The sequence below is a fragment of the Lissotriton vulgaris genome, chromosome 10 (genome assembly GCF_964263255.1).
Source record: "Lissotriton vulgaris chromosome 10, aLisVul1.2, whole genome shotgun sequence".
Classification (NCBI taxonomy): Eukaryota; Metazoa; Chordata; class Amphibia; order Caudata; family Salamandridae; genus Lissotriton; species Lissotriton vulgaris.
Genome location: NC_141698.1, coordinates 615,859,965 through 615,932,053, shown reverse-complemented (window position 1 = coordinate 615,932,053; position 72,089 = coordinate 615,859,965).

Genomic DNA, 72,089 nt, shown 5'->3' with positions numbered 1-72,089 from the left:
AAATTGCCTGTAGTACCTCAGTTGTACAGGGCAAGGCTAGCAAGCCTTCCCCTTGAGTTAAAAAAATTCCTAACTTGCAAGTATTTAGAAAATGAATTGTGAGCTACCCCAAATTCTTTTTTCAATGATGAGAATGACTTAAAGCCGTGCTCGTCATATAGCTGCCCAAGCTGTATTATACTGCACTGTTGCCACATTCTCCCCACAGAATCAGAAAATATATCAGGCAGTCTCGGATTACCCCAAAGGAAAGTGAATTTGTGTAAGTCTGGTTTTGCAAAGGCTTTAGAGATATCTTGTCAAATTCGGGTAATATGTCTGACTTAAATCGAACTCTTTTATAGTAGTTCGGGTCGGACATTTAATGTAATATAAAAACCCTTATTTGGGCCACAGGCCAACTGTTACAGAAACCAAGTCTTGCCCACTTCAGGTCCCTGTAGTAGACTCTGGATCCGATTAACAACAGCAGCCCAAAAATAAGCTTTAAAGTCTGGGATTTAAAACCCCCTTGTTCATAAATTAGCTTGATATACCTAAGAGCTCTCCTCGCCCTGTGATAGCCCCATATGTAACTATCAATAGCACTGTCTAACGGCTTAAAGAATGACAAAGGAACTCTCAGTGGAATAGGGCAAAACAGGTAAAGAAACCTCCCAATAATAGTAAGTTGTAGCTTATGCCACCTATGCATATCTGCAGCAACCTTTTTGAGCAGCGGCTCATAATTTAAAGTGATAAGATCATCAGTACGATAGCTAAGACAAACTTCTAGAAAGGTAGCAGTTCTAGTGATGCCTAGCGAGAGTGGGCTAATACAGGTACAAAGTTTAGAATTGAACTGTGTCCTGTTTAAGTTAAGCTTATAGCCTGAAAAAGATCTGAAACGTTTTGCCTCTTGAGTTATGACTGCTATAGCTCCCACTGGTTTCGTGGTATATATAGCGATGTCATCTGCATATGCAGTGACTTTTAAAGCCATACCATGGAAGGACACTGGAGAAATAAAAACATTATGGAGCAAATGCCTAATAAAGGGCTTCATGTAGAGAGCGAATAATAGAGGGGATAGCGGACATCCCTGCCGCGTCCCCCTCTGAATACTAAAAAAAGAGGATACAAGACCATTAAGCCTAATAGCAGCAGATAGTTTACAATATAGTTTCTGTACCGCCGAGATAAACCTCCGATCGAAACCTAGAGATACCATTGTATGCAATAAAGACCCCCAAGCCACTCGGTCGAAGGCCTTCTTGGCATCCAACATCAGCATCCCAATCTGCTGATCTAAGTGGCCAGCTACATCAAATGCTGAGATGGCTGTGTTTATGGTGCTGCAGTATCCCTACCCGGAAAAAAACATGCTGTTGTTCCGATACCAGTAAGTGAATCAAGGGGGCTATGCGTGGGTGAGAAGCTTTGAAAAAATTTAGCGTCCGCATTGATTAGGGGTATCGGTGGGTATGAGCTCATATCCTCCATAGATTTTCCCTTTTTGGAAAAAGAATGATGTTGGTTATGTTCCAAGAGGGGGGCGTGTCCCCGCCTTGCAGTATCTCATTAACCAACTCAAGAAAAACTAGGGTCAATACATCCCTAAAAGTTTTGCAATACTCAAGAAGGATTGTATCTTCGCCAACCGCTTTGCCAGTGGGTAATGCACCAATTGCTGTATTGATTTCTAATAAGTCCACATTTCTGTCCAACAGCATGGTTTGGGATGAGTCCAAAACAGGCAATGCACTTTCTTGTATGTAATCTATAGCTATTTGCTGATTAAAACTGTCTGGCTTGCCATACAGATTGGCATAGAATATACTAAATTGCTCAATTGTATCTTGAGATTTAGAGTAAGCTGAGCCATCAGCTCCTTTAATTTGCTTAATATGTGACTTGGCCCTCTAATCAGCAAGCTGATAGGTCAAAACCTGTCCCACCCGCTCACCATACTCATACTGTTTTGTTTTGAACATATAAAAGCTGTTAGCTACTTTGTCCTTTAGCCTTCTACTGAGCTTCGCGCTCACATCAATGAGCTGTAGATATATTGATAATTCGCCAGTGTCCGTCAAAGCAATCTCTCGAGCAAGTTGTTGCCCTAGATCAGTGTATAACCTATTCTCATTTTCTACCTGAATAGTATTAAGCCGATTCTGCTTGACAATGTATTGGAGTGTAGCCCCTCTCACATATGCCTTAAAACAGTCCCAAACTATTGCAAAGGATGCAGTATATAGGTTATATACTATATATTCCTTCAATGCTTCTTGCATGTAAATTACGTTGTCAGTGTTGACTGACTGACTGAATTATTTATTAAGCGCACTTATGCCGAAGTGTCTTGGTGCTGTATGGGGAATTTGGATGACCACTACCAATTAGGATTTGGTAAAGAGCCAGGTTTTTAATGCCTTTCTAAAATGGATCTTGTTTGTTTCTAGGCGTAGCTCGGTGGGCATGGAATTCCATAGCTCACGGACAGAGTGGTCGCTCCCTGTGCTCCTAGCTACAACTTGGTATCGTAGCGCCGCTTTGCTGGAAAGATCTCTGCCTGAACTGAATTTGTCATTGCCTGCTGTGTGCTAGCGCTTTGCATTATCAGCGCTATAGATATTAATACTGATTCTGGTTGAATGCTTATACTGACTTTGGCTGGGCATCGTAGCGCCGCTTTGCTGAAGTGATCTCTGCCATTACTGTAACTGTATTTGCCTGCTGTGTACTAGCGCTCTGCATTCTCAGCGCTATACTGATTCTTAGCTGTGTATTTTCTCTGTCTGCACGCCTGCCAATAGCGCTACGCTCCGCTCCTCCCCCCGCCTCCATTTTGTTGATCTGTTGTCCTCCTCGTGTGCCCGACCCGCCTCCCAGCTGACACGCCCTCCCACTAAGCTTAATACAGCGCTACTCGGCTGCAAACGCTGTGACTCACTCCTCCTCACGGACAGAGTGGTCGCTCCCTGTGCTCCTAGCTACAACTTGGTATCGTAGCGCCGCTTTGCTGGAAAGATCTCTGCCTGAACTGAATTTGTCATTGCCTGCTGTGTGCTAGCGCTTTGCATTATCAGCGCTATAGATATTAATACTGATTCTGGTTGAATGCTTATACTGACTTTGGCTGGGCATCGTAGCGCCGCTTTGCTGAAGTGATCTCTGCCATTACTGTAACTGTATTTGCCTGTGTACTAGCGCTCTGCATTCTCAGCGCTATACTGATTCTTAGCTGTGTATTTTCTCTGTCTGCACGCCTGCCAATAGCGCTACGCTCCGCTCCTCCCCCCGCCTCCATTTTGTTGATCTGTTGTCCTCCTCGTGTGCCCGACCCGCCTCCCAGCTGACACGCCCTCGCCCCTCCCCTCCCTCCATCCATATATGACAGGTTTTCTTGCGCGCAGCGTTCACGCGCAGCGACCGCGCCCAACCCGCGCCGAAGGTGCGCCAAAGGTAAGCCTGTCTACGCCCTTCCGCGCCTGGACCGCGCCCAGCGCCAGACCCCCTGCCCCTCGCGCTCCCCAGCCCCCCCGCATTACCTACGATGCCGCCACCCTCCTAGCCCTCAACCCCGGTCGCGCCCCCAACTGCGTCCAAGCCGCTCCTGGACACACCCACGGACCGTTCTCCTGCTTCTCCTGCAAATTTAGCGGCACCGACAACATCTCCGCTACGACCACAACACAGATCCCCGACCCCAACCACCTAGAATGCATCCTTCTCAACACCCGCTCGGTCCACAGGCACGCCATTGACCTTTGGAACCTACTAGACACCATCTCTCCTGATGTCGCCTTCCTAACGGAAACATGGATGAACGCCTCCTCCGCCCCTGACATCGCCATCGCTATCCCTGATGACTATAAGATCACACGCAAGGACCGCACTGACCATACAGGAGGTGGAATCGCCATCGTCCATAAGAAAACAATCCGCATCTCAACCAGCTCTGATGCCAACCTCGCCAACTCCGAACACCTTCACTTCCAGATCCACATCGACCCCAAGACCACACTCAGAGGCACCCTCCTCTACAGACCACCAGGACCCCGCGCAAAATTCAGTGAAGACATCACGGACTTCATCACCCCACACGCGCTCCCCTCCAAAGACTACATCCTTCTGGGAGACCTCAACTTCCACCTTGAAAAGTTCAACGACCGCAACACCGCCACCCTCTTGGACAACCTCGCCAACCTCGGACTTAAACAACTGGTCACTTCCCCCACCCACATCGCAGGTCACACTCTCGACCCCATCTTCACCTCCAGCAACCATGTCTCCTTCAGCCACACTACGAATCTCCTCTGGACTGACCACAGCTGCGTTCACTTCACCTACAACAAGCCGAAACCCACCATCCACCTCCAACCAACTCTACAAAGAAACTGGAACAAAATCACCACAGAACAGATCTCCACATCGCTCCTTCAAACCTCCCCAGCCCTCTCTTCTAACGCCAACGAAGCCGCCTCCAACCTCACCCTTTGGTTATCCAACACCGCCGACAACTTAGCACCACTGAAAAAACGTCAACACAAACTTGGCATCAAGAAGGCCTCATGGTTCAACGACGACCTCAAGAAGTCCAAGAAACTGTGCCGCTCCCTTGAAAAGACCTGGAAAAAAGACCCATCCACCAGCAACAAGGACGCCTTCAAAAGCGCCATCCGCACTCACCACCAACTGATCCGAAAAGCCAAGAAAACAGCATTCAAAGATCGACTTGACAACAACGCCCACAACAGCAAGGAACTTTTCAACATCGTCAAGGAATTTTCCAACCCCTCGGCCAACTCCAACGACATCACCCCCTCTCAAACCCTCTGCGATTCCCTAGCCTCTTTTTTCCACAACAAGATTGCTGACATCCACAACAGCTTTGACAACCAACCCGGAAGCCAACCCACCCTACCATCAGCTGACCATCTTCCCCCCGTTAACACCCTCAACGCCTGGAACCCAATCTCCACTGAGGACACCATCCGCCTGATGAATTCCATCCACTCTGGATCCCCCACAGACCCATGTCCTCATCACATCTTCAACAAAGCAGACTCCGTCATAGCTCCGCACCTCCGAGACGTCATCAACTGCTCCTTCAACTCCGCTACCTTCCCAGAAGACTGGAAACACGCTGAACTCACCGCCCTTCTGAAAAAACCAACAGCAGACCCCACCGAACTCAAAAACTACCGCCCCATCTCGCTTCTTCCATTCCCGGCCAAAGTCATCGAGAAAGCTGTCAACAACCAGCTCGCTACCTTCCTCGAAGCCAACAAATCACTCGACCCCTCACAATCTGGCTTCCGAGCCAAACACAGCACTGAGACCGCCCTCATCGCAGCAACAGACGACATTCGAACTCTACTGGACAATGGAGACACAGTCGCCCTCATCCTCCTCGACCTCTCTGCAGCCTTCGACACAGTTTGCCACAGCACCCTTTTACAACGCCTCAGAAACATCGGAATCCAAGGAAAGGCACTGGAATGGATCACCTCGTTCCTCACCGGAAGAACCCAGAGAGTCCGCCTCCCACCATTCAAGTCCGAGGCCTCTGAAATCATCTGCGGCGTACCACAAGGATCCTCACTCAGTCCCACCCTCTTCAACGTATACATGAGCCCCCTCGCGGCTATCGCCCGCCAACACAACCTCAACATCATCTCTTACGCGGATGACACTCAACTGATCCTATCTCTCACCAAGGACCCCAGCACCGCCAAAACTAACCTACACGAAGGAATGAAAGAAGTCGCAGAATGGATGAAACAAAGCCGTCTGAAACTGAACTCAGACAAAACAGAAGTCCTCATCTTAGGTAAATCCCCCTCTGCATGGGACGACTCTTGGTGGCCGGAAGCCCTCGGAAAAGCACCGATCCCGACAGACCACGCACGGAACCTAGGCGTCATCTTGGATTCTTCACTCTCAATGAACAGACAAGTCAGCGCCGTATCCTCTTCCTGCTTTAACATTCTTCGCATGCTCAGAAAAACATTTCGCTGGATCCCCTCCGAAACAAGGAAAACTGTCACCCACGCTCTGGTCACGAGCCGACTGGACTACGGAAACACCCTCTACGCAGGTACTACCGCAAAACTCCAGAAGAAACTACAACGAATCCAAAACGCCTCAGCCAGGATCATATTAGACATCCCACGCAACGAACACATCTCTGGTCACCTTAAAGACCTCCACTGGCTACCCGTCAATAAGAGGATTACTTTCCGACTGCTTACCCACGCACACAAATCACTCTACGACATCGGACCAGAGTGCCTCAACTCTCGACTGTCCTTTTATACCCCCTCCCGCCAACTTCGCTCTTCCAGCCAAGCCTTCGCCACTGTACCTCGCATCAACAAGGCCACCATGGGAGGCAGATCCTTCTCATACCTGGCTGCCAAAACATGGAACTCTCTCCCCGCTTACCTTCGCCTCACCCAGAATCACCTAGCGTTCAGAAAGCAACTTAAAACGTGGATATTTGACAAATAATCCTCCTCCCCTTCCTAAGCGCCTTGAAACCCCCCGGGTATGTAGTGCGCTATATAAATGTTATGACTTGACTTGACTTGACTTGGTATGAAAAGAACTTACCACCCCATCGGTCTCTCTTTATCCTTGGTAGGCAGATCAGACCCAAACTACCAGATCTTAGTGTGCGAGACGGCACATAGCGAGGAAAAAGAGTTTCCATGTCCTCTGCACCTCCTCCATTTACAGCTTTGTAAACTAGGCAAAGGGCCTTAAACTGCACCCTTCGTTGGACAGGAAGCCAATGAAGTTTACTTATGCCATTGGATGTCGGGTGATGTTTCAGAAGGTCCAGCAGTACTTTGTTTGGAGAGCTGTCTTTCACCTATTCCTAAGTACATTGCAGTAATCGATGTGTGAAAGGACCAAAACTCCAACTACTGTTTTCCTTAATGTAAAAGGGATAAATGGCAGTATTTTTCTAAGAACCTTGGTTGTGAAGAAACAGGCCGAAGTGACTTGATTGACTTGTGAGGTGAGTGTAAGATCTTTGTCAATCACAAACCCTAAGTTTCTAACTTTTTGTGCCGGGACGGGACAGATGCCCGCTTCTGGAGGCCACCATAGATGGTTCCAGATTGAAGGTTTTTGTCTAAATTCAATCACCTCTGTTTTTTCCGTGTTGAGCTTCAAAAAGTTCTTATTCATCCAGCACTTAACACTTAGGCGACAGTTCCGGAAGCGCTCCGCTGTGACTTCTACAGTCTAAGTGAGTGACACCACTAACTGAGTGTCGTCTGCATAAGACACCAGTTGCAGGCCTTGAGCTTTTACAAGTTTAGCCAGCAGAGTCCCATACAGGTTGAATAAAGTGGGGGATAGTAGCGATCCCTGGGGAATTCCACACAGGAGGAAAAACTCTCCGGATTTAATTCCATCCCAGTGGATTTGTTGTACTCTAGGGTCCAGAAAGGACCTGAGTAAAGTTAGGGCAGTATCTCTAATACCCACAGCTTTGAGCCTTTCCAGTAGGACCCCATGGTTGACGGTGTCAAAAGCTGCCGTTAAATCAAGCAGTATTAGGACAGCTCTACCACCTTCGTCCATGGTCCTACGGATTTCCTCCGTAGCCATTATTAGGGCAGATTCCGTAGAATGGCGTGGTCTGAAGCCATGCTGGGTGGCATCCAGAGTGTTGTTACTAAGAAAGTACCTAGGAAACGAGAATACCTTTATTTGTTCCATCTCCTCAGGGAAGAAATGTACAGTGAGCATGATGGGATTATGGTCTGATGTTACCTTGGGACATACCACCATAGAGGAGTTGTCCTGCATAGCATAATTAGTAAAGATCATATCGATTCTGGAGCACTGTTTGTGGGGATGAGAAAAGAAGGTGTACCCCGGTATTGTAGGATAAAGTTTTCTCCAGACATCCTCCAATTAATGTATATGAAGCATATCTTGTATGCCCTCCCCTGAGCCATTCTAACTCTTGCTGCAGTATTTGTAGTGTTGATTTTCTTATCTAAAATACAGTTAAAGTCTCCCATGACTATGGGATCCCCAGCCCATTCCAATAATACAGAGCATAAAAAGGAAATAACCTCAGGGCAGTCAATGTTGGGGCCATAGACCATACATATTGTCACCTTGTAACTAAAAATTAAAAGCTGAGCCATTGCCCATTTTCCCCTAGAATCGGCCTGTGTACGTAAAACCATTATTGTGCATTGTTTGGCCTTCAATAAAGTGACCCCACGGATAGATGCCGACTGTGACGCGCACAATATTAAATCATAACCAAGGTGCTTAAAGAGAGTTCTATCCTTAAAGGCCAAATGTGTTTCAGCAAGTCCAACTATATGAGGCTTAAACATCTTTGGCTACCAATCATCTCTTTCTAGCCTGGTAAAGCCCAGAAACGTTCCAACCCGTAAGTTTAACACTCGGCATTATATAAACTTCATAATATCGAATCGGTCTCCATCCACCACAAAATACATTTTTCCCTAAACCTGTGCTCAGTGCTCTGTATGTACCCTTTCTGTGCTTTTTTGACTACGACGTGGCTGTTTAACCCCCCTCCCCCACGAACCTCCCCACTTACACCCATCCCTTCTACTTCCACCCCCCCACCCGTGTCTTGAAAAAGGAATCAACCCCCTTATTTGCTGTCCTGAAATGACAGCATACGGAAGACACCCCACCCACCCCCTTCCCAAAATCCCCCCTGAACTCACCGCACCTGCCCATACCATCAAAAAGTAAGCAATGCGCTAACCAAAAAAGAGAAACAAAAAAAAGAAGACCCCAATATCTTTACGATACCAGCTAAGGCAGGATCAACAAATCATAAATAGGATTATCAATCGCCCCCGTTCTTATTAGGCCATGATTAGACATCAAATCAAACTTTAGGAGTAGGCTGCGACTTAAAGAGTGCCTTTTTCGCCTCCTGCTCATTAAAGAAAAAATGTGTACGACCATCCTTAATGACGTTTAAACAAGCAGGCTCCTGTAAAAAAACCTGTGTGCAGACAGCCTTAAACGAGTCCATATGTTGGTGAAGCTGCCATCGCTAGTCCATGGTTAATTTACACAAATCAGACCGCACAAACATTGACATAGTGTATTCTTTGACTGGAGTCGTGGGCCAAACCTCAAAAAAAATTGCCTGACGAAGCAAAAAATTGCCCAAAAACACAAGAATAGGCCTAGCAAAGTTTGTTGTGGCTTGGCTGCCTTGTGGGAGGAATAATGGCAGTCAGTGCCCTCTCTGAACTTGTGTGTCCATATCCCAGTCTTCTAAGTCAGGGAATGCCTTCTGTAGCAGATTGACGATAAATGCCTGTGGGTTAGAGCCTTCCCTGCCTTCTGGAATCCCAAAAATCCTCAGCTGCCAATTTTCGAGATCTTCAATTTGAAGCTGCATCAGAGCCATCTGTGAATCTTGTGATTGAACCAGGTTCACTGTTTGGAAGTTGACCTCCTCCAAGTCTGCCACTCGGTGTTGGAGATCTGAAACCTCAAATGAGGCACCTTGACAGTGACTTCAGACAATGCTTGTTTAATTTCAGTGCTATCAACCTTAGCCTGTTGATAGTAGGCTTGTGCTTGCACTCTCTGATTGGCAAGCGCCTGCATAATTCTGGAGTGTGATGGCTCGTCACCCTCACCGTCCCTTTCCACAAGCTGAGTAAGCTAGACAGTATAGCAGAAGATGGAAATAAGAGTGGAAATAAGAGTATAGCCAACTTAGACATTGTGGATTGGTTGGTTGTTATAATGGATGCCGACCCCATAATATGAGCAGAGTCCACATACGTTGACTTTACAACAGAGCCATGACCTCCACCATGAGTCCCAGTCTGTAAACTATCTGGAGCCTCCAGGTCACAGCAGGCGTGTCAAGCATACCAGTAACCTGAAGGACCTCGGGGGTGATTGCCAATGCAGTAGCTGCCGGATCTAAATGACCAGTTTGCAGGGTAGTAACTGAAGTGTTCCAGTGGACCCCTGGGTTAGACAGTTTAGAGACAATAGATCTTACTTCGCCCTTTGGTGAGACCCATTTTCACAGTGGACTCATCCCCAGGCCTGCCTTTGTAGCACTTGTTGCTCCTTTAAGTCGTCCGAGCACCTCTGATATCTTAGCCTTGGCGCCAGCAGCACTCCCACGGCAACTGCTGCCTTTTCCAGTCCAAGCAGGTTTGAGACCTTTTCCCTTAAGAGCTCTTCTCTAAGGGTGGGCGTAGTTCACGAAGTAGCACTACGTGAAGCTACGCGAAGTGCACTTCGCACTACGCGAACTTCACGCAGCACTACGCGAGCTGCGTAGTAGCATGTTCGCACTGTGCAAGATGCGTTTTCAATGATTGCACAGTGCGGACAGGCATCCAGCACTGTGCAATCATTGAAAATGGCATCTAGCACAGTGCGAGCTGTAGTTTTCTGCTGCTCGAGTAGATTTTTACTCGAGCAGCAACTTTCTCAACGCAAACTGGTAGTTTCTCATTGCGAGCGGTCGCGAGCATGCGCAACCCTTCGCAATGAGAAACCTGACCTCCCCGCGTTGAGAATCTCGCTGGGATGTCATTTTGCTTGCTCGCGGTCACAAACATGACGTTGAGGACCGCGAACAAGCAAAAAATGACCGCTGCACTACGCTACGCTGCAATACACGTGTTCTCACTGTGCTATGTGCAGCTCGCGTAGTTCGAAGTTGAGCAAACTTCGCAAACTACGCGAGTGTAGCGTAGTGCTTTGCCCAGGGTTACTCTTCTACCTTCTGGGGTATTATTTCTGGGACTACTTGAGGCCCCTGATTCACTGCTACTGTTACTGTTACTGCTGATCATGATATCCTGTCCCTGAGTGTTGAGCGGGAGATCAGAAAATTTCTCAGAGTCCTTGGTCTCATTGGCCACCCCCTTGCTATTGCCATTTTCACAACTAGTCAGACTTCTGCCATTCTCGCCCACCCGGTCTGAGGGAGTACATGGTAGGCCACTGTGTAACTGAACTGTTTTTGCCCAGGAATCCTAATTAGTCAACCCCTTAGAATCAAAAATGAAATCTGGATTAACAGGTGCAGTTTCGGCAACAGCAGCACTAGGGGGAAGGACTAAGATAGTTGAATCCAACAGTTCTTCGCGAGCAGAACCCACCATGATTGCTTCTGAAGTAAGTGCTAAAGACATTATACCACTGCCAGGATTCCATTCGTAGAGGCACAAGATGATGTTATAGAATCTTCAGTGCCCCCCCATCCCTCGTGTACTGCAGCATTTAAAACTTCTGCCATTTGAAAACCAGGGATGGCTGTCTCTAAGCCGCAGGAACGGAACAACGCCATAGCCCTCCCTGAACGCAAAAGTTTTAAGATTGGTTTCCCCACTTGGGGGTCAGTTGAAAAGTCACCTCCTGGGTTAATGAGATTGCATGCCCCCATAGAAGCACTATCGCTTACTGGGGCTTTTCTTGATGAAGCTCCGCTGCTGGTAGCTGCGTCGTTTTCATGAACCGCTGAGGAATCCATAGCATCCGCGGGCCCCCAGCTTCTGCCTGGACCTCTGCCCGCCCCCGGCGAGTAGTTCGCGGAGGAGCCATCACTTTCTCCTGAAGCCGGATTGATACTCCTTTACAGTCCTGCACTCTCTCACAGCTGTGTACCGAGGACCAGTCCCGGCCTCTGTTGCCGTTGCAGGAATCAGAGGCAGTGGCACATTACCAGTAGAGCCAGTGTCAGCACTAGTGGAGGTGCTCTAGGTGAAAACCACCTCGCTATGCGTCCGCCAAACACCGCGCAGCTGAGCTGCGTTATCTGACACATTCAGAAGCGAAGACACTACCATGGCCGAAAGCCCTTCAATCTCCTTATTTTTTCCCTCGAACTTCACATTAGGATGCCAGGGGGATTAAATCTTCATAGCTTTCCCTTTCCCTTAAAGTTGATGATGGAACTAGCAGGGGCGCATATCAGCAGGCCAGGGGGATCTCAGGGAGAGGCGGAGGGGTCGTCTTTCCAGGAGCGAAGTCAATCCGCCACCTTCTTCCCCCATCTAAATTTATCTTTTAATGCTGTGTTTTTTAAGCTGCATGTTGCAAAACAAATACATATATACTCTTTTTATATTAGATAAAATGTAATGTATTAATTGGTAATTAATTATCTATAATATTGTCATTGTTATTTTGCATACAACAAATTAATGTATTTATTGGTAAGAGTTTGCAAAAATCAGTTTCAGTGATATGGTACTTACATTTGTTTAGTTTTTATATGTATTAGTTAAAATTAAATAAAAACAATAAAGATTTCATATGTGTGTTATTTTTTATTTTTTTGTGAAGGTGATATTATATATTATTTTACATTTTCTTTATTTCTTCCTTAACTTATAAGTTACATTTTTTTTTACTTTTGTTTTCTAAATATATTTATTTATTTCTGAATACTATAATTTAATATTGTTTATATTATGTGTTCAAATATGTACACTAAATTAATAGAATGTGTATTCTAATTTGAAATCTTTTTTATATCAATCATTTTCCCTACTGCTGCTTAGTCTGGAGTAGGAATAGTAAATGTAACCTCTTCAAAGCCCAGCGCTTTCCCTATTGTTACTCAGACTGGAGTGAGAATAGTAAATGTAACCACTACGAAATTCAATGCTTTCCCTATTGTTGTGTAGACTGGAGTAGGAATTGTGAATCTAACCTCTCTGAAGGCAAACTCTTTCCCTATCGTTGTATACACTGGAGTGGAAATAATTATTAGAAGTCCTCCAAAGTCCAACGCTTTCCCTACTGTTGCTTAGACTGGAGTGGAAACAGTAAATGTAACTTCTCTTAAGTCCAACAAATTTCTCATTGTTGTATAAACTGACGTGGGACTAGTAGTAGTAGTAATTGTTTACTTCAGGCACAAGTCCATAAAAAACACATCCATACTAATAATATAAAGAGAGAGACCAAACCGTTGAGGCGGGTAAGCTCCGGAACCACAGCACCAACCGGAACACCGCATACAGCATTGGAAAGGTGAGGCAAAGCAGCAGATGGACATAGGCTATACACCAGAGCAACATTTACATTGGAAGAGACAAATCACGTTGTGGGACAAAGTAGTCCGTTGGAAGTAGCACCAGCTCTGAGGTGGGCGTGTGCGTTCAGCATTGTGGTGGGCGTGTACGTTCAGCATTGTAAAGCGTGAGACGCCTGCAGTATTGTAAAGCGTGAGAATAGCGTTCTATCACGTAGAAATTTGTGGCGTCTAAGTACGCCGCCTGCAGCATTGTAAAGCATGAGAATACCGTTCTATCACATAGAAATGTGTGGCGTCGCATGACGTTGACGCAGTGAGTGGCGTCTCAGTGCACCACGCCGTGTTTTTGAGGTGCATGAACGTACGAAGGCACTCGGGCACATTGTGCAGGCCAGGACGGCTGTGGCGCGTTTGAACACTGTCTAATTGGGAGCGGGCACACACGCTCACCTTCTGCGCCAAGGACAGAGAACCTCAGAGCACACGCTCACCTTCTGTGCCAAGGACTGAGAACTTCAGAGCGGGCACACACGCTGAACGGTGCCACTTTTGGACACGGTGAGGCCAAGGGACTTGACAGCAGCCACACACACTGAACGTTGGCGCCGTCATCAGCGGATTCAGAGGCACATATCGCTGGGGCGCTTTTGGGCAGGGGCTGGACAAACGGAGACACATGTTCTGCTGCAAGGTACACCTGATTCTCATGAAACAAGAAATGTGGTATACCATTAGGTTTTGAAATAAAATATTCTTACCTATTCGAAATATTGCAGACATTCTTTTTCATACCCGGACAACGTTGGGACGGGCCGCTAGTCTTACATAAAATAATAAAACAGACATAAATAAATTCTATATTTGAAAATATCTGAGTACAAAAAGCTTCACATTTAAAAGTTGTGTGCCATGCTAAAAATACAGTAATAATAGAATGTGGCATTCAGAGTTTAAACAAATATATGCAATTTATCAGCATCATATCATTCACCAATGCTCTATTTGATAAGTTATTTTAAGTGTTAGAATGAGCTATGCATGCAAGTTCCGAAATTAATAATTAGTTTAAGGTCCTTGACATCTGTCAGACAATGGGAAATGTATATGTATGTACTTAATGTGCTATGCTGCAATGTTAGCTGTATTGTTTTTAAAATAAAACTGAATAAACACATGTATTTAAACAAAACATAGTTTAAAGTGCTATAGTGATAGTCCTACGGATTTCTTTATTTGACAGACAGCCTGTAGATATTTACCAAGACCTAGTGCAATTGAAGCACTGCAGTCTGACCGTAACATTCTTTAGGGTACACTGCAATAATTCACACCCAGGGAGATACAGCTTGGTCTCATCCAGGGCATCTAGGTGTTGTATAAACTGGACAAAAGAATAGTACATGCTCCACATCTTCGATTATGTATTTCCAAAAGTGCCATTTTTGCTTTTTGAGTTGATTGAAGTCCCATGTGTAGGTGAAGTTATTCACAAGTAATGTGCCTACCCTGAGTTTTTGGAGCAGAGCACGCACTAAAGGCAGTACATATGCATCCATATACTAGTCGAATTTTGGGGTAGGTTTGGAGGGCAGAAACTCCTCCTCCAATTCGCCAGCCTTGGCATTAAGGTTGTAGTTGTGAATTATGAGCGACTTGTTGGAGTTTTATCCCTCTCAGGTAAAATCCCTCTTTGAACGATCTATGTGCTTTAATGGTCATTATCTTAGTCTTCAATCAAATTATCAATATCGTTCAGTGTGAAATTTTTGGCACCCTGATTTTTTGCAGCCTTAGGCTTGGGTCCAGAGCCCCTAGTTTTCTCAGAAGCCTTCCTTATCCCCATTATGAACCCACAAATGGTACATTCTATGGTATGTAGGCACGTCTGCATCAGGACCGGGCTTGAAGTTGTGCCAGTGTGATGAGCCAAGGGAGACAGCCGTGCCCTGGCTCTTCCTGGTGCAAGACAGGTTCACCCTTGGCCAGGGCATCCCACGCCGTGGGAGTCATTAGTGCTTTTTATGCATGACGGGATGTGAAGATCTCCGATCAGGGCCGAAGTGCTCCCTGGGACTGTGTGTCCCCTCATGCACTCTTCCTAGCCCACAGCACCAGCTTCAGGTGTCCTGCGCCTCAGGAGTCAATAGCACGCTTTATACGCAGTGGTGATGGGATGTGAAATCCCTCCTCTAGGCGGCCAATGTGTTCCCTGGGACTGCGAGTCTCCTCCTGGGCTGTTCCTAGCCTGCAGCGACAGCATCAAGTGTCCTGTGCCACAGAAGTCCATATCGCGCTTTATGCGCGGCAATTTAGCCCTGTATTTAAACTTAGTATGCCTAAAGAGTTTGTGTGTTCCACAAGTTCACTTTGAGGATGGTTTCATAGTCTTCTAACTTTAGCATATTCCTTCCAGCCACATTTGTACAAAGTCAGCAGAATGGTGGGGTGGAGTTGACAGGGGATGTCTGAAAGTACCACTAAACTTGTTCAGTATGCCAGTGGAGTAAAAAAGGACAGGGGAGTTGCCTTACACTTCAGAAAGACCCTCTACTCCTATCCTCTATGCCTTAAGTAGCAATTATGGTTCAGGGAAATAAAATGGATTCCTGAGTTGCCACTGTCACATGTAGCACACTCACTCCACACGCTCTCTGTTGTAATGTTTACTACACATATGTATGTTATTCGAATCTTACATGGATGGCGTGAAGGCGACAGTTGCCTGTGACTGGTAGATTAATTCAAAAACCTGGCGAAGACAGGATGCAACCTACCCAGGCAGGCAAAAATAAAAATGCTTGTCCAGCTACTAGAATCTATTGTTGCTACCACTGTCAGTTACCTACAGCCCAGGAAGCTGGTGGTAGTCATGCTCAGAACAAGGAGGGCACACTTGGTGAGGCCCTTCAAATAGAGCCGTGCTCTGGGTCTCATTTCACATTACAAGGAGACCACAGGTTAAAAATAACAAGCCTGCCTGCAGAAGCGCGTACACCGACTGAAATGCCTCATGAAGCGATACGGAACAAGCGCTCGCCATTTGCTCCAAGCCCCCTCCTTTAAGCCCCGTACTTTTCAGACTAGGGGGCGTTTTGTTTCCTGATGACGTCACAGAGAGAAAGGACAGGAAAAAACACGCCCCTCAATCCAAAAAAGACGGGGCTTAAATGGAAAGATGCCCGTCTTCTCCAATGGTTGTCCTCGGTTTGGGAAGCCAGCCAATGGAGAAGAGGGGCGGGTTAATGCCCCACACTAAGAAACATAAAATCTCACCAGCGTGACCGCGCAAGCGCAGCCTTCGCAGGCTGAGACCTAAAAAGAGTGGTTTTAAGCAGCTTACTAAATTGTAGATGGTCTAAACACTGTCTCAGAGGTAGAGGCAGCTCATTTCAGTAGCGCGGTCCAAGATGGGAGAGAGCCCTTCCTCCTAGTCTTGCTCTTCTTACTTGTGGCACCATCAACATATGTTTGGTACTCGAGCGAAGAGATCTCGAGAGACCATAAGGCATGAATTTCTCAGATAGGTAAGAGGGGCCTGAGTTAAGCAATGCCTTATGGATGGTGCAGCAGGTTTTAAACTTAACCCTTTGACGGATGGGGAGCCAATGTAGTTTTATTAAAAGTGGGGGTAAGGAGTTCTTGGGGTGGGGCGTTAAGGACCATTCGTGCTGCCGAGTTCTGAACTACCTGTAATCTGGCCAATGAGGCATCATTGGCAGAGACTAGCAGGCCATTACAATAGTAAAGGCGACTTAATATCAGTGCCTGGACAAGGGTTTTCCGGGAGGGATCAGGAAGCAGAGGGAAAATTCGGCGGAGTAGGCCCATTACATGGAAGCAAGATCCCGCAGTTTGAGCAACATGCTCCTTCATTATAATTGCCTGATCTAGCCGGATCCCCACATTTTTGACTGACGTCTTGGGGACATAGATCTGTCGGCCACTAATCAGGTGTCCATAAGAGGGGTGCCTCTCCAAAGAGCATGATTTATGATTTCCCCACATTACACTGGAGGAAATTGTTCTCATCCAGTGTGATATTGCTCTCATCCCATTGGAGAAGGCCACCCGTACTTCTGGGGTGAGCTTGTTAAATGGAAAAAGTGATTGGGTCTCATCGGCATATGATATGGGGATGAACCCATGGGACCTCAGGAGATTGGCCAAGGGAGCAATATAAATGTTAAATAGTGTAAGGTTCAAACATGAGCCCTGTGGTACTCCCTTGGACAATTTTGTGGGGGCCGATCGGTGAGGACCAAAGTTGACAATCTGAGAACGGTCAGATAAAAAGCTCCTCATCCATTGTAAGGCTGTTTTTCTTAGTCCGATCTCTTCCAATCTTTTGGTCAGGATGTTAATGGAGACTGTGTCGAACGTTGCGGATAGGTCCAACACCACCAGAATCATAGAGTGGCCATTATCTAGGGTCATCCTGATGTTATCTGTGACCGCTAGTAATTCTGATTCGGTGCTGTGTTTGGACCTGAAACCGGACTGGGAAGGATCTAAGCATCCAGTTTGTTCGACAAAATTGGAGAGGTGGGTATTTACATGTTTTTCCAACAGTTCGCTGGTAAACGGAAGGAGTGAGATAGGGCGGAGGTTGGAAAGTTCCATCCATGGGAGTTTGGCATTCTTACGATTCAGCCTAACCTAGACTACTTTCCACTCTAACGGTACATGTGCTTCTTTTAGGAAAAGATTGATGAGAGTTTGCATAGAAGGAGACAGATTTTTAGCCAGGGAGGGAATAATTTTTGCAGGAATGTAATCAGCAGGAGAACCAGACTTAACTTTATTAATCAATGATTCATCCTCCATTAAGGAAATAGCAGGAAAGTTCTCTAATATCTGAGTATCAGTGAGATTGAGCTGATCCGTAGCCATTTGGGTCTGTGACATATATCCTGCTCCAATAATTTTTTCATAAATGAGCTCTATCTTTTGAGCGAGATAGAGAGCAGTATCATTGCATAGTGTTTGAGTGGGGGCCTCTATACTGTCACAAGCTTTGGGATTAACAAATAATTGAAGAATTTGGTACAGAGTTTTAGAGGAGTTGCTGGACATGGCTAGCTGAGATGTTATGTACAATTTCCGTGATGCTTTTATGTTTTTATGATAGCTACATAGGGCAGACTGAAATTGCTTTTTGTCTGTATTACTATGGGAAGAGCACCAAAGTCTCTCCAACTTCCTGCAGAGTGGATTTTGAGCTCCTAGTTGGTTAGAGAACCAGACTGTCTATGGTCGGTTGGGAGGGCTAGGGACATTTTTCAGAGGCGCAATATAATCAATGGCTGTGGAGACTGCCAAGTTATATTTGGACAGGGCTTTTTCAATGTTATCTGATGTCAACATTTTTGGCCTCAGAAAGACGGTTTGAAAGTTCTCCTCCGTAACTTTCTTCCACTGTCTATGGAGGGAGCGAGTGATCGGTTTGGGTATTTCCAAGTGGATGGAGTCCGAAATAGCAAATTCAATAGCAGAATGATCAGACCAAGTAAGTTGTTGAGAGTCTTCACAGCGAATCCTAGATGAGTTAGAAAAGATAACGTCTAAGGTGTGTCCGGCTTTATGAGTATGACCTTTGTTGAACTTGGATAGGTCTAGCAAAGAAAGATCAGTCAGAAGTGTCTGTGCATCTGAGTTGGGAAAACATTCACTGTGAACGTTAAAGTCTCCCCAAGAGTAACATTTTTTTACACATGTTCACATATGGAGCTAGTAGTTCGACCCTGTAGTGCATCCTAGGATCGGTTTCAGGTTTTCACCACTCTTCAGACAAGACAGCTTGATTCCAGTGGCATGGAGAGCACATGACCCACAACTGGGCATACCCATCCCACTCGGTTGACAAATGCAAAAACAAAAGTTGATGGACAGAATGCAGAACAATGTCATACATTCACCCCAGTACAGAGATATGAGCCTAAATCCATCGTTTATTGGCTCACCATGCCATTCCAGTTTGAACCCAGCCATATGCAAATCAGTCTTGACCCTGTGCCTCATGGGAACAGTCCAGTCCGAACTGCCAAGCCAGGTCCCCCCTGGACTGGAAACAAGCATCCTAGGACCGGTTTCAGGGTTTCACCCCCTTCAGCCAAGATAGCTTGATTCCAGTGGCATGGAGAGCACGGGACCCAAATCTGGGCATACTCCTTCCCACTCTGGGTAACAAATGCAAAAAGAACAGTTGATGGACAGAATGCAGAACAATGTCATACATTCACCCCAGTACAAGGATCTGGGCCTAAATCCATCGTGCTTTTGCTCACCAGGGAGGACCTGGCCAGTCAATTCGGTCTGGACTGTTCCCATGGGGCACATGGTCAAAACTCATTTGCATATGGCTGGGTCCAAACTGGGGTGGCCTAGTGGGCAAAATAATGATGGATTTAACCCAGATCTTTTGACTGGGGGAGAAAGTTTGCATTGTCAGTATTCCGTCCATCATTTGTTTGCTGTAACACGTTTTGCCCTAAGTGGGAAGAGTATGCCTAGATGTGGGTCCCTTGCTCACTGTGCGCTAGATTCAAGCTAGCCTGGCTGAAGAAGGGTGACATACCCTGAAAACGGTCCCAGGATGCTTGTTTCCAGTCCAGGGAGGACCTGGCCAGTCAGATCAGTCTGGAGTGTTATGATGGGGCACAGGGTCAAGACTGGTTTGCATATGGCTGGGTCCAAACTGGTGTGGCGTAGTGGGCAAAAGAACAATGGATTTAAACCAGATGTTTTGACTGGGGGAGAATGTTTGCATTGTCAGCATTCGATTTAAGATTATAGCATTTGTTATCACTTAATTGTCTGTATGCCTCTTCCAAATACAATTTCAAGGGCCAAAGGCATGGTATTACCACCTTAATCTGCATTCCTCACTATGCAATCTTTATTACCTTGCAGTTTCCTTATCAACTTGTAATAAGTCCTTCGTTGATCACTGTACTTTAGTCTATTTGTTGTGAGATGCAATTTTTTTATGTCCTGGGTCACCAGATCAGGGTATATATCTATGCCATCCCTTGGCTAATCATTCTAGTCATGTTTACATTTTTGTGTTTTTCGAGTAATTATGATCTCATGTTTCTTTAATCTTTCCTTCTTGGCTTTTTAAAACTTTTTGAGCACTCTCTTGGTCAGTTCTTTTTCCCAATTCTATTGTGGATTGAAATCTATGAAGCCTTGAAAACAAAAACTCAGCAACATTTTGGAGATTAGTCCCGAAAATATTGAGCAAAAACAACTTGAAGGTTAATCCCTTCTTCTCTGCCACTACGTGGATGGAAAAATCTCCAATTTGTATAACATTGTGGTAGAAGGGCCCGACCTTGATCTCCCGCTAGCCGACAAAGCTGCCTGTCTTAATGAAGACCATGTGCAAAAGGGCATATTACAAGTCAGTAAAGACACGATCACGGGAACACTGGCTTCTTTTTGATCAGCAGAGTTCCCGGGACTAAATATTGTACCTACCAGAATTTTCAAATCAGCACCAGCGGAATGGGTGTCACTGCTAACCTCACTTTTCAAGAACTGCATTTGGGTGAATGAAGTGCCCGGCAGCTGGAGAGGCTCTATATTAACGCCAAACCCTTAAAAAAGTGGAATCGACAAACCAGCCAACTTTAGGCTTAATGCCCTCTTCTACATTGAAGGCAAGTGCTTTGCAGAAGTCGTGAACAATGAGCTAGAGGAACAGACTAACACGAAGGCCTTAATCCCCATCACTTAATAGGGCTTTAGGTCCGTCCATAGCACCGACGATAACGTGTTCATCTTTTCCTCTGTATTTAAGGCCGCCATCACCAAAGATGTCCCTCCTCTGTGTGTAGCATCTATAGAACTCACCACTGCATTAGATAAAGTGGACAGATCGAGATTCTTGCAAAAGTTGTCCAACTGGGGTATTTTGGAAAACCGACTGAGAGTTATCAGGAGGTTTTACACCAGGACCTGGGTGAAAGTGAAAATATCGTCCAACAGAGTCACAACCCATAGGATCTGGACCAAAACTGGTGTAAGCAAGGATGCATTTTAGCCCCACTTCCGGTCAACCTTTATCTGGCGGACATGAATGACGCGCTAGCTTCAGCACGAGCCTTCACTCTCAAATGCACTGGGATACACATTCATTGCCTTCAGTATGCAAAAGACACATTATTATTTGATCACAGGAGGGCTTCAGCGGTCTTTGGAAGCACTCAAATTCTATTGCGAGGAAAACAAATTAGCAGTAAATCATACTAAAACAAAAATCATGGTAGACTGCCTTGTCTAGGACTATGAGCTTTGAAAAACTGGCAAAAAAGGTACATGGACCACATCTTACTGGCTTCTGCAAAATCCAAGTTCATGTCAACTCTCACTTATGACTCATTGATATTTGCCAGACCACATCACCACATGGCTAGATAAAGCTCAAACTCGATGCTACAGATGTCTTCAGCCTTCTAGTCATCTTACCGTCGTCCCAAATACAGCTAGAATTCCGCCTCTGCAAACAAACTTATATGCTGAAAGCTCAGTTTTTAGGCCACTATGTGAAGCTTGAGGAGTTCCCCAACAGGATCCCTTACAGAACTGACATGGCACGGATTCCGAGACAAGAAACTCAATTGGGAACCATACATGTGGTATTCAATCAAACTTCTGGGAGCACAGAGTATCTTTGACCAAAACCTGCCTCCAAAGGTAACCTTTAAAATGGTAGCCAAAATCGCAAAAATCAAATCTGGAGCCGAAGACAGGCAGGATCTATCAAGAAAGACCCATGAGAAACTTTGTGTGGCTTTTTACCAAGACCAGGGAAAAGCAGTACATCTATCCAGCCCTATGAAACTGTCCTTCAAAAAAGAAATTATGAGGCTGAGATGCGGGCTAAATCCTCTAAAAGCATACAAATGTTGGCATTTAAAAGACTCTTACGAACATAACTGTTGATTGTGTAATTTTAGGAAGGAATCATTGATGCATGTGATCTGCATTTGCACATGTATAAAAAAGGTGCTTCTGGTTAAAGCCAATATTTAGACACTTGGGCTCCAGGTGCGCAACATCCATTGAACTCAAAGGGCTACACTACAGCCACTCACCCAGCCCCCCCCCCCCCCCCACCCCCCAGCTCCCCCCAGCTCGTGTATGTGAGCCCGGCAGTACCAGCTTCAGGGACACACACACAGTCACACCCAAGTACTTGACAGGTCTTTAAAAGACCTTTTACTTGTTAATGAGGCGTTGATGTTTTTCACACCTCGGTGTGAATTAGGCCTCCACCGTGAGCACCCTCAGCCCAAGCCAGGAACTGCACTCTGCAGAATCTGCGACCCCCTTCCCAGGACTCTACGACCCCCCTGGGGGTCACGCCCCACAGATTGAAGACCGCTGGCATAACACAATGTAATAATACCAATGTAAAAAAAAATAAAAAAAAATAAAAAATACTTGTTGCCTATTCTTAAAGAGGCTGGCTTCACTCAAGTGAGACCGGCCCTGCTCTTTTTACAATTACTGCCCAATCCCCACATTACTTTTTGTATAGCTAATTTTCTGGTAGCCGCCTCAAGGGTGAAAGCTGTCTGCCTGGATTCGCCTTAAAGCAAATGTTTACTATTTATACTCATTTTTGAATGTAATACTTTTTAATTGTCTGTAATACTTTTTAATTGCCTGTCTGTATCTACCGTTTTTTAAGAAAAAAAAAAAAACCTTGTATGAAATGTTTTTAACTTTCCCCCCTCTTTGTATGGCTTTTAAATAAGTCGAATAAAGATATTCTGACTGACTGACTGAATACCATTAATAAAAGTTGTAGTCTACCTGCTTTACATTAATCTGAAACATTACCGTCTACGGCAATCCCATTATCAAATCAAATCAAATCAAGAGCATTTGTTTAGTGCACAAATCACCCAAAAGTCTCATGGCGCTTGTAGACAACTCAGGATTATCGGCTGGAAAAAGAGAAGTAACCAAACTAATGATCGAACATCCATGTTTTTAACTCCCTACGAAACAATTGTGATCAGAGATGACGCGTATGTATAAAGGCAGTTTATTCCAGAGGGAGGGAGTGAGAAAAGAAAAAGATCTTCCCCGTTTTTGACAGTGCGCTCTCTGAGAGCAGTGAGGAGAGAACTAATACTAGATCTTAAGGTCCTGTAAGGCAGATACCAGCTGAGTTTTTTGCCCAATAGCTTGGACCTCTACCAAACATGTTCTTAAGCGTTAGGCATAGGGTCTTAAAACGGGTGCGCTTCCTTACTGATAGCCAATTAAGGTGTCTTAGGTTACGTGCCGAGGGAGATCCAGATGGGAGATTTAGCACCAGTCTAGCTGCTGTATTTGGCAGGACCTGAAGCCTGGAAGAAAGACCTTCATTTATTTGTGTCAACAGGGCATTTCCGTAATCCATACGGCTGATGATCAGTCCCTGTACTAATGGTTTCCTGGCTTCTAACGGAATCCACTTAAACACTTTGCGCAAATTGTTCATGATGCAAAAACAGTTGCCAATTATATGGTTAACCTGATTTTTCATTGATAATTGATTATCAATTTTGATTCCTAGGTTCCTCACCGACTGACTTGGAGCAGGGCATGGAACTAGGTTCTGGGGCCACCAGTCATCTGATGAGTGCTCATGAGCCTTACCAAAGGGTACTATCTCGGTCTTACTTCCATTTAATTGTAGGTAGTTGCAGTTCATCCACCTATCGACTTGGGCCATGCAATTCTTGAAACAAGATTTTGTGTCCATGGGGTCGGGCCAAGGGTGATCAGAATCTGAGTATCGTCGGTATATGACACTACATCAAAGCCGTAGGATCTGATCACCCTGGCTGGAGAGGTCATATAAAGGTTAAACAACGTAGGGCTCAAGATGGAGCACTGCGGTACTCCCATCTTGACTGGCCTGCTGCATGAAACCAGGTCCCCAATCTGTACTGCAGTGACTCGGTCTGTTAGATAACCCTTAAGTCACCTTAGGGCCTTCCCCCTCACACCCATCTCCCAGAGCTGCTGTTCTAGAATGCTGTGGGAGATGGTGTCAAAAGCAGCTGATAGGTCTAGCAGGAAGAGAATAGATGACTGTCCTCTATCTAATATTAATCTGATGTCATCTGTAACTTCTACCAGCACTGTTTTGGTGCTATTGGCGGCCATGAAGCCTCACTGTAAAGTATCAAATAAATCGTGGCTCTCAAGATGAAATGTGAACTGGCGGTTCACCAGTGGCTCTAGTACATTCCTGAAGTAGGGGAGCAGCGAGATTGGACGATAGTTGGTTGGAAGTTTGTGGTCTGGACTGGATTTTTTAAGAATTGGTCTAACTCTAGCGGCCTTCCATATCTTTGGGACCATTGATAGTGACAGTGACCTATTAAATAAATTGGTGAGACTGTCAAGAAACACCGGAACACTGGTAGGGAGGAAACGAGGTGGCAGGGGATCCACAGGTGAGCCTGATTTAATTTTTAGCATAACTCTAGCCACATTATCAGGATAGCACTGAGAGAATTCTTCTAGAAGGGGTACGGTGGGAAATGTTTACAAGGTGCTTATATTTTCATACGGTAGAAGGGAAGCATAAATTGCGGCAATTTTATCTTCGATAAACTTGGAAAGAGAGTCTGTTCAGTCCTGTGAAACAGAGACGCCCATCTGGGCAGGAGGTGTCGTAAATTCTTTTAGAATTTTATGGAGCTCCTTGTTTGAGTTTGCCGCCTTTTCAATCCGGTTTAAGAGGAATTGTTTTTTTGTTTTTCTAATATTCTCCAAATAGCTTCGATGAATACTTTTCTATTTTTCACGGTCCGTTGGGTTTGTACTTTTTCTCCATTTGCGTTCCGCATTCTGACAAGAAAGCTTTGTTATTTTAAATTGCGGTTCTTAGATAAATGTTAACCCTGGTAAAAGGAGCAACCTGGTGTAACGAAGTAGTTGCCTGATCGATGTTATCCTCTTGCCACTGTATTATGTACCCCCAACCACTGCACGAAGCCCCCCGGCCATAGCCGGCTAAGACCAGTAGGGTTCCCATCATAAAAGAATCTAGCGAATCGAATAGAAATCACTTGTTACGTACTGGCTCATGAACTGGCTGCACCAGGACAGCTAGGTTCAAAGTGAAGCAAAACCAATAGGCCACATAACATTGCAATATGCACTTTATTAAATTCAATCTAATTGTAGTCTGCCCTTTACTCATTGGCCTGTGTCCTTGGCTCGTGAATCCAAATTAAATTGCTTTGCCCATGTTACCAACTGGCTTATGAACTGGCTGCTCTAGGACTGCTAGGACCAGAGTGAGCCAAAACCAATAGGCCACATGTCATTTTAATATGTACTTCATTAAATTCAATCTGACTGCAGTCTGCACTTTACTCATTGTCCTTTGGCCCCCTACAATTTGATGGGTTCCCCCCCTGACCCTGCCACCTAATGAGTTCCTTTTTAAATAAACACTTTTTTTAAAATTGATTTTAAAGACGTGAAGCATAAGTATTTTTACAATGTACTAAAATTGATAGATGTATGCAGGATTGGATTACCCGAGACATCATTTGACTTAACTGTTTTCATATATTTTTGCTACAGTGTTACGGTTTTAAATAACTGGTAACAAAAACAAACTCACCTTACCTATACCATATATTGGCTGTACACTGACTTAAAGATAACTCTCTGCAATTCAACGGGGAGAAAACTGAGACTGTATGCTGCGCAGCCAAGAAAATCTCATGCCCACTCTAATTGATGATAGATTGAGTTTACTGAGTACGGCGCTTACCCCCCATGATCGGAGGGGTAAGGCGCGTACCCCTGCGATCATGGGGGTTACGCACCGTACACCCAGCGTACATGGGGTACGGACCGTACCCCATGTACGCTGGGTGTACGGCGCATACCCCATGTTCGCTGGGTGTACGGTGTGTACCCCCCATGATCGTAGGGGTACGCGCCATACCCCTGCGATCATGGGGGTACACGCCGTACGATGTGTATGTGTTTGTGCGCTTTTCCGTACGAACCGCCCTTACCTGACGTGGACCGTACAACTCGCGTCCTGATACCCCAGTCCGTATCGTACTCGTCGGGTCGTACGGCGTGTGTACGAGTCGTACGGACACGGCTCCGGATGCGAATCGTACGGACGGTAAGTTTACCTGATCTGAATCGGTCCCTTAATGTATATTTAAACTAATTATATCAATAAACTTAATTTAATCAATATAAACTCAGAAAAATGTGTACATATACATATATTTACTTAAAGACATTTTAATAACTATTATCTTTATTTAATTTATAAACTGTTTAAATTATATAAAAAAAATATACACATATATAAATACTTTAACATAAAATAAATTATTCTATATTTAATTAACACATTAAACTATTAAAAAAATAATAAAACATACATTTAATAACAAAACAAATACAATAGTAGTGAAAGCGTTGGATAGCGTAGGGGTAAAAATTACTATTCCCACTCCAGTGAGTGCAACAGTAGGGAAAGCGTTGGATAGCGGAGGGGGAAAAATTACTATTCCCACTTCAATGAGTGCAACAGTAGGGAAAGCGCTGGATGGGAGAGGGGTAAAAATTACTATTCCGACTCCAGTGAGTGCAACAGTAGGGAAAGCGCTGGATAGCGAAGGGGTAAAAATTACTATTCTCACTCCAGTGAGAGCATTAGTAGGGAAAGCCCTGGATAGTGGAGGGGTAAAAATAACTATTCCCACTCCAGTGAATGCAACAGTAGGGAAAGTGCTGGATCCCACAACAATAAAAAACAAAAACATCAAACATTTTATTAAATGTAATTTCCAAAATATTAACATAATTAATATTTAAATATATTATTATTAACAAATATAATAAAAAATAATTAATTACACATTAATTAACACTATAATATCCACAACACACACCTAAAATTAATTACACAATTACAATGAATAATCATTAATTAATTAATGGAAATTAATTTAGAAATATTTAATAATTAATAGATACAAAATTAATTACTTACCACCCTTCACACCATTTACACATATAAACACCACAACACACACCTAAAATTAATTAAACATTTAACCTAATTATTAATTGATTAATTGAAATTAATTAACAACTAATTATCACACAATTATTAACTAATCAATTAACACATTTAACTCTATAAATTCACAATTATACATATTAATTATTCAATAAAAATGTATATAATTAAAATACTTCCCATCCTATTCCCCTATAAACCACAATCCACTACGGAACTAAAACCGCAAAATTCTATTAAACATTTATTTTCATTAAGTTCTATAAACAATTATTTCAATCTATATAATTCAATTAGTTCCCACCCATTTCCCCTATAAACCCACAACCCACTACAGAGCTAAAAACACAAAATTAAACTTAAAATATATCAATAACTAGTGAAATTTCAAAACATATAATAAAATGACAAACAATTCTCATTAAAAACACTAAAATACATAACATTATTAATAATTTGATATTTTTGTCAACTATATATTTGTAAACAATATTTCAGACGTCGATATTTTTGCAATCGATATTACTTACTTGTCAGTCGATATTCTTGTCAACGATATGTTTGCTGTCAATATTTCTTCCCCACGTTTTTTTTGCGGCGATATTTATGTCTCTCGATATTTCTCTGAGGATATTCCTGCTCTGCACCCTGACCAGCTGTTTATTCCTATCACTAGCAGTTAATCCTATCACCATGCAGGCACTACAAGAGCTGTCATTGTGTGCCTCATCTGAGTAGCAGGCTACATCGGGATATGAGGGTCTACTGAAGAAATTAGGGATGCAGGTATTCAAAGCTCTACTGTGGGATTCAAGGATTCAACGATTAGAGGATCTACTGCAGGGTTGAGTGATCCTGCTATCTATTAAAAACCACAGCCAGGTACTTTGTTCACCATCATGTTGATGAGAGGAATTCTGTTTTGAGGCTCAGCATTTCACCTGTGTTTCTCTGCTTATTCTGACTCTCCAGTTGAGATTTTATTCAAGCCATACACCAATACCACCTTCCCTGGTGTTTTCTGTTTGCAGCACATCTTGAAATTCCTTCTACAGCATCACCTCGAACTCATTCCTTGCATCCCTGGAATTATTCAACCTCTCCCACTGCTGTCTTCCAAAGCTGAAGGTCAGTGATTGCTAGGGTGAGTTATGTCTTACCTGTTTGGATTGTGGGACTCCTGTTGGACCCCTTTTCCAGTCCCTCCACCAACATACTGGAATTAAATCTCTACCTCAAAGTGGTTCTGTAAGAACTGTCTCTTGAGACTCTATGGAATTATTAGAATTATATGCAGACCCTGAGTGAATCTTTGTTTCTGATCTGTGTTTTCAAGCTGTGGAGCATTAACAACTGCTGCAAGACATCAGTGCAAGATCAGTCTCATGGCATGAAAAGTCTTTTGGCTCCAGCAAGCTAATGGTATACTGTATTATCCGTATGTTAATTACAGTGCATCAGTTATTAGTTTAAGTCTTCTGTTGGTCTCATTTCTTGTAGAAAGTTACCAATCATCTGAAGTCCACATAAATTAAACAAGCATTGGCAGAGCCATTAGGTCTCACTTTTGGGACCTTATAAGTATTTAGTTATGCACCACAATGTCCTTGGTGCAACAACATTAACTGTTGCACGGCTAAACACTTATAAGGTCCCAAAGGCGAGACCTATTGGCTATGCCAGTGCTTGTTTTTTGAAGCAGTTATTGCTTAATGCGCACTTTAAGTGGCATTACACGCTATTTAGCTGTTATTTTTCTGGAGCTCGTACACACAGAATACATTATTTTAAATACTTAGCTGTAGGAGAGTAGGATCTGCTTACTAAGGTTACCCCCACTTTTTGCTGGTGTTTCACTGTTTTTCGACTTTGGTCTGGTTGGGGCTCTGCTATCCAGGACCCCAGCCTAGCTGCTTCCTCTCTAAATTGATTGCATGTATTATAGGTACACTCCAGTTTGGTTACTGGATTACCCTTGTGAGCCCCTAGTATATGGTACACTAGGTACTAAGGGCTTAGGTACCTCAGAGACCTACCAGGGGCTGCAGCATGGATTATGTCACCCCTGGGAAGCCTTCCAAAATGACACCACAGGACTGCTACAGCAGCCTGGATAAGGTGGTGCATGCACCCCTCACTAAGATATAGGTTACCTATATCTACCTTAAATCACTACACATAGAAGACCTATCAGTCAGGCAGGCCATATCAATCCTGAAGGCAGGGTGCTTAGTTTTGTGTGGGAGGGTGCCCATGCATGAGCAGAACCCCTCTGCAGCCTTCGGAGGCTATTCTCTGAGGCTGTTCTGTGATGTAGCCAGACCAAATACTCTTAAGTGCATTATAACCTCGCTGTAAATGCTAACTTTGGAATGGCTGCATGGAAACATGTCGTGTTTGGTGTCAAACACTTTGGAATCCTACCCCCACCAGTCCTGGTGGTGGGGGTGGATTTCCACCCTTCTAGAGGGAGAGACATGTACCCACCGGTCTGCCCGGTAACCAGTTTAAAGAGCCCTGACATCACAAAATGGATGCTGCAGCCACAGACACGAGTCTGGCCTCATGCTGATGACCGAAACTCCGGCAGGGGAGGTTTGGACATTAGGTTTCCTGTCACAGGGAGGTGTAACCACCTCCCAGACAGGCTTTAGTGTATTGGGGCTGGGTGGGTGCACTCTGAGAGTGCCTTGAGGTCTGCACTGGGGGCACATTTGGTGTCCCTGTGCATAGTCCAATTCAAACCAGTTGCAGGGGCTACCAGCCCCTGCTCTGGCGCGAAACTGGACAAAGGAAATGGGTGTAGCCACGCCTTTTTCCAAACACTCCCATAGGTGGGTCCCAAGAGTTAGTCCTACCCATTTCTTAGGTATAAGTAAGGAAACCCTGGCATTTACAAAGCAGTATGTGCTAAGCTCTCAAAAGAGAGGCTTTTTCAGTGATGCTGACCGGTATATTTGTTTGAAATAACACGTCGAAGCCACAGTACCTCGGCCACACCATCCATGCCCAGACAGGTAAACACTTTTCCGTCACTTTACAGTGCCTCTCCAACTCATGCCCAGGCGTGTGGGCATCATAGACCCACTCATGTCCAGTGAAAATGTGTACTTCACCCCACCAGAAGCAGGTCGGATATGTGCGGGAGCCTTACCTCATGTGCGCTGCAAGCACAATCTGCACATGAAAGAAACGCTGTACATCTGCCCCACAAAAGCATTGACATTTTGGAGAAAGCCTGCTAAAGTCATTTACCTCAGAGGCGGCTCAGTTTCCGTCCCAGACCAAGAGCTTTCTCATTTTTCGGAAAGCACGACTTTTCATTACTAAACAAGTGGGCCTTTCAGATGCAGCTACCTGCTGATAAATAAATACACTTTCTTGTAATGTGATGCGACCACGCTGCAGTGAAAGTCAAAGCGATCGCGCTAAGGCCAAGCTAATTTAAAACATATGCCCCATGCACATGTAGACGCTGAGGGCATGTCTGCCGTTTACCTTGCAGGAGCGAGCAGCAGCAGGCGCGATAATAGCTAACAGATGGCGCCGCTGCTCGCTCCTGCAAGGTAAATGCCAGACATGCACGAGGACTAATAGGGAAAAGTGCAAAACATGCACGAGTTTCAAGAAAAGCCTGGAGTAATTCCAAAAGGTGTCCAAAGCAGCGCTTGAGCGCTGCGTAGGCGAGACCTAAAAACGGTGTGTATTTTAAGTTAATCTAAGTACAGAAAAGTACTGATAGTTTTTGTTCTATTTAGCATTAAAAAATCTGTCACTTGTGGGAGCGTACAGGAAATCTGAGAGAAGCTTCATCTGATTAGATGAGCTATGTGACTACAAACCAGCAACATCTCTTGTGAGCCTTCTCTCATATCTCTGGCCCCTCTCCCCTTTACCCCTTCTCCACTATCAGCCCCAAGCACAGTCTTAAACATATTTGCAAGGTGGATGGTGAAGGAGAATGTCGTTCCCGGAGCAACATTTGGATCTACAAGTTAGTGGTGGCTTGAGTCTGCCAGGAGTTAACCTTCTAATAAACAAAAAAGGAATTAAAGTGTTTTAATTTCTTATATAATAATGTCTATTTAACTGTATTGTAAGCATTTTCTGTGCCTATATTGAGGCTTGTCATTGGGATATCAGAGTCTTCATTGGTCTCAAGTAAACCAGAAAATAACAAATGCCTCCCCTTCCCGCATTAAGAACTCTTTGAGTGGGAGAGACCTGTGGAGAAACTCTGAGTCCCAGGAGCAAGTGGGGTTGCAGGTGGCCCCTTATTACAGCTGCTGCTGCTTCCCTGACCAGACCAGGGCGCAAAGACCCACAGCGTGGAAGACATCTTTGGAGTGACTTCAAGTCCCAGGAACGAGTGGAGTTGGAGGCGGCTCCTTATCGCTGCTGCTGATTGACTTAGGATTACTTTATCTATGGGGAAGAAGAGTAGATCGCTGCACAAAGGAAGGGAAAAGGGCCAGGGATCTACCCCTTCCATCTGTGCTTATCTCACTATGGCGATGAACGCAATCTCTATGGAACTTAGGGGCATATTATCAAGGGGGTTTATCTCCGCTTTTTTGGCTTTAAAAGCCAAGAAAGCGGAGATAAAATGATCTCCCTATTACCTAGCTTTCGCTAACACCAGTTAGCGACAGCTAGTAGGAGATAGCGACCATCTTGGGCCCCACTTTGCATGTCAGTGATATTTATCACTAATGACATGCAAAGTGGGTCTGCCAAGATGTTAGCGACTGAAAACAGTCGCTAACATCGCTATCTCCTATTACCAACTTTTGGAGATATTCGTGCTAAGCGCGAATATCTCCAAAAGCTAACACCTGCCCTGAGCAGTTCTTAGCCATGTTATCCAATGGGAGGTGGATAACATAGCTAAGAGCATTAGCTCGGTAATGCATGAATATCGCTGACTTTTCAGCGATATTCATGCATTGCGGCGATTTTTATCGCATTTGCGATAAACCTTGGTAATACCAAGGTTTATTTGCGGTAAAAATCGCCGCAGCTCTGCTGTAAATTTTTGTCTCTAACCAGCTATTGAGGCAGGGGTAGAGGTTCTATTTGAGTTCATTCAGCAGATTATGGTGGACCATAATACCTGATTGCCCTCAATCGTTTTAACGTCATATCTGTCAAATGTAACTCCTGCAATAGACACATGTCTATTTTATGCCGCTGCAAGTAGGAGAAGACTTGTCTCGCCTTTCATCTGTCATTCAATGCCTAATATTCCAAGTCAGGCAGTTGACTTACCCCATCAGGGAGCATGGATAGCCAGGGGGTTGACCACTTAAGGTCAGGTGCTAGCAGTGTAGAAGAGGGAGTGTCACACAGATGAGTGGCATAACAGACAGAAATCCGAACACATAACAAAAACATTGCAATGTCCTAGTACCCACCTCCTGTTTTGGCCATGTCCGACCCTCCCACCCAACAATTCCCCAAGAGAAATCCAATGAGGCTTAAAGGGACTCATCCCTGGGGGAGTGAGGTAGCTGCCCAGCCAGCACTTTCCCAGTGCAAAAAGAACTGGGTGATCAGAAAAAAGTAGAACGGCCAGGTGCAAGCACGACTCAACGTGAACATCAGTTGTCATCCTCACATTATTTAGAGCTATAGGGCCGAAATACTGCATTTCAGGCAGAGGGTATAGGAAAGCCACCAAGACCAGGACAATGCCAACATTCTCCTCACTCAGGACCAAATGGACCCAGACCCCTCAGTTGTTTTTGCTAAGCTGTCCCTGGCCAGAGTTTGCAGGCAAAAGCAGTGGGAGAGTTCCTGAAGCGGGCAGCCCCCTAGCAAACTTGGCAGCTGTTGTGTTGTGGGCTCTAGGCTTATATGCTGGCAAAGGACTGACGCAGACACCGTTAGTTAGGGTATGCAACTGGCCATGAGCACGTGCACTCGGGCCCTTTTATTAATCGAGTCAAGTCACTCATGACCCCGGTGATGTATGAGTGTGGGGTGCGAAAGTGCCCACTCCCATAGGGGAGTGGCTACTAAATCAGTGCCTGTCGAGACACTGTCGCGTTCTAATCTAGGACCCTGATCGATACTGTGACCTTATGCCCCTATTCGGCTATAAATCCATTTATTCCCTATATTGGCATAACCGTTCAAGTGCAATATTCAGAAACTCGTCTCTGGCCTCACACGAACAGAGCCACATTTCAGAATCGCTTTCTCTGCCACTTCCTTTGCAACCAATTAGTGCAATGACATAGCAGAAGTTACTATCTGAGATTCCTAGATTAACACTCCGAGTTCTTCAACAAGATAAAAACTCAGCAACCTGAAAATCCCCGCTTGCTATGTTTTGATTAGTAATAGAACTCTAATGAGCACTGATAGACGATCACTTCCGAGTGACATCTTTATTGACGTCTTATGTCCAAAAACTTACGTCAAACAAGGCACCTTTCAGGTATAAATATTACCAACGTTGCCTTAAGCAAACGCTGTCTCGTTGCTGAAGAAGCTGCTGTTATGCTGATGATACCATAGCTGCTATCGCTACTGCTATCGCTGTTAACGAGCGAACGATGGTGTGGTGAACTTAGGAGCTGAACAGGCGTCCCCCTGCAAGAGCCCAGCAGATGCAAGCTGCCCCTCCTCCTCCTCGACGCGCTGAGAGAGACGCTGTCTTTTCTCCTGCAGAGAAATCCAGCTCCGGCGTTTCTAGTCTACCCTTGCGGGTGACTGGGATATCGACCCCCTGAAGGAGATACCAGACCTCCATCATTCTATTTCAGAGGTATGGTGTTTACTAAACCCTTAGAGAGAATTCTTGAGGCAAACCTTGGCAAAACCAACTTAACTTAAAGCTACTTACTTACTCCCCTTCCAAGTATTAGGCTTAGGCCAGGTACACTGGGGTAGGCGTAGTTAGAAGCACCAGTTGAGTATTTTAGCCTAATGTATATATGAATGTATATATGTTTTATTCATTTTAAACCATTGTATGGCTAAGAAACCATATCAATGCTTTTACAGTATTATTTCGCAATACTCATCTTACTGTACGTACTTTTTATAATAACAAGTCTTGCAATTGTGGCAATTAATTTCTCTTGTACGAGAAGAAAGACGGTTCAATAAATGTTACCCTTTATTGAAATTGCCCGTCTCTCTATTCTCTGCATATTGTGAAAGTAAACTGCACAACCACTGACTGAGTAAAATAACTGTCTATTGTTTCACACGACCCTAGAGATTGACTCTTGATCTGAGGAGCAAAGTTGTCATGTTGCACGGTTGTTGGAAAACTGAATCCCTTCTTGGCTGTGCCAGGGAAGCTGATCACTTCCTATTCAGTCAAGAAAGTTTCCACTGACCTCTGAGCTAGTTGGTAACAAACCCAATTAAGTTTAGCATAGTCAGTAGAGGCCTGGAAGATCCGCACTTCTACGCCGATACTACTGTTTATGTTATTCCAATGCACAGGGCCTATTGGGAAAATAGGAACTACACTACATGGCGCCCAAACGTTTGGTAAGGCGATAATCTAACGCAAGACGTTAGAGTAACTCTTTCGTGCATATTTCACACAGACCCCTTTCTCCCATAAATACTCCAATAGACGTCTGGAGTGGGTGAAAGGTTAAAATCCGCCCGAACTCAGTAGGAAGAGATTCCTATGTAAAGCTCTGGTTTATTCAACGTTGAAGGATACAGTGTTCCAAAATATTGTGCACCTCATCTTTGTCTCCTTGGAGACCTACTCTGCAAACCTTGCATTTATACAATGCCAGGAGAAAACGGAACCACTGGGGCCGCAGCAGATGCGACTCAGCAGGGTCCCGACACTACTACTGAACCGGGTGCAATAATCATCCCGGCACATTTAAGAAAATCTATAACTTTAAAACTTATAGAAAACAGACTGACACCACAAGGTGGTACAGTAATTTTCGTGATAGAGGCACACGAATATCGGCAGACAGAGGTATTCTATTCATGGATAAACTTTCCAGCGGCAAACGCTAGAACAAAAGAGTTTCACTATTACAAAATAGAGAAACCACCGGAAGAGTACGCTCCTTTCGAGGAGAATGATATCCCACTAAAATTCCAGGAGCACCTGCTCTGGTTTAATGGCGCCCTAAAACATAATGATCATATTACCAGGCTCGGTCCACTAGGTAGACCAGGAGCAATGTGGCCGGTTCTAGCCAGCTACACACCACATCCGGACATTGCAAAAATGTCTAAAGAAGAGCTGTTAGTACAGCTAAAAACATTAATTAAAATACATAGGCAATTAGTGCAATATGTAATGCAGACTGCAACAGTCTAACCAGCTGTTAATGTACCACAGCTGACCCCCCATCAGGGGAACACTAATAAAATCACACCACAGAACATACAGTCATGTCTTGGTAAAACACCCATAAAACGGGAACAAATTCCTTTCTGGTTAGCACAGAAAATCACTCAAATAGAGGCAGTATTTCCAGATACTACCCCTATCGAGAAACACAGAATCTTGACAATCTGCCTTCCTATGGGAATCGCACCACATGTGGAAGACTGTGACACTTGGGGTACAGTCTTTGCTTCCATTTACACAAAAACACATGGTGTTCCGTCTATGGCGGTAATACCAGATGTACTACGACAGATTCAAAATGAATACGGTCCTGAACCGGCTTTAACTCTTGGTATGAAATTACTGAAAGACTTTAAGCAGGTCTCGGCTATATTATTAGCCAACATAAAAGGAGAAGCAGCATCTGTGGCGATCCGCCAGAAGTTGAAGGAAACAGATATAACAGATCAGCCAATTGAGCTTGCCAAAATCATAGAGAAATGCTATGAAGAATTAGGTAGAGACAGCTTGGGTGGGAAACCAGTAAAGCCCCAACTGCTCGAAAATCCTGAAAAATTATTTATTAATAATAATTTAAACACTCCTAAAAAGAGCTGGGATGGAAATAAACAATCCACTCCCAAGGAAAAAGTTTTCCAGTCCAGAGGAAGGTCTCCTCGACGGAGGGAAAGAACTCCGACTCGAGAACACCAGTCTCCCCAGAGGGAGCCCGTCTGAGAAAAGATATAACCTTAGAAATAGGGATAATTTGAAAAAACCTGATAGATATCAAAGTATTGATACACGTCCCTCTCGATCTTTTTCGCAGAAATCGGAAAGAAGAGGACGGTCAGACCCAGGAGAGCACGCCAAGTCCAAAGACAAGGTACCTGCTCAGAGTAAAAAATCTCAATTTCCAAAAAAGAAGGTAGCCAGTATTAGAGTAATCAACCATGCCGAGAATACTGAGGACACAGTTGAAAAACGGGGAGTGGGCACAGACAATGTTAGACAGTGCAGCAGAAATCAGTATAGCCCGCAAGATCCTGATGAGTCATCTGGAGACAGTGGACACGAATGAATACATTCAGGTTGAAACTGCAGACACCAGACTTAGCGAGCCCCATAAGATATACGAAATAACATTGCGTATAAAGGGTGATAAGACTAGGAAAATTAGGGGTATATTTTGGGATAAACTCTCAAAAGGCTATGATATTCTGTTAGCTGAAAAAGATTGGCCCCCAGAGTTTGTCAGGGAGTGCCCTCGTGGCGAAGAAATGATTATGCCTGCCTTCTCGAATCACATTCCGATTCACAAAAAATATACTTATGCAAGGAAATGGGCAGTAGCCCAGGCACCGGCATTATATAAAAATCATGTAGGATGGGATGAGGACTCACCTCCTCACAAAATCCAGTTAAAATGTGAACCAACTGCCCAACGGCAGTATCCCATTAAGCAAGAAGCTCAAAAAACAAGTCAGGGAGATCTTAGATCAACTTGAATACCAGGGGGTGATTGAAACATGCACCTCTCAAATGAACAATCCTTTGTTTCCTGTCTCCAAGCCAGACAATTCACATCGTCTAGTTTTGGACTACAGACACCTTAATGCATGTTGCAAAACTTTTGCAGTACAAAACTCGCATAGTGCAGCCCCAATGAACAACATAGTTAGGAAAAAATATAAAACAACATTAGACATATCTAATGGTTTCTTTTGTCAAAACATTGCACCAAAAAGCAGGTATTTGACCGCTTTCTCCATAATGTGGTCTCAGAAAAATTTCTGTCGACTCCCACAGGGGTTCAAGAACAGCCCAGGACTATTCTCAGCTAGGGTAACAGAGTTACTACAAATATATGATGATGAGGCATTATCTTACGTAGATGATATCTATCTCACAGACGACGACTTGGATACTCACTAGAAAAGAGTGAACACCATTATACTTGGGTTCGCGGCAGAGGGTTACAAATTCAACTTTAAAAAGTCTCGAATTGCCCATCTGACAGTATTATTTTTGGGATACGAATTATCAAGTGAAGGAAAAAGCCTAGCGGACAACTTCTTAGAGAAGTGCGCTGTACTCCAAGCTCCAAAAACGCTGAAGAATTTACAATCAATACTAGGTTTTCTGAATTTCGGAAGAACATACATTCTAAATTACGCAGAGAGGGTTAAACCTCTCTACGAACTAATTAAACCTGATTTTAAACAAATCAATTGGACTCAAAAACACACAGAAATTTTGAGATCACTGCAAACAGACATGTTAGCAAAAACAAAATTAGATACACGTGACAACACACGCGATCTTGTAATCCGAGTCATCCCAGGAAGATGCGGATTCACGTACCTAACCTCTAATGATGGAGAAAAGGTACCAATAGCTTACAAATCACATTTGTACACAAAGGCTGAAATAAAATTCAGTTCAACTGAGAAAATTCTAACTGCGGTTCAGACTGCTGTAGCAAAACAAAGGCCCCTAGCACAAGGTAAATGAATAATAATCGTTACACCCATACCAGCTTTAGAAGCGGTAACTAACGCAAGCATTCCTAATGCTAAAGCTTTGCATCCAAGATGGATCCAGTGGGTTAATTCTCTTACTGCAACAGACGTAGTTTACGAATTTGATCCTAATTTAAAGACACAAGAATTCTTACAATATGAATATGAATGTCCTCTGCCAATTGAAATCCTGCCTCTCGAAAAATACAGAAGTATTATATATACTGACGGATCAGCACAACCCGCAGTTGGGGGCAAACAAGCTTATAGTGCTGCGTGCGCGATTGTTAAAGGTCGTTGGCACGAAGGAAAATTTAGACCTATGGTCACTAAAACGCAATCTCTAGGAGATTGCTCAGCTCAACGAGCTGAACTGGTAGCATTTAAGATGGCGCTAGAAAATACCGATCGCGAATTCCCCACACTAATAGTGTGCGATTCTTATTATTGCGTACAATCTTATAATGAATACTTGCAGAATTGGGTGGAAAATGGTTTCAAAGATGCAAAAGGTGGCACAAAAAAGCATAAAATGCTTTGGGAACAGGTAGTTCTTTTACAGAAAGAACTACAAAAGACTCACGTGATACACACTCTGAGTCATCAACGTGATGGCGTTCATGTTGCAGGGAATTCATTGGCTGATGAAGCCGCAAAGGCAGCTGTGCAAACGGCTTCCGTAGCTGCGATAACTCGGTCACAAACAAAAATAGACAGCGACATTCTACAAGCTGTCAGTGCGTCAGTAAAAGATGATAAGAAAACACTCCCAAAAGGCTTTCCAGAAAAGTACTTCTATTCAACAGATACGAATAATGTTCCTTTTGCTCGAATCCCTGGAGTGGGGGATAGAGTAATTCCAAACATGGAACACAGGTTAGGACTAATCAAAGCGGCACACGAAGGGCTTGCTTCTGCACACGCTGGCGTTACAGCAACAGTATCACTATTAAAACAGAGATATTGGTGGCCTCGCATGAGAATACAAACTAAAAAGTATGTATTAGAATGCGAAATATGCCAAAGGATAAAAGTATCAACAGTAAAACGACCAGCGCAGACACCCCTTCTCATCTCGGATAAACCATTTGCTTGTGTTTACCTGGACCACTGTGGTCCCCTGCAAAGGCAACTATAGATATATCATGTTAGCAGTGGATTCCTGTACGAGGTTCATATGGATGTGGCCCCAGCGCTCGGCTGACGCTAGAACGGTTATAAAAGATCTACGAGTCTTTATCGGCACATATGCAATTGCCACGTTATATTCTGACCAGGGTCCTGCTTTTAGCTCTCGAGCTTATAAGGAGGCCATGGCCAGCATGGGAATTGGGTTGCGGTATTCTTGTCCGTCACACCCCGAAGGGAATAGTGTGGTAGAAAGAAAAAACCGTGACATAAAGCGATCTATAACAGCGAAGGTATTAAGTTCAGGCGCTGGGTGGGTCAAACATCTAATAAGTGTCCAGACCAGTCTTAATAACTTGCCAAGAAATTCTCTAAAAGGTTTCAGCCCATACGAACTATTGTTCGGAATTAGAATGAGAGTTCAGGACTTAGATAGTCAAGTATCAGTGGTACAGGATAAGAAAACAGACTTTGACATCAAAGATCGTTTGGCTGTTTTACAGGACTTGAATGAAACAAGAAAATCCTTAAGCAACATAAAGTTAAAGCAACAGCCTGATACCACTGACGAGGCACCACAAGCAACAGCCCCAGCAAGGCCTGTCTGGATTCCAAAGATTGGGGATCTAGTCAGAGAAAAAATAGCGGTGAAGAAGGAATTTGGGCCTTCTTACAGAAAAGCAGTACCTGTCTTGGCAGTCACCGGAACAAGGTCAGTAGTACTACTGCCCCTTGCTGGTAAAAAGGAGAACAGAGTTGTATCTATCGACCTGGTAAAACCACAAGCATGTGGCCTATAATCAACAGTAGGCCCAGTGGACTCCCAAGAAACAACAGAATACCCAAACTTGCAACAATCCAAGAGGCTCAAACTGAAAGACTAATCACATTCGATCAGCCTGCAGTGCACAGAGAAGGACTATGCAATAATGCCATGGAACTCGTGCCTCTTGAGACACAGATTGAAACAGTTCGTCAAGAAACACCAGTCTACAATAATGTGGCATCAGAAAGTGCTACCGAAAGACAGATTGAAAGAACAATCCCAACAATTGACAGAACACCCTCTGGTTATTTCATCGACTTCGATAACTTTTCCAAGGATCAAAGTAACCCCGAAGTGATGCCAGAAATAAAAAAGACTTTTAAAGAAAAAGCAACGGAACTCTTTTATCAACTGAAGGAAATCTACCTTATTTCGCCATGGTTAGAGTTCTGGTTCGGTCTAGGTGTATTTTTCCTCCTGCTTTGGCTCATCATGGTACTTTGTTTGGGAAAATTCATTGAGGGAAAATACAGTACAATGGACACAGCAAGTCAGAACATCAACTTAGGCCTCAAACCACACAGACCATCCCACGTGAAGAAAAGAGAACTGTCAACAGTAAATGTCACAGCCATTCCAATACCCGGTGGGGTAGTATGGGAGAAAACTGACTATGAGATCTATGGTCCGGTCGAGATCCTGAAGTATCCTCATCAACTGAAGGTTTCCTTAAGTGACTTTGTAAAAGCTAGTACATTCTCTGATGATTGGGACTTTAACAGTATTAATGACATGATATCTGATTTAGTAATGTCAGCTAGATTCACAGAACATGATTATTTACAAGGTTCGTCTAGTTATGAACAGTTGTTCTGTTACACACATTATGGTGATCATTATTTGCATAAATCTGCACAGCCTAGAAATGTTTTTAAGTATAATCAATGGGAACATTGTGCTACACCACCACCTAAAAGCAGTTCTAAAACATTCTTTGAGAAATTCAAGTACTTCTCAGGGTTTAACACGAGTGATGCAGAAACGTTTTATTACAAACTAAATTAATATATTCAGAAGCATTTTATGAAAAAATGATGACATTTGGTTTTGATTATTGGAAAAATAACATTGAAACAAAAACCATTTGGGGTACAAAAGATTGGCAGGTACAAGGCCTAGAAGCACTATTCAGAACCTGCATGATACCAGAACAAATGATGTTTTTAAATGACACAATTCACCAAACATCCTGTCTTGGCCTAGCGAAGATCAAAGACCTTAACAAACCGTCTATTCTGAAGCCAATACCTGATAATGCAACAACAGATATTGAGATAGACGTAACTGAAATTTTACATTTTAACAGAACACATCCTGATTGGAAAAAGTGGTTAATCTGGCCTACTGACACAAACAACTGTCAAGATAGATTCCTGAACAAAACACAGGCGTTGAAAATGACAAGACAAGACCCTAGATACTCCCAGAGACAACATCCAGGGATAGTAACAACATACAGTGTAGGGAAACTCTGCCTCGAATGGCTAGGATCATCCACACTGGCTGAAATTAAGCAACACTTGTCTTTACTTAAAGAGGGTGCTGATTTGCGCGATTTCATTCTTGGACCACGCAAACAGCATCAAAAGCGTTTCATAGCGGCCAGCATCTATGCTGCGTACAACGAGGCTTGGAAAGTCACACAAATTGAAACAGCAGAAAAAATTCGAGAAATTGATCGTATTAATTTGAAAAAATCACTTTCTGTCGTGGACAATGGGTTAATGACTCTGTCCTCCAGAATATATTCGTTGGACAATATTGTATCCTCTGCCTTTGATATAATAGACAGAGACTTGCTAATGTTACAGCATGGCCAGTCACAATTACATTCTATTGTACAATTAGGCTGGACGCTGCAAAATCTTCGTTCAGGCTATGTGCCTTGGCGTTTAATCAACACAACGTCATTTTTTTCCATTTTTAACCTTACTGATAAACAAATCAGTTTGGCACAGAAAGGAGCAGACTATACAATTCTGAGCATCGAAAAACTTGAGAGATTACCTTTGACAATGTCAGAAAGTCCTGTCATTGAATGGATAATACACAGAATTATCACTATTCCGATAACAACTTTCCGATTTAAAAAGTGCCTTGAATACATACCTACTGGCCAGTATGAACGATTGGGTAAAGGATATGTGAAATCAGCATGGAAATTACCATACACACATTCATGCTATAGTGACAGCGACAAAAATTTATTTCTTAATGGTGAAAACTGTAAACGTTCACTAAGCGGTATACTTTTGTGTCAGGGTATTAATTTACACGGAGCCTGTGAAGGTAATTCTAACAACCTTTCATGCCACCAGCTTGTCACACCTGCAACGCAGATAGAGCCTTTCTTTATGCAACTTGCTAATGGGAGTTACATTCTAAGAACGGATCACAGATGTTGTGGCCTTGTAACTTCCATGGTCAAATGCTGTATGCAAGCATTGTTCCCGAGCGGGCCTGGAGACATAGAGACTCCCATCTGGCCTCGTCTGAATCTCTATTCTATACGAATTGATACTTTAAGCAAAATGAAGTCTGTGCTTTTGCAGACAACAGTGCCCATAACGTCATCAAAAGAGACGTATGATCTCCTAGTTGCAAGGACAGCTACGGAGGTTCATGACCTTTTATCAACAAATTGCCCCGTGCATTTCGTAGAAATGTTGAGCCAACTCCTTAACATGTCTAGTGCAACAGGCATCCCAGGCATATTTAAGACGATTTTTACGGGACTGCTAACACCATTTCAAGCAATTCTGGGAATCGTTCCAAATTTTGTCCACTCTGTTTTTGGCAGCATACCCCTATTTTTGGGACTTGTAGCAGGGATTTTATTTTTGACCCTCCTGCTTCGTTATGGCAAGCCACAGCTCAGCCATGACTCCTATGGGAATGGAAGAAACAATCCTAGCAATGCGCTACCGGGACAGAATAACTAGAGTCCTTGGATTGGCCAGGCTGAGAGATCTAAACATGACCTGGTTCTTTTCATTCAGACCGATATGGCAAAATTGCATCTTACCTGTACTTCGATGTATGCTATGCGGAGATGAGTGTGTGTTGGACATCTGTCTTTCACTTCCATCAGCAGTACCAATGGATATCGATACTTTGCTAAGTCCAATAACGGCTCACGCATTGTGTTGTCCCCAGCGGCTACCAATCCTGATGACGGCATTCGTTGAGACTCCTGTGCTACGACTAGGTGGTAACAGTGGAGCAAGTGACAAAAGCAACATCACCCAGGTACGACCTTCTGTGAGCATTGCTGATCCAGCCTTTGATGACAGCAATCATTCTCACACCTGCCAAGTTACAGCACTATCGAATTTGGTCGAACTGTCACCTGATTTTGTAGACCAATTCTTTGAGAGCCTGTCTGATATGATGTTCTCACTCGAACAGAAACAATAACTTTAGAGAAGCATTCCGACACACAGCGTTCCCATGAACTCTGAATACGGCCTTCAGTTTTGAACAACAAAAACTGCTAAAAGCGTTGGAACTCTAATTTCCCCATTCAAGCAAGGATTCTTTTGAATTGAACACTTTTTAATATTCACCCTTTTTTGGCACGAAAAATTCTTTGCTTAAAGTAAAACTATTCATAGAGAACAGAAGCTTCAACTTCTATTTCTAAATACATCAAGAGACATAATAACTTTACACCAGCCTCTAGCACATTTTATTGCAATGCATTTATATGTGATGAAATTATCTCGCCCTTCTTCTGTATTCAGAGATATTTCATGTGTAATTCTTTTTGCATAATCGTTCATTGATCTCATATGCTATAATTTTTGAATGATTTCTATGCTTCAAAAACGTACAGTACCTAAATTTTCACGTATTACAAATAAGCCTATTTCAAATGCATATATGTATTTTGGGGTGGGCAATGTTACACATGCATCTTATTGCTCTAGTTTTAGTAATTTGATGGACATGAATTCGTGGAGTGGGTGTCACGTTCTAATCTAGGACCCTGATCGATACTGTGACCTTATGCCCCTATTCGGCTATAAATCCATTTATTCCCTATATTGGAATAACCGTTCTAGTGCAATATTCAGAAACTCGTCTCTGGCCTCACACGAACAGAGCCACATTTCAGAATCGCTTTCTCTGCCACTTCCTTTGCAACCAATTAGTGCAATGACATAGCAGAAGTTACTATCTGAGATTCCTAGATTAACACTCCGAGTTCTTCAACAAGATAAAAACTCAGCAACCTGGAAATCCCCACTTGCTATGTTTTGATTAGTAATAGAACTCTAATGAGCACTGATAGACGATCACTTCCTAGTGACATCTTTATTGACGTCTTATGTCCAAAAACCTACGTCAAACAAGGCACCTTTCAGGTATAAATATCACCAAAGTTGCCTTAAGCAAACACTGTCTCGTTGCTGAAGAAGCTGCTGTTATGCTGATGATACCATAGCTGCTATCGCTACTGCTATCGCTGCTAACGAGCGAACGATGGTGTGGTGAACTTAGGGGCTGAACAGGCGTCCCCCTGCAAGAGCCCAGCAGATGCAAGCTGCCCGCGGACGCTGCCCCTCCTCCTCCTCGACGCGCTGAGAGAGACGCTGTCTTTTCTCCTGCAGAGAAATCCAGCTCCGGCGTTTCTAGTCTACCCTTGCGGGTGACTGGGATACCATCATTCTATTTCAGAGGTATGGTGTTGACTAAACCCTTGGAGAGAATTCTTGAGGCAAACCTTGGCAAAACCAACTTAACTTAAAGCTACTTACTTACTCCCCTTCCAAGTATTAGGCTTAGGCCAGGTACACTGGGGTAGGCGTAGTTAGAAGCACCAGTTGAGTATTTTAGCCTAATGTATATATGAATGTATATATGTTTTATTCATTTTAAACCATTGTATGGCTAAGAAACCATATCAATGCTTTTACAGTATTATTTCGCAATACTCATCTTACTGTACGTACTTTTTATAATAACAAGTCTTGCAATTGTGGCAATTCATTTCTCTTGTACGAGAAGAAAGACTGTTCAATAAATGTTACCCTTTATTGAAAATGCCCATCTCTCTATTCTCTGCATATTGTGAAAGTAAACTGCACAACCACTGACTGAGTAAAATAACTGTCTATTGTTTCACACGACCCTAGAGATTGACTCTTGATCTGAGGAGCAAAGTTGTCATGTTGCACGGTTGTTGGAAAACTGAATCCCTTCTTGGCTGTGCCAGGGAAGCTGATCACTTCCTATTCAGTCAAGAAAGTTTCCAGTGACCTCTGAACCCAATTAAGTTTAGCATAGACAGTAGAGGCCTGGAAGGTCCGCACTTCTACGCCGATACTACTGTTTATGTTATTCCAATGCGCAGGGCCTATTGGGAAAATACGAACTACACTACAACACTAGAACATGTCTCGCAGGACACAACAGCAGCCACCTTCAGATCAGTAAAGAAATGAGTTTTTCCTAGGGGACGTACTGTGAATTGGGGAGGATAGATCAGGGAATACTTGGTGTCCGTCTTCTGGAGTGTTTGCTTCACTGGGATGAAGTCTTGTCTTGCGACCTGGACCGCCATGGTAAAGTCTGGAGAAAAGGAGATCTCACTGCGAAACGTAGTATCTCTATACTGATAGTTCAAAGGCCTCACATTTATCCGGCGGGCAGGAGCTTCCTGGAGTGGGTACTGTCCCAGTGATCTGTGTGCCCTTGCTAAGATCACCATAAGGGAAAGGGCTTCACAAAAGAAGGAATGCAACATGTGTTCTATGAAGTCCTCCATGCAGTCCATAGCAGTCTACTATGAGATGCCCAGAATTCGTACATTGTTGCCCTGTGACTACACTTCTAAATTTTCATTCTTTTTATGAATGAGTTCAAGGACTTACTCCATCTGGAGTAGACGTTCTTCTGCTGAGGCGTGCAAGTCTTCAAGCTCAGAGGTACAGTGTTCGAGTTGGCTGAGCCACTCCTCATGCTGATCCACTTTTTCCATCAGGCGGTCAATGTGATCTGCCAGCATAACAATTTTTGTGTCAATAGTATGTAGGCTGTGCTTGAGGTCCATAAAAATGCAGCGGATATTTGGTTCCTGGCTTGAATCACGTGGTGCACCCCCTGTTAGGACTTCATTGTAGTCTGGCGGGACTTAAAAGGCAACCTGGATTGTTTGTTGTCAGACTTCCCCACATCGCCACCAGTCACACTACCACCCGTGGGGGGAGGGAGAATAAACTATCAGGGCAGGAGAGTCTTCATGAGGCAGGCCAGTTATCATACCCACCAGGCAGCGCCATGTCCACACGCACTGCAGCAGTCGACCCATAGGCCCTGCAAGGCAGGGCATAGGGGAGGTGGTGTCGGCCCATGCCCACTCAGTTACAGTATCTCTGACAGGCCAGTCCCGAGAAGCTGGGATCACAGTTCTAAAGCGCAAAGGCGTGTTCCCACCACAGGCACAAAGCCACTACCAAAGGGCCATGCGTCACCCTGGTAAGTCCACTACGGGCGGGGCACGAGCAGGCAGGTTACAGCCGGTAGCTTCCCAGCCCTAGAGGAAGAGCAGTATTTTACACCAGAGTGCGCTGGAGCCAGCCTGGGTCAGTTATGTGTCTGACAGATCAGGCCCATGCTGGGGGCTGTTCTCTATGCAGTCCTCCACTGATTTAAGGCAACTGCACCATGCAATTGCGCATGCCAGGTTACATAGGGGCGGCGAGTTGGTTTCTTACAGAGCCATTGATCAGGCCTGTGAGGGGCGTATTACAGGAGGGCCCTCCAATCCAGTGCAGTGTTGGTGCTGTAGGCCCCGCCGCACCCCAGTGGATTAACCCTAGGGGGGCACAAGAAGGCATACTGTAGCTCCTGTGTCAGGCGCCCTATACTTCTGGCAGTGGCACTCGCAGCTTTTGTCATAGGCGCTGCAGCAGCAAATGCCACCAGATCCAGCAGCCAGGAAGGGAAGGCCTCACTCCTACATATCCTGCTCACCTCCTGGCGTAGGCCACATATCTAATGGGCCCATCGACAGCACTCCCAAGAAGTCAGAGTCATGGATGGGAGAGGCAAAATTGGCACCAGGGAAGCAGGGGACGAGGGCTCCCTACCTGCCCAGGAATCAGCCACAGGTGAGGAGACCACAGCAGCAGGGAGCCCCTCCTCTGCACCACTCCTCACAGAAAACCCACGCAACGCCCATGATACACCTTCCAGGGCAGAGTAAGGCAATGAAGCGATTTGTGCTGTGTTGTGTTACTCCTGATTTATCAAGCCACTAAGGGCCACACAAAGTGACCTTGCATGACATGATAAATCGCTTTAGGGTGTTGCGTTGAGCATGCACCACATTGCGTGGTGCAAACACAATGCAACCCCCTTCATAAGGAGGGCCCTAAGTGCATCCATCAAACTGCCTATGAGTCATGCCTCGCGCTGCTCCTGTTCTATGCCGCATCATTTCCCAATTGTTGCTTTGATTGGCTCACACTGTACACCGCATGGCCATGTAGAGGCCACCTGAGGTGTTAGAGCCTGTGCCCTTTTCTTCCTCAATGCTTTAATAGAAATAGCAACTTCCTGTGGTGGCTTTGCTTTACCTTTCAAAGACCAAGCTGACCACATGTCCTCCCACTGGAAAAGTAATAAACAGGGCGGGTACTAATTTAGCTTCAAGCACAAATGTCCATGACAGCTGTGATAAACTCTAACATTGTGAATGTTTTGAGCCCGACACCCAGAACATTAGCAACTCCCTGCAAAAGTGTATCTGGAGTGGAATGGCAGAGAGCGTCAAAGGGAAGCGCCTTTCACCCCCTCCCATAAATAATGACATAGAGCGAAATACCTGATTACAGAGGCGAAATGTATAAACTGGCAGTCAGAGATCCCCACCGTGCATAGATGTTTTCATGCTTTTGTCACTTAAAATGCAGGTGGAAATACATTTCTGTATCTATTAATAAAATAATACAAAAGCTCATGCCATGCGAGAACTGTGAAAAACAAGCCATATAAAGATGCTGTATGCAGTTGAACCACCTACAGAAATCTTGTATGGAAAAATATTTCCTAGTACAATCGCCTTTTTAAGGTTAGGAATTATTTTGATGCTCCCTCTGTAGAGAATTCAGAGGATGACTTTCAGGCAGCTCTTGAGCATGGCAGGATACATGCCCACACAATGGGCCTTTTTCACAAGGTTATTCCCCAAAAGTAGTAGGGACTCATTTACAGTTTGAGGGAGCTGGACTTACGCCTTACATTACCGGCATTACCTAAAACCTATTTCCCTACAGCATTTAGAAGCGGAAGACCTGCTGGGTTTTTGATGCTGGGTCCTCAGATGGCTCTTGTAGCGGAAATTGTTGTTCTGGTGCGTCTTGGCTCCACATTTATTTAACTTGTTTATGAGTGACCTGACAGAATCCTTAGACAAGGTCAACGCACATCCTCCCAGGCTAGGTACCCTTCGTCTAACGCACCTATCATACGCGGACGACGTGGTACTGCTGAGCCAGACAAGAATTGGCCTTCAACGACTGCTACACGACCTGTCCAGTTATACAAAAAGGAACCTGCTAACAATAAACATCAGGAAAACAAAGACACTGCTCATAACACGACGTCGCAAAAATCAGCCAATCTTCCAAATAAATAATGATCATCTGGAAGCCGTGAACAGCTATAAATACTTGGGGGTATACCTAGATAAGCGCCTAAACTTCCAAGAGCATTTTAAAGCCGTAGAAAATAAGGGGGCAACTCTATTGCACGCCTTTGCCAGACTGGCAACCGAGCTAAAGGGTCCTCTCGTATCCCCTCTACTAATTGCAATGAAAGCAAAATTACTGCCCACAATAGCATACGGCAGCATCTTGCACCACGGAAAAAGTGCCACCCTCCTGGACAAAATACAAACTAAAGTCTTCAAACGGGTTTTTGTGTTACCAAGTAGTTCTTCTCCAGCTCAAGTTAGACTTGAGTTCGGACTACAATCTCAGGTTTTGCTGAAAAAATATGAAGCCATCAAATTCTGGTACAATGTCTGGATGAATAAGGAGAACGTAATGTATGGCGCACTCTGGGAAGCAATCCAGACCAGTCCGAACTCTGACTACTCAAAGTATCTAAAACTTTCACTAGAAGCAACCGAGCTGGGAACCTTGTGGGAAACAAAACTGCCAGTTCCTTCGTTTAACCAGGTGATTAAAAGGATCGCTAAGAAACATTCGTTTCTTACTGACAAAATAACTTTTAGCACCCGAACCCACGCTTGGATGACTATTAAATCTTACACAAGACTCGCTCCAGCAGTTTACCTAGACACCGCATTCTCACTGACACTTAAACGTAAATTTCTCCTTTTACGGATGGGCATTCTGCCCACAAAACTAGACCAACCTAAATGGAGAACGCAAGAAACAACGGAATGCGATCTTTGTGGCGCAGGTAAACAAGACATTATGCACATAGTCTGTATCTGTCCTGCAATGTATCAAGATCGAAGGCACTGGCTGAAAGACAAACTCAACGAGCAAGGAGTCCGCACCTGTCGATCTGCGATTGTCCAGATTCTATGTTCAGCGGACCCACAACTGATCTGCCGATCAGTAAAATTTCTGGACAGCTTTGTGAAAAAAAACGAGGCCCACAGCCATCGAACCGACCTTCGTCGAGAGCTAAGAACACTGTTTGAATAACAACTCGTGCTCTAGCAAAGCCCACTGAAATCAGTGGCGGCCTTTTTGTAACATAGTTTTATCCTCGTTTTTTAAAATTCTCCTCCCCTTCCCTGTTGCTACTTGCTATTCCTTCCCTATTTCTTAAAAGTTGTTTTAAACGTCGTAGAATGTTATATATTGTAACGGTTTTAACTAACCAAGCAATAAAGAATTTACTTACTTACTTACTTTACTTACTTACTTGTTGTTCTGGTGACCCACCCACCACAAAGCCGCCATGTTACAGTGGCGACCACCCTGCACTATTTAGGGTGGGGCAAATGCCATTTATTTTGTCCCTTGCAAGATCCTGCAAGGCATTGCTAACACAGGCAGGGAAGAAATACAATGACCCTGATGCATAGGAATTATACATCAGGAAATAAAAATGCCGATCAGCAAACAAACATGGCTCGTGTCAAAATTCATCTGAGGCGTCATCTATTTATTTATTTATAAAGTTTTATATAGCGCAAACTTGATCCTGAAGGATATCAGAGCGCTTTACAATTTGAGGCAAAGGTAACAAATACATGCTACTGTCTTTCAGCTTGCTGCCGTATTATCCACATATTCTAAAATTAACAACTTATCCGTTGCCTTACAAAATGTACGTATTGTAAAATCTTAAAGTCGAAAGCTATCTACAAAGTAGGTTGTCACCTTTTTTGTATTTCTTAAGTCGAACGAATTTTGTATGCTTATTTATTTTATGAATAAATGTATATATTAGTGAGGGTATATATTTTCAGAAATAACTCTTTGGGGCAGTGTTGTTGCTCTGCTGTTGTGCTTGTGACCTCAATGTCTTACCCTGCTTCTACTGACAGCACACTAGAGATGATTAAGTGTCTATAACTGTTTTGTTGCCAGCAAGTTGATAGACGTGATAACGCTATAAAGATCATTAACATATGCATTCATTTTTATTTGTGTATTGGTTTTAATTTGGTTGTAACAATCACCCTCAGTACGTTGGCTATCATTAGCAAAAATGGAATGCGTGCCATAAAGTAAAATGGAGACATACACCATAGTGTAGGGAAAAGGCATCAAAGACAGCATGTCTTCAGTATTTTCTGGTTGTGTTATTTTCCGACAATTGGCATGTTTCTGTTGTTCATTCAAATACACAATGTTAGTAAAGGATTCTGATGTGGGGATTTTAGCAACCATTTAGCAGCATGTAATGACTGTAGAGGATAACCTGAAAAAAAGTATTTTTGATAAAACAGCAAGTTCATGGCAGGCTGGAGGTAATTTCCAATAAAATGTGCAGAATCCACAGATTTTAGACCCATTGTCAATAAAGTACCTTCCGCATGGCTTGGTATGTTATGTTATGTCAGTTATTGGCATTCATACAGCACACAGTCTTCCACTGGTAGGCCCTCATAGTCCTCTTGGCAGTAAGGGGCTGACTTATAAAAGAGTTTACTGCATCATAATCTGCATGGCCTGGTGGATACCATATTATTTTCCTCTGTTAATTGTTCTCAGGTTTGACCTACCGAAATTCAGGGCCAGATGTATCAAAGGATTTAACTCATTCTGTGTCTATAGGGAAATGTGTTCGTACATATGGCTCTTAGTGAAGGGTGAAGTCTTTACCGCACCCAGTAGTTACCGAGTGCAGTAAACACCTCCCAACTTGGAATTCCAGCCCCTAAGCAAATGTTTGTGCAGGGACGGGCAATACTGACAGGTGCATAATTAGGGCTCTAGGAGGTTAATTAACGTTTGTCAGATTCGGCACAGCCCCCAACAATTGTCTCGTGCGCCCTATTTAGATTATGTGGCTTGATATACCCTCGAAATATGGCGGACAGGACATCTGCCTGCCTATGGCGGTTGTTCTGTAACCACCAAACACGAAATAACCCCCTAATATGTGTTCTTACTAAACTTACTGGGCTCTCTTCCTACGGTTTTGCAAAGAAATTCCACTCCGCATTGCATTTTACTTGATCAACTTTAATTCTGCAAAACCAGCTTCCAAAATGTTATCACCTACAAAACAATGCCATAAAAAGTATATTTCACTTTACTATGCTAGCACGTATCTGGAGGACTGGTCCAAAATGTCCTATTCAGTAGTTGGAACTGTGCACCGTGTGCATTGCTGTTATGCCACACTGCAGCCCTTTGACTGTGTCACTTTGCAGAGTTTTACGTTTTATTTGTGACCTTTATACAGCGGATGGCAGAGTGTGGAAAAACAAGAGGGTGTGAAAGACTGTACAGGGTCGGACTGGGGGACCAAAGAAAGCACTGGCAAAAATGTTCAAACCAGCCCCACTCCCTTCCTCGACTCGGTCAATCTCTTTCCTTGCTTCCCTTCTCTTGCTTCCCTTCTCTCCTCTCTTTATTCTCCCTCTGATCGCTTTCTCTCTGCCTCCCCCTCCCATCTCTCTTTTGGAAGCCTCCCGTGCCTGCTGAAATCTCGTGGAGTTGGGGAAGGTGACAGAGGCTCCAGGAGTGGCCTGGACTCAGGAGCGGCTCCACCACTAGGGCGGAGGACCGTCGCCCCACTGCTTTCTTGCAGTGCGAGAAGCAGAAACATAAAATGGCAATAACTGCCATTTTATGTTTCTGCTTCTCGCACTGTGACACAGCAGAAGGGTTTGGCTGTGGGTGGGCAGGTGGGCAGGGCTGCTCTACGAGCAGGGCTGAGCAGGGGAGGAGTGGTGTGCCCACTCCTGAGTGCACATGACTGGTTTGGTCGGCCCTCTGGCCCCAACAAAACCAGTCATGCGCACTCAGCCCTTCTCCAATGCAGGCTCCAATGCAGCCTACATGGAGAACATGGCCAGACCATTAGCCCCTGGCTGGACGGCGTCCCGACCAATCACAACTCTGCTTGCAGCATTGTGATTGGCTTAGGGGTGGGAGCCTAATTTATTAAATTAGACCCCCACCCCTGTGCGGCCCCATTCCCTGCGGGACCTCCACCAGCAAGTCATGCCGGCCGTGACTGCCTGGACTTTCGTAATCAGATCTCTAAGGGGTACAGCCTACTGGGGAAATGTACGAGGAATAAAAGGCCTGTCCTTCCATGCTTGTGCGCTTGCCAGTAAGTGATGGAGAGCAACTAAGGAAGATTGTGTGTGAGAGACTTAAAAGAGTGAGAGTGAGTGATTTTAGTGAAAGGACCTTAGAGCAAGATAGATAGATAGATAGATAGATAGATAGATAGATAGATAGATAGATAGATAGATAGATAGATAGAGACCATATCAGAGAGAATAAACATGACAAAGGTAGAAGAATGACTGCTAGGGTAGGAAACACACAGAGACAGCTGGAGTGAGAGATAATGACTGAGACAGAAACAATAACAATAGCAGCCTGTTTACATTGGACTGTATACCATTGCCCCTAGGGAGCCTAATTTTAGAGAGGTAGCCTTTGAGTGCTTTTCTAATGGTTGTGTGCTGTTCCATAGTTCTCAGATGGTCTGATAACTTATTGCACAGAGCACTGGCCCTCGCGGGGAATGCTGGTCTGCAATGTAAACCCATATCTTGGCGATGATGTTTTTAGATGAACTCCGCATTGAAGCATTATCGATGTTTGCCTGCGCTGATGGTTCTAACAATATAGATGTATGAAAAGGAAGATAAGGACCGAGAGGAAAATGGAAAGAAATGTGGCGGGGAAACATGATGTGGAAAAGTAGAGCGAGAGATAGTGGGAGACAGAGAGGACAGGCTGTATCTGCTGTTTCAGCACAGTGATTAATTTGCAAGCTGTCTAGGAACAGAAACTCTAATGGACACAGATGTGGCAAAGGAATTAAAAATGCCTTATTTTGTGGAATGAAAATTCTGATGGTCATGTTTTCCTATTACAATAATTCATACGGACATTTTCTGTGTGGTAAATGAGCGACCAACATATTTTCTGGTACGGGACGAATCGAACATGATACTTTGCTAAGCACTGGAGGCTTATTTGTATATTTGGGCTATGACATAGTTTAGATGGTATTGATTTCTCCAAGGCCACAAATTTTCTCTTTTGAGTATTTGTTCTTTTCTGTTATGTTAAGAACATAAGGGGAGTGTGGGAGACCATGAAGTATTGGATGATTTCATGATCTCTCCATCACATCTGTCTCAAACACCTATGTCTATTTGAAACAAATAGTTGAAAAATATGGTTTAAAATATACCATTAAACATCATTTTTGAAAAACAAAATCCTGGGAAGCGGTTCTTGCCTCATGTAATGTGGAAGCTTACACGGAAAGTGCTCACCTCATTACTCAGTTGCACACAGCGAGAAAAATGTGTGCATAAACTGCTGAACGAATAGAAAATATATTCTTTTGTTATTGTTTTATTAAACCAATATGATGAACATACATTACGACCAGAGATTACAATTACAGTGTGCAGTATATGTAGAGACATACAGCATACAATGTGAAACAAGCAACCATTACTAGTTGCATGTGAAAAACCCCATGATGATATCGCTATTCCAAACAAAAGTGATGTTCGGTCGTCATGCACAGCGACATCTACATACCTTCGCCCCTCCGGCCCTGAGGAGTGTACTCACCATCAACAGTGGTCAGCCTCTCCATTCCCCTCACCCTTCTCGTTGCTTATTAGGTATAATTGAAACTGTTCCCAGCTATTTTTGGGTCGGTTATTTGGTGGGAGAAGGTCACTATATGTATCCGATTGGGTGTTATAATAAACCATTTCCGTGTGCTAGTCTTCCACTGTCGGGATTGGACCACAGGCCCCTCTCATCGCCACTCCGCGCTTACCTAAAGGGAGGTCTGTGGCTATCAATGGTCGGCTTGTTTTTTCCTCTTCTAAATCATAACCTAGCAACACCCCCCCTTGGGTCTAGTTCTAATGCATTGCCTGTTATGGTCTCCAATTCCCAGAACACTTTTCCCCAGAACTCGTGCACCCTGGAGCATAGCCAGGCTGTGTTCAGGAACCCTGTGAGGTTCCGTGACGGTTCCGTGACGACTTGAACCCGTGTTTTCAAGTTTGTCGGAAATACCTAATATTGGTATCAGTGAACCGCAAATGATCCATTTAGTATATCCTAGTGTTTTCGCTACGCTACGAGCAAGAGCACTCCTTCCATTGACATATTTCTGATATACCCACGGCATCCATCTTAGATCGTGGCCGCCATTTTGTGTTTCCTTGCCCTCACATATGCAATAGCCTCTGATCACTTCATTCACTCCACTTTGATTAAGGACACGTAGCCTTAGCCGGAGATTCACCTCTTACATGACACGTGCACCTTAAACCAGATCACGCTGTAGCTGCATGACTCGACAAAGGCTGCCTCCTCTGCCCGAGGCCAGTCCTGCCAAACTGGTCTTCGTGTCCATTGTACCTGATCATGATTAGGCGGCCGAAGCCGGTAGCCTTGCCCATTTACAACCCACAAACATCCCTTATCCCGCTTTTCTATCTTCCACACCTGGCTCTGTTTCTTTCTTTCTGAATCTTTATTAGGGGGAGGTAACGAACTTTACGATGAGGCGGTCCGGGTCCTGAATGCAATATTGACAGGGAATTGTGACAAACTAGTGGGAACCCCTCTTTTCGCAATGTTTGGCCTCAGATATTATCGACGGTTCCTGTGTAACACCAAATATTTATTGTTTTAGACACAAAGGTTTTGGGAATGTATTACATGTAAAGAATTCGCCCCCAGCATAAAATTTCGTATATAAGGAGCAACCCACTTTGTACAAATCGAACAGGCTCCTAGTCTCTGCCCGTGTGTAGATTCTGTGACTTCTGTGTCCCTGCAGTAATAAACCTTTGGTCTTTGACGCCACCATCGAGAAGCCCGTGTTTCTGTTCATTTGTGCACCAAGGCAGGTGGAACTCCGGGGTCTTTGGGTGTTGTACCCTGACACCTCTGGACGGAACCAAAAAGTCCAGAACTCCAATTGGCGCCCAACGTGGGGCGACGTCATTCGGTACCGGTCCAAAAGCCTGAAGAGTTCGAGAAGCTTCGTGTGAAGATTCCTGAGGGAGGCGCCCCACTTCATCGATCCCGGCATATCGCAAAAGTGGCCCGAAGTTCTCTTCCACTAGGGTTTCCCGTTCAGGACGGCTGCAGTGGGCCGTTGCCTTGACCGTCGCCCTGTCTTGGACCCGAAGTGGTGCAGTCCTTAGTACGGCGAAACGTGACGGGTTTCTCCTTGGTGACGTCTTCAGTGACTCAGTTAAGTATTTAGTGATAGCTAGCTGGTTACTTTGTGAGGATTGTTAAAATCCTTGATCGGTTCTTGGTTTGGTTTGGTTTTGTCAGATTATCACTAGTTGTTCTAGTTACGATAATCTATTTGGTTTAGTTTTGGGTATCGATACATCAGTTCGTTTTGGTAGGCCTAAGTTCTTGGTTCGAGTGCACATATTTGTTCCGTATTTGTTTGTTTTTGTGTTCCGGACTGAAAATGGTAAGTCGGAAAATGTTGTCTTGTTTTAGTTGCAACAGTGACTCACGATTGGAGGACTCTTGTCTGGTTCCTCCGATTGGGACTCCCCTATATGATTTATATTGTAAGTATGGAGTGGGTCCTATAACTTATAATGAGATATGGGTCCGCTATTGTAAGAAGGATGGTGTCCTTAGTTGGCCACTGCATGGTAGTTTTGAACAAGAGATTCTCGACAACTTAGAAGCGAAATTGTTTAAGAAGAAAGCCCGGCCGGCAATGTTTGATTCCTTCCGTTATTGGCGGAAAGAATCCAAACAAAGAGAAATGAGAAGGTTGAAGAAAGAGCAGAAAGAACAAGAAGAGTTAACTCTAGAGCAAGCGACTAAACAGTTGCAGGCTAACGAGTGTGAGAAGGCCATAGATGTAGCCATTAGAGAGCATAACTTAGCGATTGACAAGTGCTATCCTGCCTTGCCATCGAAAATGGCTAAGATACTGGAGGACTCCGAAAACGATCCTCTGCTATCTTATCTGTTACGGTCACCTCCACCGTATGCACAAGGTGCTACGACTCCACCTGTCCCGAATGTTCAATTGCCGGTTGCTGGACAACCTGGTGCTCCTGCTCTTATCCCTCAGAATCAAGTTCCTATACTTCCTGTGGTGAATGTGAATGTTCCTACAGCTCCTCCTCTTCCTACACTGCCAGCCCCTATACCTACCTCTGTACCTACTGCTCCAGAAACTATTTTCCTCGATACTCCTACTGCTTGCTCATCTATTCCTACCTCTACTGCATTCTCTATGTCTGCGAGTGTACTAACTCCACTTTCTGTTCGTCGAAGAATCACTGATTCGGTTACTAATATGCTGTCTCCTATATATAAAACTTTGATTAAGACTCCTACTCCTGACTCTGTTCAGAGACGGAGTCAGCTTCCGAGTACTGAGGAACGGGGAGTTTTAGATTCCACGGCTCTCAGGTGGATTTCGAAGGGTAGAAGATATAGTACGAGAGATGTGTTAGACACATTTATGCAGTGGGGAGAGCCAACGCAACGATACGTCTTTGATGAGATGTGCTCGTTGTTACGTGAAGAGATAGAAGAAGATGATGTCGAATCAGATTTGGAAGATTTAATTAGGGTTCAAAAGGAGTTTGCTGCTGGAATGATAGTGGGTGAGAGTATAAAACAAGCGATGGAACTCATTTTAAGTTTTAGGAATGATCCATCTCTTCGTTCACCAAGAGATTTAGAGAAAGGTAAAATGAAGCTAAGTCGCCAATATCCTATGAGGGAGGTTCCTCCAATTTGGCGCGAAGCAATACAACGTGATGATAATGCAGGAATTGCGGCTGCTCCAGCACAGTTCCAACGAGTGTGGATACACATTCCATGGAAGCGAGCAGAAGTGTTAGCAGTGAAACAGGCCTTGCCAGATCCGCGTAAGAATCCAGCCGGATATTACAAAGAATTAACACAAACAGTTGAGGCTTGTATAATGAACTTAGCCGACATTGATATGTTGTTTGGTAATGTAGTTCCACAACCAGTGTGGGCTAAAATTCGTAGAGAGGATCATCAGGCTGCATTAGGTGGTGATTGGGCAGCTATCACTGCAGCAGATGGTCAACAAACAGGTGGTGCGAAACCTGAACCTTTGATTGCTAATCTGCCAGGTAGAATAATTGATCTAATGAAGACTCTGATGCCAGCATTGCGTGTAAATTGGGACAAGTTGTCAGCATGTAGGCAGAAGAAAGACGAAAGTGTCTCGGACTTCTTCACGAGGTTCGAAGAGACTTTTGTGGATCATAGTGGTCAGGACATGAGTACAGAAGGAGGACAGAGATTGTTTGTCGATAAATTTGTGCACAATTTGTTACCTGAATTATGCAATAAATTAAAAGACTCAGAAAGTGCATGGGCTGTATCTACGACAGCGCAAATACTTGCGACTGCGCAGTACTACGAAAATAGGGATAAAGAGGAAAAGGAAAAATCAGAGAAGAAAACGAAAGATTTAAAAACTAAAGTTCTTTTGCAGCAGGCGTATCCGCCTCGCGCGAATCAGACTAATACACAGCAAAACTCATACCAAAGAACAGATTACAGTACATCAAGACCTCAATATCAATGGAATCAGTGTGCGTACTGCAAGAAAGAGGGCCACTATAAAAATGAATGTCCGATCTTAGCGCAAAATAATGCAGCAGCAGCTCAGAGAGGTCGTGGTGGTTTTGTGCAGAATTCTAGAGGACGAAAACGAGGTGCTATGCCTCCACAAACGAATGATCGTCCCTCCAATCACTTTGATCAGAGAAATGGACAATCCGTTCAGCAAAATAGATCTCAGCAATATCTTGTTGAAGATTATTGTGAAGTAGATGAGGGTTTTCAACAAAATGGGTACTAGGACAGCCATGGACAGAGAGAGGGAGTAGTATCAGTTCCAGTGGATCAGAGTGGGCCTTATGTCGCAGTAGCAACATCAGGTGTAGTCGAACCGTTTCTGTTGGATACTGGTGCCGCAAAAAGTTCTATCATGCATGCGAAACTCCCTGGCGCACCTTTGTCTGGCTCAACAAATGTTTCCGTAGGTTTTTCAGGCGCCCCTGTGTACAACCCAATATCTGGTCCTTTGTCTATTTCTGTTGGACCGTGCCAATTGAAAGCACCCCTGATTTTGACGACAGGTTGTAATGAAAATCTGCTTGGTTTAGATTTGTTAAAACGACTATATGCGACATTGTACTGTTCTCCGGAAGGAGTACAGCTTACATTGGGTAAAAATATCACCTCTCCGATGTACTTGTCAATAGACGCACTTCCGCCGGAGCTACGTTCACTCCCTGATTCTCTTTGGGCGACTGGTCCTAATGATGTAGGTCTCCTAGAAATTCCACCGTATGTAGTGACTTTGAAAGCGAATGTGAAATTTCCAAGAATTCCCCAATATAAAATATCGAGTGAAGGTGAGCGTGCACTTTTATTGATTGTGCAAGACTTGATAAAGAAAGGTGTAGTTGAAGAAACTAGAGGAAATGTCTGTAACAGTCCTGTCTTACCGATTCTGAAGCGAACTGATCCTACAAAACCTCCAGTTTATAGGTTTGTCATAGACCTTAGAGAAGTTAATAAGATTGTAATTCCGCAGTTTCCTGTAGTGCCAGACATTACTGCCTTGTTAACATTGATACCAGCTACAGCTACGTGGTTCTCAGTTATAGACCTAAAGAATGCCTTTTTCAGCATTCCGATAGCAGAAGAAAGTAGGGATATTTTCGGCTTCTGTTTAGGAGGTCGCAGTTTCAGATTTAAACGCGCTCCACAAGGCTATTGTGAAAGTCCATCCATTTACAGTCAAGCTTTAAAAAGTCAGCTAGATTCTTTTGTCCTTCCTCCAGGTTCTGCCCTAGTACAGTACGTAGACGATCTTTTAGTGGCTGCCGATGACAAGGAAACTTGCAAAGCAGCTACAATTTCCCTATTGCATCATTTGTCTAATTTGAATCATAAGGTGTCTCCTTCCAAAATGCAATACTGCTGCCAAGAAGTGACCTACTTAGGTCATCTCTTGTCAAAGGAGGGAAGGAAGTTGACCCCAGAAAGAATAAAAGCAATTACGCAGATGAGTGTTCCACGCACACAGAGAGAAGTACGTGCCTTCCTAGGTATTACCTCTTACTGTAGGCAGTGGATCCCAAATTTTTCTCTGTTAGCAAAACCATTGGTAGCTTTGACTGGGAAAAATGTTCCGAGTCCGGTGCCATGGTCTGATGAATGTCAAGAGAGTTTTACTGAATTACGAAAAGCATTGTGTTCAGCTCCTGTATTGGGTACACCTGATTACAGTAAGCCATTCACGCTCTACGTTCACGAAAGAGAAGGTTGCGCGTTGAGTGTTCTGACACAGAAATTTGGTGATAAGCAACGCCCTTGTGCGTACTTTTCATCAACATTAGATCCGGTAGCCAGAGCATTACCTAGTTGTTTGAGGGCTACAGCGGCAGCTGCAGCTTCCATTCGACAATCTGCTGGTTTGGTGATGAACAATATGCTAGTGGTCATGGTTCCTCATGCAGTGGATACACTCATGAATCGAACGAAGACACAACACCTTACTAGTGCGAGATTATCTGGTTACGAGCTGACATTATTAGCGAGTCATATTCAGATCAAAAGATGTAATGTATTGAATCCAGCAACATTGTTGCCGACTGATCAAGAGTCGAGTGATTCTGAGCCACATGACTGTTATTTTAAAACGGAGGAAGAGACAAAAGGACGTATCGATTTAAAGGATACTCCCCTATCAGACCCAGACGGTACGCTGTATGTGGACGGGTCATGTTTTAAATTGGAGAATGGTGATGTGACTGCTGCCTACGCAGTAACGACTTTGAAGACGATTGTGGAGACTGCAAGAATAAGTCAGAATTCTGCCCAAGCTGCAGAATTAATAGCTCTAACAAGAGCGTGTGTTTTAGCTAAGGGAAAGAGAGTGAATGTGTTTACAGATAGTCAGTACGCATTCGGCGTGGCCCATAGTTTTGGCCGGTTGTGGAGAGAAAGAGGTTTCATTACGTCCCATGGGACTAAGATCCAACATGGTCAGCTAGTTAACGACTTGTTGGAATCTCTAACCTTGCCGACTGAAGTTGCGATTGTAAAGTGCAGTGCTCATAAAGCAATCACGGATGATGTTGGTCGTGGGAATGCCTTTGCTGATGAAACTGCTAAACAGACAGCTAGAGACACGATGAGTAGAATGTATGTTGCTACGTCTGCAAGATGGATTGCTGAATCTGGAATGTGTGAGGACACTATGGAAAGTGTGAAAGAGATTCAGAAAGAAGCGACTGAGGAAGAGAAACGTGTATGGAGAGAAAGTACGGGCAAGTTGGACTCGAATGGATGTTGGATTGATTTAACAGAACAGCAGCGTTGGATGTTGCCTGATGCATATGTGCTTGCAGTAGTGACGATGGCGCATGGAGTAGCGCATATAAGTTCTAAAGGGATATGTAAGATGTTAGCTCCGGTCTGGAAGAATGAGGGAATCAGTAAGTGTGCAGAGAGAGTGGTGAAAAATTGTATGGTGTGCTTGATGCATAATCCTGGCAAGGGAACTCCAACTCCAGCTGGTCATTTCGCTCCTCCATCCTGCCCCTTTGAAGTAATTCAGTTAGACTTCATTCACATGGAACGCTGCAACAATTTAAAATACGTCCTGGTGGTAGTTTGTGCTTTTTCCAGGTGGATAGAAGCATACCCACTAAAGGACAACACTGCCCTATCGACTGCCAAAATCCTTCTCAAGGAATTTTTCCCTAGGTATGGCATGCCACGGATTGTATGGTCAGATAACGGAAGTGAGTTTATAGGGAAAGTTATGCAGAGTGTGTGTGCTGGTCTAGGATTGAAACAAAAATTCCATAGTGCAAACCATCCCCAGTCTGCTGGTTTAGTCGAGGGTTACAATGGCACTCTCAAGCTTAAGATAGCCAAAATACAAGCATCCACAGGTTTAGCTTGGCCAGACGCACTTCCTTTGGCCTTGTTATCAACGAGAGCAACAGTGCATTCTAGAATAGGGCTTTCTCCATATGAGATTGTGTTTGGCCGTCCGGCAAATATCTGGGGTGTGCCGAGGCCTAAACAATTTTGCTCCATTGAATATCCTATGTTGATAGACTACCTTTACGACTTGACTGCTAAATTAAGTCTTATTCATCAACAGGTCTTCGATGCTTTGCCAAAACCTCCGGAGAGTCCAGGGCATCAGCTGAAACCCGGCGACCACGTGGTGGTCAGAAACTTCGCGAGAACAAAGAATCTTCAGCCTCGCTACATCGGCCCCTTCCAGGTCCTGCTGGCAACGAGGACAGCCGTACGTGTCGCTGGCCGAAAACACTGGATCCACGCTTCTCACGTAAAGCGTGCTCCGTTGCCGCTGCCTTACGACGACTGGGTGAAGAAGGGAATTGGTGCCTCTGAATCTGAAATCACTCCGAAGTTTATCCCTTTCAGCGATGCCGATTTGATTACTGACACTTTGAAACTTGACTCTCCTCCTGAAAAGACTCCTTTGAACACTGAACATTTGTCTCCAGCATCAGAAGAAACTTTGCTATCTGCGAACTTAAACTCTGCAACAGCTGCTAGTGATACACTATTTTCCGATCAAACAGTACCAGCGAAACAGAAATACAACCTTAGAAGTCATAAAAAGGACAAATAAAGCAGGCAACTGCATACTGTGATTTTGATATATATATATATATTGAACTTTTGCCTACAGCCAGGAAGTTTGCTATTGTTTATTGTTTTTAAAATTGCCTTGCCGTCTGGGTAGCCGTAGGGTCGTGGCTGTGTGCCTAGTTTGAATTTGCAGGGGTCTGACACAAGGTCGATCTTTCTGTTGGTTCTGGGAACTCCCAGGGCTGATAGAGGCATTTTCATCTACGTACACATCATCAGTGGTCGCGAGCGGATTGTAGAAGATGGAGCTTCCTGCGCTGCAACGAAAGAATGTGATTTACGTTCGCAGAAACAGACTTAATAGAATTCTTCACAGCAAATGTTTCTTGATGCAATGTGCCGTTACATTTTTGATTGTTTTAGCAACATTGGTGGGTGGAATCGTCTTTAGCATAAATTTGATTTTTGTGCCAGTTTCTACAGTACCTCCCCTTGATCCTGCTATTTCTACTGTTTCTTCTATACACTCTTTTCACTCGTTTCCAGAACATGAGCAAGCCCGACGCTCAGAATTCACCAACAACACATTTGTACAGCTCTTGCACCAACACCAACTGGTAGTTAACACTACAGACTGCTGGGTGTGTGGTTTGATACCTCACACTATGGATAAAGGTATTCCATATCTGGTTTTGCCTTACAGCTATAATGGATCATTTCAGGCCTTCCAAACCATCTTTGCTTATGCCCTCGAAACCTATCCTCCACGTCCACCACGTTCCACTAAATATAACTCTGCTAACAAAGCCTTAGTCCAGGGAATTATTGACATGGTCAAGGACGTCAATAATACTCCATCTTACCCTAGAGACGAATTGCGAGTATATTTAAGTTGGAATACTTCAGAGTATCGCCTTAGTTTAGGAGAAAGCAAGCGTAAAAGCTCAACTCCAATCTGGGTCGTACCTCACCGAGGTCAGGTCTGCTTGCAAGGTAATGGGAGAAATCCGAGAGCTCAGCTAGGGAGGAGTGAGTGCGTAGAGACTTATGTGTTTTCGGCTAACTCTTCCCCTGCCTTTCTTACTGCTAGGGGTACCTATTTCATTTGTCGAGACAGAGCTTATACATGGTTGCCTGCCGACTTCTCAGGATCATGTTATATTGCTCGATTATTGCCTCCGACATACACTGCTTCACCTGATTACCACAGAACAAGAGTAGCAAGAGGTGTCTTCAGCAAGGAAGATACCGCTGGTCAGGAAGCCGGAGACTTCTTCAAAGGCTTCCTACTGTTTTGGGGACCTATGGCCAATAGTAGAAACATACGTCAGCTAACACGGGTAGTTGAATCTACTATTACTGAAACTGCTGGTGCCCTTAGCAATCTGACAGCTGAGCTTCAGGCGGATAGGCTCATGACATTGCAGAACCGTATGGTTCTAGACGTTATACTTGCAGATCGAGGTGGGGTATGCAGAATGATCCAATCGAGCTGCTGTGTCTTTATTCCTAATAATGCTCCAACAGTCTATGAGGCGATCTCTAAGTTGCACAAGATCTCAGACTCCATACATGTAGACAAAGGAAACTGGTCCTTCATGGAGTGGTTTTGGACTCTGATCTCAGCGTGGGGATGGAAGGTTCTAATGGTCATTGGTGTCATCCTAGTATTCCTATTCTCATATTGTCTGATTATCCAGTGTGGTCCTGCTCTGTGTAGTCTTTGTGCTGCGACTTGTCTCAGAAAACCACCTGCGTTTGGAGAAAAGACACGAGAAAGGATGATGATACAACAACATGTCACTGACCTGATGAGCATAGAACTAGATTCTGACATAGACTAAGTAATTGCCTATGTAAGGGCAAAAGGAGGGTCTGAGGTTCCGTGACGGTTCCGTGACGACTTGAACCCGTGTTTTCAAGTTTGTCGGAAATACCTAATATTGGTATCAGTGAACCGCAAATGATCCATTTAGTATATCCTAGTGTTTTCGCTACGCTACGAGCAAGAGCACTCCTTCCATTGACATATTTCTGATATACCCACGGCATCCATCTTAGATCGTGGCCGCCATTTTGTGTTTCCTTGCCCTCACATATGCAATAGCCTCTGATCACTTCATTCACTCCACTTTGATTAAGGACACGTAGCCTTAGCCGGAGATTCACCTCTTACATGACACGTGCACCTTAAACCAGATCACGCTGTAGCTGCATGACTCGACAAAGGCTGCCTCCTCTGCCCGAGGCCAGTCCTGCCAAACTGGTCTTCGTGTCCATTGTACCTGATCATGATTAGGCGGCCGAAGCCGGTAGCCTTGCCCATTTACAACCCACAAACATCCCTTATCCCGCTTTTCTATCTTCCACACCTGGCTCTGTTTCTTTCTTTCTGAATCTTTATTAGGGGGAGGTAACGAACTTTACGATGAGGCGATCCGGGTCCTGAATGCAATATTGACAGGGAATTGTGACAAACTAGTGGGAACCCCTCTTTTCGCAATGTTTGGCCTCAGATATTATCGACGGTTCCTGTGTAACACCAAATATTTATTGTTTTAGACACAAAGGTTTTGGGAATGTATTACATGTAAAGAATTCGCCCCCAGCATAAAATTTCGTATATAAGGAGCAACCCACTTTGTACAAATCGAACAGGCTCCTAGTCTCTGCCCGTGTGTAGATTCTGTGACTTCTGTGTCCCTGCAGTAATAAACCTTTGGTCTTTGACGCCACCATCGAGAAGCCCGTGTTTCTGTTCATTTGTGCACCAAGGCAGGTGGAACTCCGGGGTCTTTGGGTGTTGTACCCTGACACCTCTGGACGGAACCAAAAAGTCCAGAACTCCACCTGCGTCCTCCTCTCCACATCTCTGGCACCTAGAAGTGTCACATAAACCGTAACGATACTGTCTCTCTGGTGTGTAGTAGGCCTGATGGAGATATTTGAAATGTATCAGCCTATGTCGCCCATTCAAAGAGATCGTTTTAGGGGGGGCGTGGCTTGGATGGCATGGAGGCAGCTGTCCTGAGTCCGGAGCTCCCGATCCCCCAAGTCAAATAACGGCGAAGCAAAAGGACAAAACGCAACTGGCAACGAAGTGAGCACACGGAGAGGTGCATGAACTGAAGGGGCACCCACCGCGACCCTTTACAACCCCACAAACCACGCCGGGCAGTGGCTGGAGACAAAAAGGACCGCCGAGGGAAACAAGAGTGCAGAAGCGCAAGATGGCGGCGGACTCCTGAAGCTCCCGGGAGCCTCAAGTAAGAATCACCGAGCGAACAGGTCTACTAACAGCGCGCACTCCCCCCCCCTCCCAACACCCCCAATAGCCCTCGACCCCTAGAAGGGGACGCCTAAACTAACGAACATCGGCGCAAGGGCGGAGGGAAGGAGCACCTGGACGGAGGCGCAGGGGCGGTCATCTTGGTGCAGCACAAGTACAAAGAAGGGAAGACGACCAAGCGGAGGAGGCATTACTAGCGCATCTCAACCACCCGACGGCGAGCGCACCGATACCGGGGGCAGGCCGATGAGCACAGCGAGGGCATCAGGAAAGGAAGCATAGAGAAAAAGATCCCACATTTGAACACCGAGGCGGCCATATCGGTAAAGTCCGGAGCCACACTCCAGGTCCAGGCAGGCGCCGAAATAGAAAGGCAGCGCCACGCTCAGAACAAAGGCAGGAGGGCAAGAGCGCGCCCCCCCCGAAAAGGAACCAGACCGAGGGGGTGGGATGTGAATTGGCGACGAGAAGCGAAGGAATTGAACGGCGGCGGCCATCTTAGGAGGGGCAGCAGCAGCGGAGCGACTAACCGTGCACAACAAGCCCAGATTCAGTAAGAAGGCCAAATAAGGCCAAAGCGCACAGAAGCCACATAGCCGCGCATAAACGCTCTAGACCAAGGAACCAACCTCCCGACGGCGAGCGCACCAGAATCGGCGAGAATCGGCGACGGAAACGGAAGAAATCGATCAGCGGCGGCCATCTTAGGAGGGGCAGCAGCAGCGGAGCTGAGTGCACACCCGTGCACAACAAGTCCACAATCGAAAATAAGGCCAAAAACAAGGAAAAAAACAGCACTGAAGCCAGACAGCCACACAGAAACGCTTGTGACCACGGAACAACCGGGCCACCTCCTGAGGCGACATAAGTGCGGCACCTGCGCAACATCGAAGCAAGATAACCGGCGGCAGGGGCGGCCGTATTGAGAAACGGAGGGAGAGAGGCGAAGCTGGGAAGTGAGGTGAGGAAGCAGCGCGATCAGGCGCAGGCGCAGGCAGCCACTCACCGCAGGTCGCGTTGGTGATCAGGTGAAGATCGTGTGGAGACAACAGCCACCAGCAAGAGAACACTAACTCACAGGCACCACCACAATCAGGGGTAGCAATAGCCCACCTCAGTCCACGCATAACGCTGCCAAGTGTGCATGGAAGCAGAACGAGGGGAGCACTAACAGACAGGAAGCTAACAGAAGCACAACTACCAGAACGGGAGTACAGGCATAACAACAGAGCAACGAAGCAGACCCCTCTAGCCGACAGCCCATGCAAGGCCCAACCGACGAGCGAACACAGGAGGACTGACACATCAAGTAAAAAAAAAAGGGGCAGAATCGCAGGAGGCTGGCGGAGGCCAGGACCAAGACCTGAGTGGTCAAGTGGCCACCCCGCTTCAGAGACTGCAACATAACAACGGGGCCGGCCCAAAGAAAAAAGGAGGACGAAAAGCAACAAAAAACACCCACAAAGCAGCAGCCACCAGAAGCTAAACCTAGAGCGCACCAGGTCAGGAGAGGCTTTGACACAATGGCGGAGAAAGAAGGCAACCTAGTGACAAACGCCCAGAAGAAGAACAAAAACGATCTGACCGCGTCGCCCGCGAAAGATCGCGGAGACACGGGCGGAGGAACAACCAGTCTGGACACACTACTGAAAGAGATAAGGGAGGGTAACGACCTCGCAAAGGCGACAAAGAAGATAGTGGACAACATACAAATGGAACTAATAGCCATAAGAGCGGAGCAGAGCAGAGCCAACGGCAGAATAGACGAAGCGGAAAAAAGAATTAGTAACCTCGAAGACCGGGCCAATACAACACACAAAGATCTAGGGCTAGTCATAAAAAGAACATCAGCCCTACAAAGATCGATGGCCGAGCAGGATGACAGAAGCCGCAAGGGGAACATAAGGTTACTAGGAATACCCGAGGAGGAGAAAGACGCCCCGGGAGCATGCGCCCGTATGCTGGAGGACATTATCCCCCAAATAACAGGCATCACTTTTGAAAGACCACTTGAGCTGGTCAAAGCTTACCGCATCCCAGCAAAGAAACAATCAAACAGCAACACCCCGAGACCAATCATATGCAAACCGCTATGAGAGGACCACACGGAGGCAATATTCGCAGTAGCCAGGAAAGGTAAACCAATGACAATCAACGGAAAAAAAGTGACTATCACACAAGACCTATCTAAGCTAACGGTGGAAGTAAGGAAGGGCTTCCTAGCTCAACGGGACACCCTGCGGAGAAACAACATCACTTTCTCTTTCGCAGGCCCTTCGAAACTGAGAATCACAGACAGACACGGAAGCAAAATCTTCGAAGACCCCAACGACCTACACAGGTACCTACTGGGGCCACCTCCAGAAGAGATGGAACACCAAAGCCCAGGGGCCAAGAGAAGAGCCTCGACGGACGAGACAGAAGGAGATGGCATATGACAAGAATGCAGCGCTGGCCAATATTCAACAAATAGCTCGAGACTCCGAACACACGATACAAAGCTTAAGCACACAACAGAAATGACGAACCTTGAACTGTAGACAACAAACCTACCTCGATAACGCACATACTGATCAACGAAGCTACCTCAAATCGCGAATGATCAACGCTGCTACCTCAAGAACGCCGATGGCGATCGTAGAGACAATAAAGACCGATGACGCACATATCCTTTTGCCTTATGTCCGCAGAGACACTGCAAGACTTGGGGGTGAGGGGAGTGTGAGGAACCTTGCTGTCACACACCCGGTTTTCTACAGGCGGAGGGAGGGGGGCGGACAGATGGGGCGGGGGGGGATGCGGGCATGAAGGCCAGCGGGACAACGGACAGTGGTGCAATGTGTAGCTACTCTTTCTCCTTCTCTTTTTTCTATACTGATCTCTACATCCATTCCCTCACCCATCTCCCACCCCACTCTCTTCATCCCCGGGGGGGGGACCAAAGCACTGGGGTGGAACAAAGGCAGGCACCTCAAGATCCAGCAATGAAAAGGACAGAACAACCTGCGACAATTACAAGCCCCCATGACAGATCAAACACCAGCGAACCTCTCCGCAAACCTAAAGGTTATCTCCATGAACGTCAAAGGCCTAAACCATCCGATCAAACGCAGGAAGATACTAGAACACCTGGGGAAACTCAAGGGGGACATTTACACGCTACAGGAGTCCAAACTCTCAGAGGAAGAGGCTAAACTACTGAAGGCAAGATGGATAGGGGACATCTTATGCTCACCTGCCAAGGGGAAGAAGCGAGGTGTGGTAACCATCCTAAGCAAGAAAGCCAACCTCACCATACATAAGACAAACACGGACGAAGACGGACGTCTGCTGATAGCAAGTGTCCAAAGAGGAACCGACAAGCTACATGTAGCAAACATCTATGGACCAAACACTGAAGACAGAGACTTTTGGCAAATGGTAGATGGCGAGCTCAGCAAGCTACCACAGGAGGACCTGCTGATTGTAGCCGGCGACCTGAACAAGACAATGGACCAGGCCACGGACAGACACCCAAGCAGGCCAAGCCACAACTCTCCAGGCAGCAACACCCTTAAAGATCTATGTACCAAACACCACCTAGCAGACCCATGGAGGCTTCAACACCCGACAGCGCGCGAATACACCTTTTATTCGCACCCGCATAACTCGTACAGCAGAATTGACTATATATTGATATCCAGCGACCGCACGCACCTGATTGAGAACACAGAGATAGCCCCAATAACCATCTCCGACCATGCACATATTTCCCTAGCCCTCAACGGCAAACACAATGAAAGCATAACGAGAAGGTGGAGACTCAACGACGACATCCTACAGAACAGAGACAATGTAAAAGAAATAGAGGAAGCACTAAATAACTACCTGGAAGACAATGACAATGGCGAAGTGGAGAAGGACACCATCTGGGAAGCACTCAAAGCGACCTTAAGAGGCAAGCTGATAAACATCAAATCAAGAATGAACAGAAGCAGGAACAAAAAGATCTCAGAGATAGAAAGGGAGATAGAAGCACTGGAAAGAGGCCACTGCGCAAACATAACAGACAAGAACACACTCACCACGCTCACAAAAAAAAAATACGAACTAAACAGAATCCTAAGCAAACGGGCTGGGTCGTGGCTAACAAAGTTCAAGTCGGTGAATCTATGCAGAGCGAACAAAGCAGGGAAACAGCTTGCATCCTACCTCAAAGGGAAGCAACAACAGCACACTATAGCAGCAATAACAGACAAAAACAACAAATCACAAACAACAAACAAAGGCATACTGGAGGTATTCAGACAGTTCTATCAGGATCTATATTCCGAAGACAAGAACTTGAGCACAGACGGGGGCTACTCCCTCCTCAAGGACATCAACCTACCGAAACTCAGGGAGGAGGAAAAAGCACCCTTAGAGGCGGACATAACGGAAGAGGAAATCGAAACCGCAATCAATCAGCTAAAACGGAACAAAGCCCCAGGACCAGACGGATACTCCGCCGTGTTCTACAAGACCTTCTGCCCAAACATCAGGAAAATACTATCGGAAACTTATGCCGCCTGCATAAGGAAAGGGGAGATGACCAACACCATGCGAGAGGCAAACATCACAATAATACCCAAAGAAGGTAAAGACCACCAATACCCGCAAAACTACAGACCTATATCACTCATAAATGTAGACTGCAAAATTTATGCAAAGGTGCTTGCTAACAGACTTAATAGAATCCTACCCGACATCATACACAACTCACAAGTAGGCTACATAAAGCACAGGCTGTCGCAAGACAACACAAGGCTGCTGTGCCATCTGATCAACCACACAACACAGAGCAATGAACAGGCGGTCATGATAGCACTGGACGCGGAGAAGGCTTTTGACAGAGTCTCGTGGCCATTCCTCAGGAATTGCATGACTAAGTTTGGACTGGGGGAGAAGTACATAGCAATGATAATGGCCCTATACAACAAACCGAGAACAAAAATAGTGGTTAACGGGAGCACATCTGACCCTCTCCTACTGGGAAGAGGAACCAGGCAAGGATGCCCACTGTCACCCGGCCTCTTCCTACTGGCACTTGAACCACTACTTGCAAAAATAAGAGACAATGAGGGAATAACGGGTGTCAAGATCGGAGATAAGACAGTCAAACTTGCAGCTTACGCGGACGACATCCTCATCACCACCACCAAGCCATCAACGTCAATCATAGCACTAATGGAGGCAATAGGGGAATATGCAGATGCATCCGGATACAAACTCAACAAGGACAAATCGGAATGCAAACCGATGAACATACACACCACCAAATTGGTACTAGGGGACTCCGGCCTAGCCTGGCAAACGAAACCACTCAAGTACCTTGGCCTACAGTTCGGAAGGGATCTAACATCAACAATACAGTACAACGAAGACTCACTGTTAAAAAAAGTCAAAGATAGACTATAACTGTGGTCGCCCAAATACATCAGCTGGTGGGGGAGAATAGAGACGATAAAAATGATGATAACACCCGCAATAAACTACACGCTAAACATGCTACCGATCCAAATGACGGATGGCTTCCACAAAAAGCTGGACGGGTTGATCAACACCTTCCTATGGAGAAACAAAAAAACACGAATTAGCCTACCCAAACTGAGACTAGCGAAGGAACTAGGCGGCCTCAACCTGGCAAACTTCAAAACCTACCAGACAGCTTGCCTAGCTAAACAAGGATTCGCATGGATCGACGAAACACAACAATACAAACCAGTCTGGCTGGAATTGGAAAGAGAGCTCCTAGGAGGCCTACACCCGACAGCGATTTTAACTGCAAAAAAACACCCCCTGTGGTCCAACGCGATACTGAAGCACACCAGAGAAGCGCTGATGAAGGTGGACAGGCGAATGGCACAGAAACTGAGAGGTACAACATGGGAATCCATCTGGTACAACACAAAAATATCATATCAAGGGGCAGTAATAAACTATGACACATGGATCAAAAAGGGGATAAGCCTTCCCAAACAAATAGAAACAAAGGGGAAACAGCTAACCTTCTCAAACCTACAACAACTACACAACTTGCCCAACAAAGAGCTATACACATTTCTGAAAATAAAGACTGCCATAACCAGAGCAAACCTAACCCGAGAAGAACCGGGCATAGTCAAGTACGTGCTAATGCTAAACTCGGCGGGACACCAAACCGCCAAAATCTACAAACTGCTCGCCCCAACGACCCTATCTCTAAACAAGAAGACAACAAACTCATGGGCAACACTCCTAGGCAGACAGCTAAACGAAAAGGAACAGGCGCAAATGTGGGCCTCAGCTACAAAAAGCAAGATCACCCCGCAACTGGCACAAACAAAATACTGGCTACTCCACAGAGCCTACTGGACCCCATCCAGGCTCCATAAAAGCGGCAAAGCAGATTCAGCCGACTGCTGGAACTGCCAGAAAGAAGAGAGCACACTCGAACACCTCATCTTTGGGTGCGTCAAAGTCAAGAAGTTCTGGGCCCAGATAAACGCCTTCATAAATGACATGTTCAATACAAACTTAATGGTGAACTATGT